Below are 72,089 nucleotides of genomic sequence, written 5' to 3' on the forward strand. Positions count from 1 at the left end.
TACTGTTTCCAGCTGACCTTCTTATTGACGATGAAGCACATACATTGCATCGGAATTAAATACAAAAGGCACAATGCCGACTCAAGTACAAGAAGACTGGCTCTTCTGAGTGTCTATGTTTTGAACCATTCCTGTGACTCTAGTTATCGATTCCGATGCTTCACTTCAGGTTTACTGTTTCCAGCTGACCTTCTTATTGACGATGAAGCACATAAATTGCATCGGAATTAAATACAAAAGGCACAATGCCGACTTAAGTACAATAAGACTGACTCTTCTTACTGTATATGATTTGAACCATTCCTGTGACACTAGTTATTGATTCCGATGCTTCACTTCAGGTTTACTGTATCCCTCTGGCCTTCTTATTGACGATGAAACACAGAAATTGCATCGGAATTAAATACAAAAGGCACAATGCCGACTTAAGTACAAGAAAACTGACTATTCTTACTGTCTATGTTTGGAACCATTCCTGTGACCCTAGTTATAGATTCCGATGCTTCACTTCAGGTTTACTGTATCCCTCTGAACCTATTGTTGACGTTGAAACACCGAAATAGCATCTTAATTAAATACAAAAGGCACAATGCCGACTTCAGTACAAGGACACTGACTCTTCTTACTGTCTATGTTTGAACCATTCCTGTGACACTAGTAATAGATCCCGATGCTTCACTTCAGGTTTACTGTATCCCTCTGACCTTCGTATTGACGATCAAACACAGAAAATTCATCGCAATTAAATACAAAAGGCAAATTGCCGACTCAAGTACAAGAAGACTGCCTCTTTTTACTGTCTATGCTTTGAACCATTCCTGTGACCCTAGTTATAGTTTCCGATGCTTCACTTCAGGTTTAATGTATCCCTGTGACCTTCTTATTGACGATCAAACACAGAAATTTCATCGGAATTAAATACAAAAGGCACAATGCCGACTTAAGTACAAGATGACTGACTCTTCATACTGTCTATGATTTGAACCATTCCTGTGACACTAGTTATAGATTCCGATGCTTCACTTCAGGTTTACTGTATCCCTCTGACCTTCGTATTGACGATCAAACACAGAAAATTGATCGGAATTATTTACAAAAGTCACAATGCCGACTCAAGAACAAGAAGACTGGCTCTTCTTACTGCCTGTGTGTTGAACCATTTCTGTGACACTAGTTATAGATTCCGATGCTTCACTTCAGGTTTACTGTATCCCTCTGACCATCTTATTGACGAAGAAACACAGATATAGCATCGGAATTAAATACAAAAGTCACTATGCCGAGTTAAGTACAAGAAGACTGACCCTTCTTACTGTCTATGTTTTGAACCATTCCTGTGACACTAGTTATAGATTCCGATGCTTCACGTCAGGTGTACTGTATCCCTCAGACCTTCTTATTGAGGATGAAACACAGAAATTGCATCGGAATTAAATACAAAAGGCACAATGCCGACTCAAGTACAAGAAGACTGGCTCTTCTTACTGTCAATGTTTTCTACCATTCTTGTGACACTAGTTATAGATTGCGATGCTTCACTTCAAGTTTACTGTATCCATCTGACCTTCTTATTGACGATGAAACACAGAAATTGCATCGGAATTAAATACAAAAGGCACAATGCCGAATTAAGTACAAGAAGACTGTCTCGTTTTACTGTCATGCTTTGAACCATTCCTGTGACACTAGTTATAGACTCCCATGCTTCACTCCCGGTTTACTGTATCCCGTGGACCTTCTTATTGACGATGAAACACAGAAATTGCATCAGAATTAAATAAAAATGCACAATGATGTCTTAAGTACAAGATGACTGACTCTTCTTACTGACTATGATTTGAACCATTCCTGTGACACTAGTTATTGATTCCGGTGCTTCACTTCAGGTTTACTGTATCCCTCTGACCTTCTTATTGACGATGAAACACAGAAATTGCATCGGAATTAAATACAAAAGGCACAGTGCCGAATTAAGTACACGAAGACTGACTCTTATTACTGTCTATTATTTGAAGCATTCCTGTGACACTAGTTATAAATACCGATGCTTCACTTCAGGTTTACTGTATCCCTTTCACCTTCTTATTGACGATGAAACACAAAAATTGCATCTTAATTAAATACAAAAGGCACAATGCCGACTTAAGTACAAGAAGAGTGATTCTTCTTACTATCTATGTTTTGACCCATTCCTGTGACACTAGTTATAGATTCCGATGCTTCACTTCAGGTTTTCTGTATCCCTCTGACCTTATTGTTGACGTTGAAACACAGAAATGGCATCTCAATTAAATACAAAAGGCACAATGCTAACTTCAGTACAAGAACACTGACTCTTCTTACTTTCTATGGTTTGAACCATTCCTGTGACACTAGTTATAGATTCCGATGCTTCACTTCAGGTTTACTGTATCCCTCTGACCTTCTTATTTACGATCTAGCACAGAAAATTCATCGGAATTAAATACAAAAGGCACAATGCCGACTCAAGTACAAGAGGACTGGCTCTTCTTAGTGTCTATGTTTTGAACCATTCCTGTGACACTAGTTATAGATTCCGATGCATCACTTCAGGTTTACCGTATCCAGCTGACCTTCTTATTGACTATGAAGCACAGAAATTGCATCGGTCTTAATTACAAAAGGCACATTGTCGACGTAAGTCCCAGAAGACTGCCTCTTCTTCCTATGTTTAACCATTCCTATGACACTAGTTATTGATTCCAATGCTTCACTTCAGGAATACTGTATTCAGCTGACCTTCTTATTGGCGATGAAACACAGAAATTGCATCGGAATTAAATACAAAAGGCACAATGCCGACTTAAGTACAAGAAAACTGACTATTCTTACTGTCTAGGTTTGAATCATTCCAGTGACACTAGTTATAGATTCCGATGCTTCACTTCAGGTTTACAGTATCCCTCTGACCTTCTTATTGATGATGAAACACAGAAATTGCATCGGAATTAAATACAAAAGGCACAATGGCGACTTAAGTACAACAAAACTGACTCTTCTTACTGTCTATGTTTTGAACCATTCCTGTGACAACTAGTTATAGATTCCGATGCTTCACTTCAGGAATACTGTATCCCTCTGACCTTTTTATTGACGATGAAACACAGAAATTGCATCGGAATTAAATACAAATGGCACAATGCCGACTTAAGTACAAGTAAAAACTGACTCTTCTTACTGTCTATGTTTTGAACCATTCCTGTGACACTAGTTATAGATTCCGATGCTTCACTTCAGGTTTACTGTATCCCTCTGACCTTCTTATTGACGATGAAACACAGAAATTGCATCGGAATTAAATACAAAAGGCACAATGCCGACTTAAGTACAAGAAAACTGACTATTCTTACTGTCTACGTTTTGAACAATTCCTGTGACACTAGTTATAGATTCCGACGCTTCACTTCAGGTTCACTGTATCCTGCTGACCTCCTTATTGACGATGAAATACAGAAATTGCATCTAAATTAAATACATATGGCACAATGCCGACTTAAGTACAAGAAAACTGACTATTCTTACTGTCTATGTTTTGAACCATTCCTGTGACACTAGTTACAGATTCCGATGCTTCACTGCAGGTTTATTGTATCCCTCTGACCTTCTTATTGACGATGAAACACAGAAATTGCATCGGAATTATATACAAAAGGCACAATGCCGACTTAAGTACAAGAAGACTGACTCTTCTTACTGTCTATGTTTTGAACAATTCCCGTGACACTAGTAATAGATTCCGATGCTTCACTTCAGGTTAACTGTATCCCTCTGACCCTCTTATTGACGATCAAATACAGAAAATTCATCGCAATTAAAAACAAAAGGCACAATTCCGACTCAAGTACAAGAAGTCAGGCTCTTCTTACTGTCTATGTTTTGAACCATTCCTGTGACACTAGTTATAGATTCCGATGCTTCACTTCAGGTTTACCGTATCCAGCTGACCTTCTTATTGACTATTTAGCACAGAAATTGCATCGGAATTAAATACAAAAGGCACATTGTCGACTTAAGTACAAGAAGACTGACTCTTCTTACAATGTTTTGAACCATTCCTGTGACACTAGTTATTGATTCCAATGCCTCACTTCAGGTTTACTGTATCCAGCTGACCATCTTATTGGCGATGAAACACAGAAATTGCATCTCAATTAAATACAAATGGCACAATGCCGACTTAAGTACAAGAAGACTGACTCTACTTACAGTTTATGTTTTGAACCATTCCTGTGACAACTAGTTATAGATTCCGATGCTTCACTTCAGGTTTACTGTATCCTGCTGACCTTCTTATTGACGATGAAATAGAGAAATTGCATCTAAATTAAATACATAAGGCACAATGCCGAATTAAGCACAAGAAAACTGACTCTTCTTACTGTCTAAGTTTTGAACAGTTCCCGTGACGCTAGTAATAGATTCCGATGCTTCACTTCAGGTTAACTGTATCCCTCTGACCTTCTTATTGACGATCAAATACAGAAAATTCATCGCAATTAAAAACAAAAGGCACAATGCCAACTGAAGTACAAGAAGACAGGCTCCTCTTACTGTCTATGTTTTGAACCATTCCTGTGACACTAGTAATAGTTTCCGATGCTTCACTTCAGGTTAACTGTATCCCTCAGACCTTCTTATTGACGATCAAACACAGAAAATTCATCGCAATTAAATACAAAAGGCACAAAGCCGACTCAAGTACAAGAAGACTGGCTCTTCTTACTGTCTATGTTTTGAACCATTCCTGTGACACTAGTTATAGATTCCGATGCTTCACTTCAGGTTTACCGTATCCAGCTGACATTCTTATTGACTATGAAGCACAGAAATTGCATCGGAATTAAATACAAAAGGCACATTGTCGACTTAAGTACAAGAAGACTGACTCTTCTTACTATGTTTTGAACCATTCCTGTGACACTAGTTATAGATTCCGATGCTTCACTTCAGGTTGACTGTATCCCTCTGAGCTTCCTATTGATGATGAAAAACAGAAATTCCGTCTTAATTAAATACAAAAGGCATAATATCGACTTAAGTACAAGAAGACTGACTCTTCTTACTGTTTATGTTTTGAACCGTTCCTGTGACACTAGTTATAGATTCCGATGCTTCACTTCAGGTTTACTGTATCCCTCTGACCTTCTTATTGACGATCATACACAGAAAATTGATCGGAATTAAATGCAAAATGCACAATGCCAACTCAAGTACAAGAAGACTGGCTCTTCTTACTGTCTATGTTTTGAACCATTTCTGTGACACTAGTTATAGATTCCGATGCTTCACTTCAGGTTTACTGTATCCCTCTGACCATCTTGTTGACGAAGAAACACAGATATTGCATCGGAATTAAATACAAAAGGCACTATGCCGACTTAAGTACAAGAAGACTGACCCTTCCTACTGTCTATGTTTTGAACCATTCCTGTGACACTAGTTATAGATTCCGATGCTTCACTTCAGGTTTACCGTATCAAGCTGAACTTCTTATTGACTACGAAGCACAGAAATTGCATCGGAATTAAATACAAAAGGCACAATGCCCACAAAAGTACAAGAAGACTGACTCTACTTACTGTTTATGGTTTGAATCATTCCTGTGACACTAGTTATAGATTCCGACGCTTCACTTCAGGTTTACTGTACCCAGCTGACCTTCTTATTGACTATGAAGCACAGAAATTACAATCGGAATTAAATACAAAAGGCACAATGCCGACTCAAGTACAAGAAAACTGGCTCTTCTTACTGTCTATGTTTTGAACCATTCCTGTGACACTAGGTATAGATTCCATTGCTTCACTTCAGGTTTACTGTATCCCTCTGACCTTCTTATTGACGATGAAACACAGAAATAGCATCGGAATTATATACAAATGGCACAATGCCGACTTAAGTACAAGAAGACTGACTCTTCTTACTATCTATGTTTTGAACCTTCCCTGTGACACTAGTTATTGATTCCGATGCTTCACTTCAGGTTGACTGTATCCCTCTGCCCTTCTTATTGACGATGAAACACAGAAATTGCATCTTAATTAAATACAAAAGGCACAATGCCAACTTAAGTACAAGAAGACTGACTCTTCTTACTGTCTATGTTTTGAACCATTCCTGTGACACTAGTTATAGATTCCGATGCTTCACTTCAGGTTTACTGTATCCCTCTGACCTTCGTATTGACGATCAAACACAGAAAATTGATCGGAATTAAATACAAAAGGCACAAAGCTGACTCAAGTACAAGAAGACTGGCTCTTCTTACTGTCTATGTTTTGAACCATTCCTGTGACACTAGTTATAGATTCCGATGCTTCACTTCAGGTTTACCGTATCCAGCTGACCCTCTTATTGACTATGAAGCACAGAAATTACATCGGAATTAAATACAAAAGGCACAATGCCGACTCAAGTACAAGAAGACTGGCTCTTCTTACTGTCTATGATTTGAACCATTCCTGTGACACTAGTTATAGATTCCGATACTTAACTTCAGGTTCACTGTGTACAGCTGACCTTCTTAATGACGATGTAGCACAGAAATTGCATCGGAATAAATACAAAAGGCAAAATGCCGACTTAAGTAAAAGAAGACCGACTCTTCTAACTGTCTATGTTTTGAACCATTCCTGTGAAACTAGTTAAAGATTCCGATGCTAAACTTCAGGTTTACTGTATCCTTCTGACCTTCTTATTGACGATCAAACACAGAAATTTCATCGGAATTAAATACAAAATTCAAAATGCCGACTCAAGTACAAAAAGACTGGCTCTTCTTACTGCCTATGTTTTGAACCATTCCTGTGACACTAGTTATAGATTCCGATGCTTCACTTCAGGTTTACTGTACCCATCTGACCATCTTATTGACGATGAAACACAGAAATTGCATCGGCATTTTATACAAGAGGCACAATGCCGACTTAAGTACAAGAAGACTGACTCTTCTTACTGTCTATGTTTGATCCTTTCCTGTTACACTAGTTATTGATTCCGATGCTTCACTTCAGGTTGACTGTATCCCTCTGAGCTTCCTATTGACGATGAAAAACAGAAATTGCGTCTTAATTAAATACAAAAGGCATAATATCGACTTAAGTACAAGAAGACTGACTCTTCTTACTGTTTATGTTTTGAACCGTTCCTGTGACACTAGTTATAGATTCCGATGCTTCACTTCAGGTTTACTGTATCCCTCTGACCTTCTTATTGACGATCAAACACAGAAAATTGATCGGAATTAAATACAAAATGCACAATGCCAACTCAAGTACAAGAAGACTGGCTCTTCTTACTGTCTATGTTTTGAACCATTTCTGTGACACTAGTTATAGATTCCGATGCTTCACTTCAGGTTTACTGTATCCCTCTGACCATCTTGATGACGAAGAAACACAGATATTGCATCGGAATTAAATACAAAAGGCACTATGCCGACTTAAGTACAAGAAGACTGACCCTTCCTACTGTCTATGTTTCGAACGATTCCTGTGACACTAGTTACAGATTCCGATGCTTCACTTCGGGTTTATTGTATCCCTCTGACCTCCCCATTGACGATGAAACACAGAAATTGCATCTTAATTAAATACAAAAGGCACAATGCAGACGTAAGTACAAGAAGACTGACTCTTCTTACTGTCTATATTTTGAACCATTCCTGTGACACTAGTAATAGATTCCGATGCTTCACTTCAGGTTTACTTTATACCTCTGACCTTCTTATTGACGATCAAACACAGAAAATTCATCGCAATTAAATACAAAAGGCACAATGCCGACTCAAGTACAAGAAGAATGGCTCTTCTTACTGTCTATGGTTTGAACCATTCCTGTGACACTAGTTATGGATTCCGATGCTTCACTTCAGGTTTACCGTATCCAGCTGACCTTCCTATTGATTATGAAGCACAGAAATTGCATTGGAATTAAATACAAAAGCACATTGTCGACTTAAGTACAAGAAGACTGACTCTTCTTACTGTCTATGTTACGAACCATTCCTGTGACACTAGTTATAGATTCCGATGCTTCCCTTCAGGTTTACTGTATCCCTCTGAGCTTCTTATTGACGATGAAACACAGAATTTGCAACGGATTTATATACAAAAGGCACAATGCCGACTTAAGTACAAGAAGACTGACTCTTCGTACTGTCTATGATTTGAACCATTCCTGTGACACTAGTTATAGATTCCGATGCTTCACTTCAGGTTTACTGTATCCCTTTCACCTTCTTATTGACGATGAAACACAGATATTGCATCTTAATGAAATACAAAAGGCACAATGCCGACTTAAGTACAAGAAGACTGACTCTTCTTACTGTCTATGATTTGAACCATTCCTGTGACACTAGTTATAGATTCCGATGCTTCACTTCAGGTTTACTGTATCCCTCAGACCTTCTTATTGACGAGGAAACACAGAAATTGCAACGGAATTATATACAAAAGGCACAATGCCAACTCAAGTACAAGAAGACTGGCTCTTCTTACTGACTATGTTTTGAACCATACCTGTGACACTAGTTGTAGATTCCGATGCATAACTTCAGGTTTACTGTATCCCTCAGACCTCCTTATGGACGATGAAACACAGAAATTGCATCGGAATTAAATAAAAAAAATCCTCAATGCCGACTCAAGTACAAGAAGACTGGCTCCTCTTACTGTCTATGTTTTGAACCATTCCTGTGACCCTAGTTATAGATTCCGATGCTTCACTTCAGGTTTACTGTATCCCTCTGATCGTCTTATTGACGATGAAACACAGAAATTGCAACGGAATTATATACAAAAGGCACAATGCCGACTTAAGTACAAGAAAACTGATTCTTCTTACTCTCTATATTTTGAACCATTCCTGTGACACAAGCTATAGATTCCGATGCTTCACTTCAGGTATACTGTATCCAGCTGACCTTCTTATTGACGATGAAGCACATAAATTGCATCGGAATTAAATACAAAAGGCACAATGCAGACGTAAGTACAAGAAGACTGACTCTTCTTACTGCCTATGTTTTGAACCATTCCTGTGACGCTAGTAATAGATTCCGATGCTTCACTTCAGGTTTACTGTATCCCTCTGACCTTCTTATTAACGATCAAACACAGAAAATACATCGCAAATAAAAACAAAAGGCACAACGCCGACTCAAGTACAAGCAGACTGGCTCTTCTTACTGTCTATGTTTTGAACCATTCCTGTGACACTAGTAATAGATTCCGATGCTTCACTTCAGGTTTACCGTATCCAGCTGACCTTCTTATTGATTATGAAGAACAGAAATTGCATTGGAATTAAATACAAAAGGCACATTGTCGACTTAAGTACAAGAAGACTGACACTTCTTACTATGTTTTGAACCATTCCTGTGACACTAGTTATAGATTTCAATGCTTCACTTCAGGATTACTGTATCCAGCTGACCTTCTTATTGGTGACGAAGCACACAAATTGCATCGGAATTAAATACAAAAGGCACAATGCCGACTTAAGTACAAGAAAACTGACTCTTCTTACTGTCTATGTTTTGAACCATTCCTGTGACTCTAGTTATAGATTCCGATGCTTCACTTTAGGTTTACTGTATCCCTCTGACCTCCTCATTGACGATGAAACACAAAAAATTGCATCTTAATTAAATACAAAAGGCACAATGCAGACGTAAGTACAAGAAGACTGACTCTTCTTACTGTCTATGTTTTGAACAATTCCCGTGACGCTAGTTATAGATTCCGATGCTTCACTTCAGGTTTACTGTATCCCTCTGACCTTCGTATTGACGATCAAACACAGAAAATTGATCGGAATTAAATACAAAAGGCACAATGCCGACTCAAGTACAAGAAGACTGGCTCTTCTTACTGTCTATGATTTGAACCATTCCTGTGACACTAGTTACAGATTCCGATGCTTAACTTCAGGTTCACTGTATCCAGCTGACTTTCTTATTGACGATGTAGCACAGATATTGCATCGGAATTAACACTCTAAGCGCCAAGCCCGTAAAATTTACGGGCCTGGGATCGCGCGAAAATCACCAAGCCCGTAAAATTTACGGGCCGCTACATTTAATTTCATTCAAAACACTGCAACGTTATTTCTACGGGTTTGGCCAGCGCTATACGTTTTTCAGATGTTTATTAACAAAATGCGTCCATAGATGTCACGGCAGCGCTGTAATTCATGTTAAAACTTATCTTTGCGTTCTCAGTCTGTATATCATTCAGTTGTTTGTCATCATGTTTCGGCGCGGTTTATCAGACGCAGAAATTGCGGATTTGATCAATCATAGCGACACTCTGGATAATGTAGAGAGTGATTCAGACGATTCTGAATGCAATGGTGTGTTTGAAGGTACGTATTTCCGAATTTTCCACGTAATTGTGCAGTACGCACATATCTGTTGAACATGTGTAAACGATGTATGTAGTTACACATAATGTGATATTCTTTTTAGAAGACGAGATTGATGACAGTTTGTCTTCAGATGAAGACGAGAATGATGTTGAAGGTGTTGCTTCAAATCCAGCAGCTGTGCCGTATCCGAAAGACAGTGAGTGGACTGCAGTTGACACCTACCGACCTCTGCCTGTCAACACGACACCCAGGCAGATACTAGTGGATATTGATGAGTCGAGTTCTGTACTGGATTGCAGTAAAGTGTTCCTTACTGACAGTGACGTAAATGAACTCAAGAGACAGACAAATTTGTATGCATCACAGACAATACAGAAGAAAAGAAGAGGAAATAATCTGAAGCCCCATTCAGTTTTGAGTTCGTGGAAGCCAGTGACTATAAGTGAGATGAGGCGTTTCTTGGGTATTATTTTCCACATGTGTGTTTCGAAAAAGCCCAAAATTGCGGACCATTGGAGCACTAATCCTGTTCTTAGTTGTAACTTTTGTCCCCATGTCATGAGCCGTTTGCGTTTCACTCAGATACTGTCATGCTTGCATCTTGTTGACAATTCAAATCAGAAAAAACCAGGCGAAGATGGATTTCATCCACTTTACAAAGTTTTGCCATATTATAATAATTTGAAGGAGCGATGTATCCAGGCATATCGTCCCTCAGAAAAAGTGACAATTGATGAAGGAATTTGCCCATTTCGAGGTCGTGTGAGTTTCCGTGTTTACATGCAAAATAAGCCTCATAAGTATGGACTGAAAGTATATGCTGTTGCTGAAGCCAGTAGTGGCTATGTTGTAAATTTTGAAGTTTATGCTGGTAAGCATATTGTTGACAATTCTTCGTCTGCGGTTATTTTGCGATTGTTGTCTGACAGCAGCTTGCTGAACAAAGGCCACACTGTGTATTTAGATCGATTTTATTCCAGTCCAGAGCTATTTCAGCAACTGGCAGAGAAAGGCACTGGAGCTGTTGGTACTGTGAACAAATCCAGGAAAGGATTGCCTAAAGATTTAGTATCTGCTAAGCTGAAAAAGGGCGAAATGTCTTTTCGGCGTAAAGATAATGTATTGGCAATGAAGTGGAAAGATAAGAGAGATGTGTATACATTGTCTACAAGGCATCAAGCAACATTTGGTACGCATACTAAGAGAAATGGGTCTGTAGTATTGAAACCACTTCAGGTACTTGATTACAACCTCAATAAAATTGGAGTGGATATTGGAGACCAACGCCTGCAGTACAATCCGTTCCAGCACAGAACTGTGAAATGGTGGCGAAAATTATATTTCCATTTGCTGCTTATGGGAGTATCAAATGCATTTTGGCTGTACAATGCAGTGCACAGGAAGAAAATTACAATAACAGACTTTATAACAGTGCTTGCAGTTCAGCTTGTTGAAGACGACACACTTGAATTCATTCCAAGAAATGAAGGAACTGTAGGTCGGCTAACAAAGAGACATTTTTTGCAGCACATACCTGCAACTACTAAGAAGTATGCTGCTCGTGTGTGTCACGTGTGCAGTTCCAGGAGCAAGAAACAGAGTGGCAAGGCTTCTCGCAAAGAGACACGATACGAATGTGAACAGTGTGGCGTTGCACTCTGCCTGGAACCTTGCTTTAAAATTTTCCACACTAAAAAACAATATGATTCTGTGTGAAATTTATATGTAATACTGTATACTATCAGAAACATGTAATGTAGTGCCACAATTTTGGTTAAAAATAAATCACAATTGTATTCCCTTATTCGTATGACTTTTTCTAAATTCTTAAAACATCTAAGTGATTTCTATAACTGTACCTTAAAGCTGTGCATTGTAAAGTAGTTTCTTTCACTCAGAATTAAAGTAGAAATGTGCAGCTTCAAGATGGTACCAAATTTGCCACAATCCAAACAGTAGATTTGATGCAGTAATTTTTTTAATATTGGTAAAATTGCCCGGTTTCTAGGGACGGGTGCATAAAATAGGCCTGGTACAGAGAGTGTTAAATACAAAAGGCACAATGCCGACTTAAGTACAAGAAGACCGACTCTTCTAACTGTCTATGTATTGAACCTTTCCTGTGACACTAGTTATAGATTCCGATGCATCTCTTCAGTTATACTGTATCCCTCTTACCTTCTTATTGACGAAGAAACACAGAAAATGCATCGGAATTAAATACAAAAGGCACAATGCAGACTTAAGTACAAGAAGACTGACTCTCCTTACTGTCTATGTTTCGAACCATTCCTGTGACACAAGTTATAGATTCCGATGCTTCACTTTGGTGTTACTGTATCCCTCTGACCTTCTTATTGACGATGAAACACAGAAATTGCATCGGAATTAAATACAAAAGGCACAATGCCGACTTAAGTACAAGAAGACTGACTCTTCTTACTGTCAATGTTTTGAACCATTCCTGTGACACTAGTTATAGAATCCGATTCTTCACTTCAGGTTTACTGTATCCCTCTGACCGTCTTATTGACGATGAAACACAGAAATTGAATCGGAATAATATACAAAAGGCACAATGCCGACTTAAGTACAAGAAGACTGACTCATCTTACTGTCAATGTTTTGAACAATTCCTGTGACACTAGTTACAGATTCCGATGCTTCACTTCAGGTTTACTGTATCCCTCTGACCTTCTTATTGACAATGAAACACAGAAATAGCATCTTAATTAAATACAAAAGGCACAATGACGACTTAAATACAAGAAGACTGACTCTTCTTACTGTCTATGTTTTGAACCATTACTGTGACACTAGTTTTAGATTCCGATGCTTCACTTCAGGTTTACTGTATCCCTCTGACATCCTTATTGACGATGAAACACAGAAATTGCATCTTAATTGAATACAAAAGGCACAATGCCGACTTAAGTACAAGAAGACTGACTCTTCTTACTGTCTATGGATTGAACCATTCCTGTGACACTAGTTATAGTTTCCGATGCTTCACTTCAGGTTTAATGTATCCCTCTGACCTTCTCATTGACGATCAAACACAGAAATTACATCGGAATTAAATACAAAAGGCACAATGCCGACTCAAGTACAAGTAGACTGGCTCTTCTTACTGTCTATGCTTTGAACCATTCCCGTGACACTAGTTATAGATTCCGATGCTTCACTTCAGGTCTACTGTATCCCTCTGAGCTTCGTAATGACGATGAAACACAGAAATTGCATCGGAATTAAATACAAAAGGCACAATGCCGACTTAATTACAAGAAGACTGACTCTTCTAACTGTCTATGTTTTGAATCATTCCTGTGACACTAGTTATAGATTCCGATGCTTCACTTCAGGTTTACTGTATCCCTCTGACCTTCTTATTGACGATGAAACACAGAAATTGCATCTTAATTAAATACAAAAAGCACAATGCCGACTCAAGTACAAGAAAACTGACTGTTCTACTGTTTATGCTTTGAACCATTCCTGTGACACTAGTTATACATTCCGATGCTTCACTTCAGGTTTACTGTATCCCTCTAACCTTCGTATTGACGATCAAACACGTAAAATTGATCGGAATTAAATACAAAATGCACAATGCCGACTCAAGTACAAGAAGACTGGCTCTTCTTACTGTCTATGTTTTGAACCATTTCTGTGACACTAATTATAGATTCCGATGCTTCAGTTCAGGTTTACTGTATCCCTCTGACCATCTTATTGACGAAGAAACACAGATATTGCATCGGAATTAATTACAAAAGGCACTATGCCGACTTAAGTACAAGAAGACTGACCCTTCTTACTGTCTATGCTTTGAACCCTTCCTGTGACACTAGTTATAGATTCCGATGCTTCACTTCAGGTTTACTGTATCCCTCTGAGCTTCCTGTTGACGATGAAACACAGAAATTGCAACAGAATTATATACAAAAGGCACAATGCCGACTTAAGTACAAGAAGTCTGACTCTCCTTACTGTCTATGTTTTGAACCATTCCTGTGACACTAGTTATAGATTCCGATGTTTCACTTCAGATTTACTGTATCCCTTTCACCTTCTTTTTGACGATGAAACACAGAAATTGCATCTTAATTAAATACAAAAGGCACAATGCCGACTTAAGTACAAGAAGACTGACTCTTCTTACTGTCTATGTTTTGTACCATTCCTGTGACACTAGTTATAGATTCCGATGCTTCACTTCAGGTTTACTGTATCCCTCTGACCTTATTATTGACGATGAATCACAGAAATTGTATCGAAATTAAATACAAAATGCACAATGCCGACTTAAGTACAAGAAAACAAACTCTTCTTACTGTCTATGTTTTGAACCATTCCTGTGACACTAGTTATAGATTCCGATGCTTCACTTCAGGTTTACTGTATCCCCCTGACCTTCTTATTGACGATGAAACACAGAAATTGCATCGGAATTAAATACAAAAGGCACAATGCTGAGTGAAGTACAAGAAGACTGACTCTCTCTATTGTCTACGTTTTGAACCATTCCTGTGACAGTAGTTATAGATTCCGATGCTTCACTTCAGATTTACTGTATCCGCCTGACCGTCGTAGTGACGATGAACACAGAAATTGCATCGGAATTAAATACAAAAGGCACAATGCCTACTTAAGTAAAAAAAGTCTGTCTCTTGTTACTCTCTATGTTTTAAACCATTCCTGTGACACTAGTTATAGATTCCGATGCTTCACTTCAGGTTTACTGTATGCGTTTCACCTTCTTATTGACGATGAAACACAGAAATTGCATCGGAATTAAATACAAATGGCACAATGCCGACTTAAGTAAAAAAAGACTGTCTCTTCTTACTCCCTATGATTTGAACCATTCCTGTGACACTAGTTATGGATTCCGATGCCTCTCTTCAGGTTTACTGTATCCCTCTTACCTTCTTATTGACGATCAAACACAGAAATTTCATCGGAATTAAATACAAAAGGCACAATGCCGACTCAAGTACAAGAAGACTGACTCTTGTTACTGTCTATGTTTTGAACCATTCCTGTGACACTAGTTATAGATTCCGATGCTTCACTTCAGGTTTACTGTATCCCTCTGACCTTCTTATTGACGATCAAACACAGAAAATTGATCGGAATTAAATACAAAAGGCACAATGCAGACTAAAGTACAAGAAGTCAGGCACTTCTTAATATCTATGTTTTGAACCATTCCTGTGACACTAGTTATAGATTCCGATGCTTCACATCAGGTTTACTGTATCTAGCTGACCTTCTTATGGATGGTGAAGCACAGAAATTGCATCGGTATTAAATACAAAAGGCACAACGCCGACTTAAGTAAAAAAAGGCAGTCTCTTCTTACTCTCTATGCTTTGAAACATTCCTGTCACACTAGTTATAGATTTCGAAGCTTCACTTCAGGTTTACTGTATCCCTCTGACCTTCTTATTGACGATGAAACACAGAAATTGCATCGGAATTAAATACGAAAGGCACAATGCCGACTTAAGTACAAGAAGACTCACTCTTTTTACTGGCTATGTTTGAACCATTCCTGTGACACTAGTTATAGATTCCGATGCTTCACATCAGGTTTACTGTATCCCTCTGACCTTCTTATTGACAATGAAACACAGAAATTGCCTCCTAATTAAATACAAAAAATCACAATGAAGACTTAAGTACAAGAAGACTGACTCTGCTTACTGTCTGTGTTTTGAACCATTCCTGTGTCACTATTTATAGATTCCGATGCTTCACTTCAGGTTTACATTATCCCTCTGACCTCCTTATTGACGATCAAACACAGAAAATTGATCGGAATTAAATACAAAAGGCACAATGCCGACTCAAGTACAAGAAGACTGGCTCTTCTTACTGTCTATGTTTTGAACCATTCCTGTGACACTAGTTATAGATTCCGATGCTTCACTTCACGTTTACTGTATCCCTCAGACCTTCTTATTGACGATGAAACACAGAAATTTCATCGGAATTAAATACAAAAGGCACAACGCCGACTCAAGTACAAGAAGACTCGCTCTTCTTACTGTCTATGTTTTGAACCATTCCTGTGACACTAGTTATAGATTCCGATGCTTCACTTCAGGTTTACTGTATCCCACTGATCTTCTTATTGACGATGAAACACAGAAATTGCATCGGAATTAAATACAAAAGGCACAATGCCTACTTAAGTAAAAAAAGTCTGTCTCTTGTTATTCTCTATGATTTGAACCATTCCTGTGACACTAGTTATGGATTCCGATGCTTCACTTCAGGTTTACTGTATCCGTTTCACCTTCTTATTGACGATGAAACACAGAAATTGCATCGGAGTTAAATACAAAAGGCGCAATGACGACTCAAGTACAAGACGACTGGCGCTTCTTACTGTCTATGTTTTGAACCTTTCCTGTGAGACCGGTTTTGGATTCCGATGCTTCACTTCAGGTTTACTGTATCCCTTGGACTTTCTTATTGACGACGAAACACAGAAATTGCATCGGAATTAAATAGAGAAGGCACAATGCTGACTTAAGTACAAGGAAACTGACTCTTATCCCTGTCTATGTTTTTAACCATTCCTGTGACACTAGTTATAGATTCTGATGCTTCACTTCAGGTTTACTGTATCCAGCTGACCTTCTTATTGACGATGAAGCACAGAAATTGCATCGGAATTAAATACAAAAGGCACAATGCCGACTCAAGTACTAGAAGACTGACTCTTCTTACTGTCTATGTATTGAACCGTTCCTTTGACACTAGTTGTAGATTCTGATGCTTCACTTCAGGTTAACTGTATCCCTCTGACTTTCTCATTGACGATCAAGCACAGAAATTGCATCGGAATTAAATACAAAAGGCACAATGCCGACTCAAGTACAAGTAGACTGGCTCTTCTTATTGTCTATGTTTTGAACCATTCCCGTGACACTAGTAATAGATTCCGATGCTTCACTTCAGGTCTACTGTATCCCTCTGAGCTTCTTATTGACGATGAAACACAGAAATTGCATCGGAATTAAATACAAAAGGCACAATGACGACTCAAGTACAAGAAGTCTGGCGCTTCTTACTGTCTATGTTTTGAACCTTTACTGTGAGACCGGTTTTGGATTCCGATGCCTCATTTCAGGTTTACTGTATCCCTTGGGCTTTCTTATTGACGACGAAACACAGAAATTGCATCGGAAATAAATAGAAAAGGCACAATGCCGACTTAAGTACAAGAAAACTGACTCTTCTTCCTGTCTATGATTTGAACCATTCCTGTGACACTAGTTATAGATTCCGATGCTTCACTTCAGGTTTACTGTATCCAGCTGACCTTCTTATTGACGATGAAACACAGACATTGCATCGGAATTATATACAAAAGGCAAAATGCCGACTTAAGTACAAGAAGACTGACTCTTCCTACTGTCTATGTTTTGAACCATTCCTATGACACTAGTTATAGATTCCGATGCTTCACTTCAGGTTTACTGTATCCCTCTGACCGTCTTATTGACGATGAAACACCGAGATTGCATGGGTATTAAATTCAAAAGGCACAATGCCGACTCAGGTACAAGAAGTCTGGCTCTTCTTACTGTCTATGTTTTGAACCGTTTCTGTGAGACCAGTTTTAGAGTCCGATGGTTCACTTCAGGTTTACTGTCTCCCTTGGACCTTCTTATTGATGACGAAACACAGAAATTGCATCGGAATTAAATACAAAAGGCACAATTCCGACTTAAGTAAAAGAAAACAGACTCTTCTTCATATCTATGATATTGAACCATTCCTGTGACACTAGATATAGATTCTGATGCTTCACTTCAGGTTTTCTGTATCCAGCTGACCTTCTTATTGACGATGAAACACAGAAATTGCATCGGAATTAAATACAAAAGGGACAATGCCGACTTAAGTACAAGAATGCTGACTCTTCTTACTGTCTATGCTTTGAACCATTCCTGTGACACAAGCTATAGATTCAGATGCTTCACTTCAGGTTTACTGTATCCAGCTGACCTTCTTATTGACGATGAAACACAGATATTGCATCGGAATTAAATACAAAAGGCACAATGGCGACTTAAGTACAAGAAGACTGACTCTTCTTACTGTCTATGCTTTGAACCATTACTGTGACACTAATTTTACATTCCGGCGCTTCACTCCAGGATTACTGTATCCCTCTGACCTCCTTATTCACGATGAAACACAGAAATTGCATCTTAATTGAATACCAAAGGCACAATGCCGACTTAAGGACAAGAAGACTGACTCTTCTTACTGTCTATGTTTTGAACCATTCTTGTGACACTAGTTTTAGATTCCGATGCTTCACCTCAGGTTTACTGTATCCCTCTGTCCTTCTTATTGAAGATGAAACACAGAAATTACATCGGAATTAAATACAAAAGGCACAATGCCGACTTAAGTACAAGAATACAGACTCTTCTTACTGTCTATGTCTTTAACCATCGCTGAGACACTAGTTATAGATTCCGATGCTCCACTCCAGGTTTACTGTATCCCTTGGACCTTCTTATTGACGATGAAACACAGAAATTGCATCTGGATTAAATACAAAAGGCACAATGCCGACTTATGTACAAGAACACTGACTCTTCTTACTGACTATGTTTTGAACCATTCCTGTGACACTAGTTACAGATTCCGATGCTTCACTTCAGGTTTACTGTATTTCTCTGACCCTCTTATTGACGATGAAACACAGAAATTGCATCGGAATTAAATACAAAAGCACATTCCGACTTAAGTACAAGATGACTGACTCTTCTTACTGTCTATGTTTTGAACCATTCTTGTGATACTAGTTATAGATTCCGATGCTTCACCTCAGGTTTACTGTATCCCTCTGACATTCTCAATGACGATGAAACACAGAAATTGCATCGGAATTAAACACAAAACGCGCAATGCCGACTTAAGTACAAGAAGACTGACTCTTCTTACTGTCTATGTTTTTAACCATTCCTGTGACACTAGTTATAGATTCCGATGCTTCACTTCCATTTTACTGTATCCCCCTGACCTTCTTATTGACGATGAAACACAGAAATTGCATCGGAATTAAATACAAAAGGTACAATGCCGACTTAAGTACAAGAGACTGACTCTTCTTACTGACTATGATTTGAACCATTCCTGTGACACTAGTTATTGATTCCGATGCTTCACTTCAGGTTTACTGTATCCCTCGGACCTTCTTATTGACGATGAAACACAGAAATTGTATCGGAATTAAATAAAAAAGGCACAATGCCGACATAAATACAAGAAGACTGACTCTTCTTACTGTCTATGTTTTGAACCATTCCTGTGACACTAGTTATAGATTTCGATACTTCACTGCAGGTTTACTGTGTCCCTTGGACCTTCTTATTGACGATGACACACAAAAATTGCATGGGAATTAAATACAAAAGGCACAATGCCGACTTAAGTACAAAAACACTGACTCTTCTTACTGACTATGTTTTGAACCATTCCTGTGACACTAGTTATAGATTCCGATGCTTCACTTCAGGTTTACTGTATCCCTTGGACCTTCTTATTGACGATGAAACACAGAAATTGCATCGGAATTATATAGAAAAGGCACAATGCCGACTTAAGTACAAGAAGACTGACTCTTCCTACTGTCTATGTTTTGAACCATTCCTGTGACTCTAGTTATAGATACCGATGCTTCACTCCAGGTTTACTGTATCCCTTGGACCTTCTTATTTACGATGAAACACAGAAATCGCATCGTAATTATATAGAAAAGGCACAATGCCGACAAGTACAAGAAGACTGACTCTTCTTACTCTCTATGATTTGAGCCATTCCTGTGACACTAGTTATAGATTCCGATGCTTCACTTCAGGTTTACTGTATCCCTTGGACCTTCTTATTGACGATGTAACACAGAAATTGCAACTTAATTAAAAACAAAAGGCAAAATGCCGACTTAAGTACAAGCAGACTGACTCTTCTTACTGTCAATGTTTGAACCTTTCCTGTGACAGTAGTTATAGATTCCGATGCTTAACTTCAGGTTTACTGTATCCCTCTGACCTTCTTATTGACGATGAAACACAGAAATTACATCGGAATTAAATACAAAAGGCACAATGCCGACTTAAGTACAAGAGTACAGACTCTTCTTACTGTCTATGTTTTTAACCATCGCTGAGACACTAGTTACAGATTCCGATGCTCCACTCCAGGTTTACTGTATCCCTTGGACCTTCTTATTGACGATGAAACACAGAAATTGCATCTGGATTAAATACAAAAGGCACAATGCCGACTTATGTACAAGAAGACTGACTCTTCTTACTGACTATGTTTTGAACCATTCCTGTGACACAAGTTACAGATTCCGTGCTTCACTTCAGGTTTACTGTGTCCCTTGGACCTTCTTATTGACGATGAAACACAGAAATTGCATCGGAATTAAATACAAAAGGCACAATGCCGACTTAAGTACAAGAATGCTGACTCTTCTTACTGTCTATGCTTTGAACCATTCCTGTGACACAAGCTATAGATTCAGATGCTTCACTTCAGGTTTACTGTATCCAGCTGACCTTCTTATTGACGATGAAACACAGATATTGCATCGGAATTAAATACAAAAGGCACAATGGCGACGTAAGTACAAGAAGACTGACTCTTCTTACTGTCTATGCTTTGAACCATTACTGTGACACTAATTTTACATTCCGGCGCTTCACTCCAGGATTACTGTATCCCTCTGACCTCCTTATTCACGATGAAACACAGAAATTGCATCTTAATTGAATACCAAAGGCACAATGCCGACTTAAGGACAAGAAGACTGACTCTTCTTACTGTCTATGTTTTGAACCATTCTTGTGACACTAGTTATAGATTCCGATGCTTCACCTCAGGTTTACTGGATCCCTCTGTCCTTCTTATTGAAGATGAAACACAGAAATTGCATCGGAATTATATAGAAAAGGCACAATGCCGACAAGTACAAGAAGACTGACTCTTCTTACTCTCTATGATTTGAACCATTCCTGTGACACTAGTTATGGATTCCGATGCTTCACTTCAGGTTTTCTGTATCCCTCTGACCTTCTTATTGACGATGAAACACAGAAATTGCATCGGAATTAAATACAAAAGCACATTCCGACTTAAGTACAAGATGACTGACTCTTCTTACTGTCTATGTTTTGAACCATTCTTGTGATACTAGTTATAGATTCCGATGCTTCACCTCAGGTTTACTGTATCCCTCTGACATTCTCAATGACGATGAAACACAGAAATTGCATCGGAATTAAATACAAAAGGTACAATGCCGACTTAAGTACAAGAATACTGAATCTTCTTACTGTCTATGTTTTAACCATCGCTGAGACACTAGTTATAGATTCCGATGCTTCACTCCAGGTTTACTGTATCCTTTGGACCTTCTTATTTACGATGAAACACAGAAATTGCATCGGAATTAAATACAAAAGGTACAATGCCGACTTAAGTACAAGAGACTGACTCTTCTTACTGACTATGATTTGAACCATTCCTGTGACACTAGTTATTGATTCCGATGCTTCACTTCAGGTTTACTGTATCCCTCGGACCTTCTTATTGACGATGAAAGACAGAAATTGTATCGGAATTAAATAAAAAAGGCACAATGCCGACATAAATACAAGAAGACTGACTCTTCTTACTGTCTATGTTTTGAACCATTCCTGTGACACTAGTTATAGATTTCGATACTTCACTGCAGGTTTACTGTGTCCCTTGGACCTTCTTATTGACGATGACACACAAAAATTGCATGGGAATTAAATACAAAAGGCACAATGCCGACTTAAGTACAAAAAGACTGACTCTTCTTACTGACTATGTTTTGAACCATTCCTGTGACACTAGTTATAGATTCCGATGCTTCACTTCAGGTTTACTGTATCCCTTGGACCTTCTTATTGACGATGAAACACAGAAATTGCATCGGATTATATAGAAAAGGCACAATGCCGACTTAAGTACAAGAAGACTGACTCTTCCTACTGTCTATGTTTTGAACCATTCCTGTGACTCTAGTTATAGATACCGATGCTTCACTCCAGGTTTACTGTATCCCTTTGACCTTCTTATTTACGATGAAACACAGAAATCGCATCGTAATTATATAGAAAAGGCACAATGCCGACAAGTACAAGAAGACTGACTCTTCTTACTCTCTATGATTTGAGCCATTCCTGTGACACTAGTTATAGATTCCGATGCTTCACTTCAGGTTTACTGTATCCCTTGGACCTTCTTATTGACGATGAAACACAGAAATTGCAACTTAATTAAAAACAAAAGGCAAAATGCCGACTTAAGTACAAGCAGACTGACTCTTCTTACTGTCAATGTTTGAACCTTTCCTGTGACAGTAGTTATAGATTCCGATGCTTAACTTCAGGTTTACTGTATCCCTCTGACCTTCTTATTGACGATGAAACACAGAAATTACATCGGAATTAAATACAAAAGGCACAATGCCGACTTAAGTACAAGAATACAGACTCTTCTTACTGTCTATGTTTTTAACCATCGCTGAGACACTAGTTACAGATTCCGATGCTCCACTCCAGGTTTACTGTATCCCTTGGACCTTCTTATTGACGATGAAACACAGAAATTGCATCTGGATTAAATACTAAAGGCACAATGCCGACTTATGTACAAGAAGACTGACTCTTCTTACTGACTATGTTTTGAACCATTCCTGTGACACTAGTTACAGCTTCCGTGCTTCACTTCAGGTTTACTGTATCCCTTGGACCTTCTTATTGACGATGAAACACAGAAATTGCATCTGAATTAAATACAAAAGGCACAATGCCGACTTAAGTACAATAATACTGACTCTTCTTACTGTCTATGCTTTGAACCTTTCCTGTGACACAAGTTATAGATTCAGATGCTTCACTTCAGGTTTTCTGTATCCAGCTGACCTTCTTATTCACGATGAAACACAGAAATTGCATCGGAATTAAATACAAAAGGCACAATGGCGACTTAAGTACAAGAAGACTGACTCTTCTTACTGTCTATGCTTTGAACCATTACTGTGACACTAATTTTACATTCCGGTGCTTCACTCCAGGATTACTGTATCCCTCTGACCTCCTTATTCACGATGAAATACAGATATTGCATCTTAATTGAATACCAAAGGCACAATGCCGACTTAAGGACAAGAAGACTGACTCTTCTTACTGCCTATGTTTTGAACCATTATTGTGACACTAGTTATAGATTCCGATGCTTCACCTCAGGTTTACTGTATCCCTCTGACCTTCTTATTGAAGATGAAATACAGAAATTGCATCGGAATTATATAGAAAAGGCACAATGCCGACTTAAGTACAAGAATACAGACTCTTCTTACTGTCTATGTTTTTAACCATCGCTGAGACACTAGTTATAGATTCCGATGCTCCACTCCAGGTTTACTGTATCCCTTGGACCTTCTTATTGACGATGAAACACAGAAATTGCATCTGGATTAAATACAAAAGGCACAATGCCGACTTATGTACAAGAAGACTGACTCTTCTTACTGACTATGTTTTGAACCATTCCTGTGACACTAGTTATAGATTCCGATGCTTCACTTCACGTTTACTGTATCCCTCTGACATTCTCATTGACGATGAAACACAGAAATTGCATCGGAATCAAATACAATACGCGCAATGCCGACTTAAGTACAAGAAGACTGACTCTTCTTACTGTCTATGTTTTTAACCATTCCTGTGACACTAGTTATAGATTCCGATGCTTCACTTCCATTTTACTGTATCCCCCTGACCTTCTTATTGACGATGAAACACAGAAATTGCATCGGAATTAAATACAAAAGGCACAATGCTGACTGAAGTACTAGAAGACTGACTCTTCTTACTGTCTATGTTTTGAACCATTCCTGTGACACTAGTTATAGATTCCGATGCTTCACTTCAGATTTACTGTATCCCCCTGACCGTCGTATTGACGATGAACACAGAAATTGCATCGGAATTAAATACAAAAGGCACAATGCCGACTTAAGTACAAAAATACTGACCCTTTTTACTGTCTATGTTTTAACCATCGCTGAGACACTAGTTATAGATTCCGATGCTTCACTCCAGGTTTACTGTATCCTTTGGACCTTCTTATTTACGATGAAACACAGAAATTGCATCGGAATTAAATACAAAAGGTACAATGCCGACTTAAATACAAGAGACTGACTCTTCTTACTGACTATGATATGAACCATTCCTGTGACACTAGTTATTGATTCCGATGCCTCACTTCAGGTTTACTTTATCCCTTGGACCTTCTTATTGACGATGAAACACAGAAATTGTATCGGAATTAAATAAAAATGGCACAATGCCGACTTAAGTACAAGAAGACTGACTCTTCTTACTGACTATGTTTTGAACCATTCCTATGACTCTAGTTATAGATACCGATGCTTCACTCCAGGTTTACTGTATCCCTCTGACCTTCTTATTGACGATGAAACACAGAAATTGCATCGGAATTAAATACAAAAGGCACAATGCCGACTTAAGTACAAGAATACAGACTCTTCTTACTATCTATGTTTTTAACCATCGCTGAGACACTAGTTATAGATTCCGATGCTCCACTCCAGGTTTACTGTATCCCTTGGACCTTCTTATTGACGATGAAAGACAGAAATTGCATCGGAATTATATAGAAAAGGCACAATGCCGACGTAAGTACAAGAAGACTGACTCTTCCTACTGTCTATGTTTTGAACCATTCCTATGACTCTAGTTATAGATACCGATGCTTCACTCCAGGTTTACTGTATCCCTTGGACCTTCTCATTTACGATGAAACACAGAAATTGCATTGGAATTAAATACAAAAGGTACAATGCCGACTTAAGTACAAGAAGACTGACTCTTCTTACTGACTATGATTTGAACCATTCCTGTGACACTAGTTATAGATTCCGATGCTTCACTTCAGGTTTACTGTATCCCTTGGACCCTCTTATTGACGATAAAACACAGAAATTGTATCGGAATTAAATAAAAATGGCACAATGCCGACTTAAGTACAAGAAGACTGACTCTTCTTACTGACTATGTTTTGAACCATTCCTGTGACACTAGTTATAGATTCCGATGCTTCACTTCAGGTTTACTGTATCCCTTGGACCTTCTTCTTGACGATGAAAGACAGAAATTGCATCGGAATTATATAGAAAAGGCACAATGCCGACGTAAGTACAAGAAGACTGACTCTTCCTACTGTCTATGTTTTGAACCATTCCTGTGACACTAGTTATAGATTCCGATGCGTCACTTCAGGTTTACTGTATCCCTTGGACCCTCTTATTGACGATGAAACACAGAAATTGCATGGGAATTAAATACAAAAGGCACATTCCGACTTAAGTACAAGATGACTGACTGTTCTTACTGTCTGTGATTAGAACCATTCCTTTGACACTAGTTATGGATTCCGATGCTTCATTCCAGGTTTACTGTGTCCCTGGGACCTTCATATTGACGATGAAACACGGAAATTGCATCGGAATTAAATAGAAAAGGCACATTGTCGACTTAAGAACAAGAAGACTGACTCTTCCTACTGTCTATGATTTGACCCATTCCTGTGACACTAGTTACAGATTCCGTGCTTCACTTCAGGTTTACTGTATCCCTTGGACCTTCTTATTGACGATGAAACACAGAAATTGCATCTGAATTAAATACAAAAGGCACAATGCCGACTTAAGTACAAGAATACTGACTCTTCTTACTGTCTATGCTTTGAACCTTTCCTGTGACACAAGTTATAGATTCAGATGCTTCACTTCAGGTTTACTGTATCCAGCTGACCTTCTTATTCACGATGAAACACAGAAATTGCATCGGAATTAAATACAAAAGGCACAATGGCGACTTAAGTACAAGAAGACTGACTCTTCTTACTGTCTATGCTTTGAACCATTACTGTGACACTAATTTTACATTCCGGTGCTTCACTCCAGGATTACTGTATCCCTCTGACCTCCTTATTCACGATGAAACACAGATATTGCATCTTAATTGAATACCAAAGGCACAATGCCGACTTAAGGACAAGAAGACTGACTCTTCTTACTGCCTATGTTTTGAACCATTCTTGTGACACTAGTTATAGATTCCGATGCTTCACCTCAGGTTTACTGTATCCCTCTGACCTTCTTATTGAAGATGAAATACAGAAATTGCATCGGAATTATATAGAAAAGGCACAATGCCGACTTAAGTACAAGAATACAGACTCTTCTTACTATCTATGTTTTTAACCATCGCTGAGACACTAGTTATAGATTCCGATGCTCCACTCCAGGTTTACTGTATCCCTTGGACCTTCTTATTGACGATGAAACACAGAAATTGCATCTGGATTAAATACAAAAGGCACAATGCCGACTTATGTACAAGAAGACTGACTCTTCTTACTGACTATGTTTTGAACCATTCCTGTGACACTAGTTATAGATTCCGATGCTTCACTTCCATTTTACTGTATCCCCCTGACCTTCTTGTTGACGATGAAACACAGAAATTGTATCGGAATTAAATAAAAATGGCACAATGCCGACTTAAGTACAAGAAGACTGACTCTTCTTACTGACTATGTTTTGAACCATTCCTGTGACACTAGTTATAGATTCCGATGCTTCACTTCAGATTTACTGTATCCCCCTGACCGTCGTATTGACGATGAACACAGAAATTGCATCGGAATTAAATACAAAAGGCACAATGCCGACTTAAGTACAAGAATACTGACCTTTCTTACTGTCTATGTTTTAACCATCGCTGAGACACTAGTTATAGATTCCGATGCTTCACTCCAAGTTTACTGTATCCTTTGGACCTTCTTATTTACGATGAAACACAGAAATTGCATCGGAATTAAATACAAAAGGTACAATGCCGACTTAAATACAAGAGACTAACTCTTCTTACTGACTATGATATGAACCATTCCTGTGACACTAGTTATTGATTCCGATGCTTCACTTCAGGTTTACTTTATCCCTCGGACCTTCTTATTGACGATGAAACACAGAAATTGTATCGGAATTAAATAAAAATGGCACAATGCCGACTTAAGTACAAGAAGACTGACTCTTCTTACTGACTATGTTTTGAACCATTCCTGTGACACTAGTTTTAGATTCCGATGCTTCACTTCAGGTTTACTGTATCCCTCTGACTTTCTCAATGACGATGAAACACAGAAATTGCATCGGAATTAAATACAAAAAGCGCAATGCCGACTTAAGTACAAGAATATAGACTCTTCTTACTGTCTATGTTTTTAACCATCGCTTAGACACTAGTTATAGATTCTGATGCTCCACTCCAGGTTTACTGTATCCCTTGGACCGTCTTATTGACGTTGACACACAGAAATTGCATCTGGATTAAAAACAAAAGGCACAATGGCGACTTAAGTACAAGAAGACTGACTCTTCTTACTGTCTATGCTTTGAACCTTTACTGTGACACAAATTTTACATTCCGGTGCTTCACTCCAGGATTACTGTATCCCTCTGACCTCCTTATTCACGATGAAACACAGAAATTGCATCTTAATTGAATACCAAAGGCACAATGCCGACTTAAGAACAAGAAGACTGACTCTTCTTACTGCCTATGTTTTGAACCATTCCTGTGACACTAGTTTTAGATTCCGATGCTTCACTTCAGGTTTACTGTATTTCTCTGACCCTCTTATTGACGATGAAACACAGAAATTGCATCGGAATTACATACAAAAGCACATTCCCACTTAAGTACAAGATGACTGACTGTTCTTACTGTCTATGTTTTGAACCATTCCTGTGACACTAGTTATGGATTCCGATGCTTCACTCCAGGTTTACTGTATCCCTTGGACCTTCTTATTGACGATGAAACACGGAAATTGCATCGGAATTAATTAGAAAAGGCACAATGCCGACTTAAGAACAAGAAGACTGACTCTTCCTACTGTCTATGATTTGAACCATTCCTGTGTCACTAGTTTTAGATTCCGATGCTTCACTTCAGGTTTACTGTATCCCTCTGACATTCTCATTGACGATGAAACACAGAAATTGCATCGGAATTAAATACAAAACGCGCAATGCCGACTTAAGGACAAGAAGACTGACTATTCTTACTGTCTATGTTTTTAACCATTCCTGTGACACTAGTTATAGATTCCGATGCCTCACTTCCGTTTTACTGTATCCCCCTGACCTTCTTATTGACGATGAAACACACATTGCATCGGAATTAAATACAAAAGGCACAATGCCGACTCAAGTACTAGAAGACTGACTCTTCTTACTGTCTATGTTTTGAACCATTCCTGTGACACTAGTTATAGATTCCGATGCTTCACTTCAGATTTACTGTATCCCCCTGACCGTCGTATTGACGATGAACACAGAAATTGCATCGGAATTAAATACAAAAGGCACAATGCCGACTTATGTACAAGAATACTGATTCTTCTTACTGGCTACGTTTTAACCATCGCTAAGACACTAGTTATAGATTCCGATGCTTCACTCCAGGTTTACTGTATCCTTTGGACCTTCTTATTTACGATGAAACACAGAAATTGCATCGGAATTAAATACAAAGGTACAATGCCGACTTAAGTACAAGAGACTGACTCTTCTTACTGACTATGATTTGAACCATTCCTGTGACACTAGTTATTGATTCCGATGCATCACTTCAGGTTTACTGTATCCCTCGGACCTTCTTATTGACGATGAAACACAGAAATTGTATCGGAATTAAATAAAAAAGGCACAATGCCGACTTAAATACAAGAAGACTGACTCTTCTTACTGTCTGTGTTTTGAACCATTCCTGTGACACTAGTTATAGATTTCGATGCTTCACTGCAGGTTTACTGTGTCCCTTGGACCTTCTTATTGACGATGACACACAAAAATTGCATGGGTATTAAATACAAAAGGCACAATGCCGACTTAAGTACAAGAAGACTGACTCTTCTTACTGACTATGTTTTGAACCATTCCTGTGACGCTAGTTATAGATTCCGATGCTTCACTTCAGGTTCACTGTATCCCTCTGACCTTCTTATTGACGATGAAACACAGAAATCGCATCGGAATTAAATACAAAAGGCACAATGCAGACTTAAGTACAAGAATACTGACTCTTCTTACCATCTATGTTTTAATCATTCCTGAGACACTAGTTATAGATTCCGATGCTTCACTCCAGGTTTACTGTATCCCTTGGAGCTTCTTATTGACGATGAAACACAGAAATTGCATCGGAATTAAATACAAAAGGCACAATGCCGGCTTAAGTACAAGAATGCTGACTCTTCTTACTGTCTATGTTTCGAACCATTCCTGTGACACTAGTTATAGATACCGATGCTTCACTCCAGGTTTACTGTATCCCTTGGACCTTGTTATTGACGATGAAACACAGAAATTGCATCGGAATTATATAGAAAAGGCACAATGCCGACTTAAGTACAAGATAACTGACTCATCTTACCGACTATGATTTGAACCATTCCTGTGACACTAGTTATAGATTCCGATGCTTCACTTCAGGTTTACTGTATCCCTTGTACCTTCTTATTGACGATGAAACACAGAAATTGATTTGGAATTAAATACAAAAGGCACAATGCCGACTTAAGTGCAAGAATACTGACTCTTTTTACTGTCTATGCTTTGAACCATTCCTATGACACTAGTTATAGATTCTGATGCTTCGCTCCAGATTTACTGTATCCCTTGGACCTTCTTATTGACGATGAAACACAGAAATTGCATCTGGATTAAATACAAAAGGCACAATGCCGACTTATGTACAAGAAGACTGACTCTTCTTACTGACTATGTTTTGAACCATTCCTCTGTCACTAGTTATAGATTCCGATGCTTCACTTCAGGTTTACAGTATCCCTCTGACCCTCTTATTGACGATGAAACACAGAAATTGCATCGGAATTAAATACGAAAAGCGCAATGCCGACTTAAGTACAAGAACACTGACTCTTCTTACTGTCTATGTTTTTAACCATTCCTGAGACACTAGTTATAGATTCCGATGCTTCACTTCAGTTTTACTGTATCCCCCTGACCTTCTTATTGACGATGAAACACAGAAAATGCATCGGAATTAAATGCAAAAGGCACAATGCCGACTCAAGTACTAGAAGACTGAGTCATCTTACTGTCTACGTTTTGAACCATTCCTGTGACACTAGTTATAGATTCCAATGCTTGACTTCAGATTTACTGTATCCCCCTGACCGTCGTATTGACGATGAACACAGAAATTGCATCGGAATTAAATACAAAAGGCACAAAGCGGCCTCAAGTACAAGAAGACTGGCTCTTCTTCCTGTCTATGGTTTGAACCATTCCTGTGACACTAGTTATAGATTCAGATGCTTCTCTTCAGGTTTACTGTATCCCTCTGACCTTCTTATTGACGATGAAACACAGAAATTGATTTGGAATTAAATACAAAAGGCACAATGCCGACTTAAGTACAAGAATACCGACTCTTCTTACTGTCTATGTTTTAACCATCGCTGAGACACTAGTTATAGATTCCGATGCTTCACTCCAGGTTTACTGTATCCCTTGGAGGTTCTTATTGACGATGAAACACAGAAATTGCATCGGAATTAAATACAAAAGGCACAATGCCGGCTTAAGTACAAGAATACTGACTCTTCTTACTGTCTATGTTTCGAACCATCCCTGTGACACTAGTTATAGATTCCGATGCTTCACTCCAGGTTTACTGTATCCCTTGTACCTTCTTATTTACGATGAAACACAGAAATTGCATCGGAATTAAATACAAAAGGTACAATGCCGACTTAAGTACAAGAAGACTGACTCTTCTTACTGACTATGATTTGAACCATTCCGGTGGCACTAGGTTTTGATTCCGATGCTTCACTGCAGGTTTACTGTATCCCTTGGACCTTCTTATTGACGATGACACACAGAAATTGCATCGGAATTAAATAGAAAAGGCACAATGCCGACTTAAGTACAAGAACACCGACTCTTCTTACTGACTATGCTTTGAACAATTCCTGTGACACTAGTTATAGATTCCGATGATTCACTTCAGGTTTACTGTATCCCTTGCAGCTTCTTATTGACGATGAAACACAGAAATTGCATCGGGATTAAATACAAAAGGCACAATGTAGGCTTAAGTACAAGAATACTGACTCTTCTTACTGTCTATGTTTCGAAACATCCCTGTGACACTAGTTATAGATTCCGATGCTTCACTCCAGGTTTACTGTATCCCTTGGACCTTCTTATTGACGAAGAAACACGGAAATTGCATCGGAATGAAATAGAAAAGGCACATTGCCGACTTAAAAACAAGAAGACTGACTCTTCCTACTGTCTATGATTTGAACCATTCCTGTGACACTAGTTTTAGATTCCGATGCTTCACTTCAGGTTAACCGTATCCAGCTGACCTTCTTATTGAGTATGAAGCACAGAAATTGCATCGGAAATAAATACAAAAGGCACAATGCCGACTCAAGTACAAGAAGACTGGCTCTTCTTACGGACTTTGATTTGAACCATTCCTGTGACACTAGTTATAGATTCCGATGCTTAACTTCAGGTTCACTGTATACAGCTGACCTTCTTAATGACGATGTACCACAGAAATTGCATCGGAATAAACGCAAAAGGCACAATGCCGACTTAAGTACAAGAAGACCGACTCTTCTAACTGTCTATGTTTTGAATCATTCCTGTGACACTAGTTATAGATTCCGATGCATCAGTTCAGTTTTACTGTATCCCTCTAACCTTCTTATTGACGATGAAAAACAGAAACTGCATCGGAATTAAATACTAAAGGCACAATGCCGACTTAAGTACAAGAGGACTGACTCTTCTTTCTGTCTATGTTTTGAACCATTCCTGTGAAACTAGTTATAGCTTCCGATGCTTCACTTCAGGTTTACTGTATCCCTCTGACCTTCTTATTGACGATCAAACACAGAAATTTCATTGCAATTAAATAAAAAATTCAAAATGCCGACTCAAGTACAAGAAGACTGGCACTTTTTACTGCCTATGTTTTGAACCACTCCTGTGACACTACTTATAGATTCCGACGCTTCACTTCAGGTTTACTGCACCCAGCTGACCATCTTATTGACGATGAAACACAGAAATTGCATCGGCATTTTATACAAAAGGCACAATGCCGACTTAAGTACAAGAAGACTGACTCTTCTTACTGTCTATGTTTGAACCTTTCCTGTGACACTAGTTATTGATTGCGATGCTTCACTTCAGGTTTACTGTATCCCTCTGACCTTCTTATTAACGATCAAACACAGAAAATTCATCGCAATCAAAAACAAAAGGCACAACGCCGACTCAAGTACAAGAAGACTGGCTCTTCTTACTGTCTATGTTTTGAACCATTCCTGTGACACTAGTTATAGATTCCGATGCTTCACTTCAGGTTTACCGTATCCAGCTGAACTTCTTATTGACTATGAGGCACAGATATTGCATCGGAATTAAATACAAAAGGCACAATGCCGACTAAAGTACAAGAAGACTGACTCTACTTACTGTTTATGTTTTGAATCATTCCTGTGACACTAGTTATAGATTCCGATGCTTCACTTCAGGTTTACTGTACCCAGCTGACCTCCTTATTGACGATGAAACACAGAAATTGCATCGGAATTAAATATATAAGGCACAATGCCGACTTAAGTACAAGAAAACGACCTCTTCTTACTGTCTATCTTTTGAAGCATTCCTGTGACACTATTTATAGATTCCGATGCTTCACTTCAGGTTTATTGTATCCCTCTGACCTCCTCATTGACGATGAAACACAGAAATTGCATCTTAATTAAATACAAAAGGCACAATGCAGACGTAAGTACAAGAAGACTGACTCTTCTTACTGTCTATGTTTTGAACCATTCCTGTGACACTAGTAATAAATTCCGATGCTTCACTTCAGGTTTACTGTATCCCTCTGACCTTCTTATTGACGATCAAACACAGAAAATTCATCGCAATTAAATACAAAAGGCACAATGCCGACTCAAGTACAAGAAGACTGGCTCTTTTTACTGTCTATGTTTTGAACCATTCCTGTGACACTAGTTATAGATTCCGATGCTTCACCTCAGGTTTACTGTATCCCTCTGACCTTCTTATTGACGATGAAACAGAGAAATTGCATCGGAATTAAATACAAAAGGCATAATGCCGACTTAAGTACAAGAAGACTGACTCTTCTTACTGTCTATGTTTTGAACAATTCCCGTGACGCTAGTAATATATTCCGATGCTTCATTTCAGGTTAACTGTATCCCTCTGACCTTCTTATTGACGATCAAATACAGAAAATTCATCGCAATTAAAAACAAAAGGCACAATGCCGACTCAAGTACAAGAAGAAAGGCTCTTCTTACTGTCTATGTTTTGAAACATTCCTGTGACAATAGTTATAGATTCCGATGCTTCACTTCAGGTTAACCGTATCCAGCTGACCTTCTTATTGAGTATGAAGCACAGAAATTGCATCGGAATTAAATACAACAGGCACATTGTCGACTTAAGTACAAGAAGACTGACTCTTCTTACTATGTTTTGAACCATTCCTGTGACACTAGGTATAGATTCCAATGCTTCACTTCAGGTTTACTGTATCCCTCTGACCTTCTTATTGACGATCAAACACAGAAATTTCATCGCAATTAAATACAAAATTCAAAATGCCGACTCAAGTACAAGAAGACTGGCACTTCTTACTGCCTATGTTTTGAACCACTCCTGTGACACTACTTATAGATTCCGATGCTTCACTTCAGGTTTACTGCACCCAGCTGACCATCTTATTGACGATGAAACACAGAAATTGCATCGGCATTTTATACAAAAGGCACAATGCCGACTTAAGTGCAAGAAGACTGACTCTTCTTACTGTCTCTGTTTGAACCTTTCCTGTGACACTAGTTATTGGTTCCGACGCTTCACTTCAGGTTTACCGTATCCAGCTGAACTTCTTATTGACTATGAAGCACAGAAATTGCATCGGAATTAAATACAAAAGGCACAATGCCGAGTGAAGAACAAGAAGACTGACTCTTTCTATTGTCTACGTTTTGAACCATTCCTGTGACACTAGTTATAGATTCCGATGCATAACTTCGGGTTTACTGTATCCCTCAGACCTTCTTATGGACGATGAAACACAGAAATTGCATCGGAATTAAATACAAAAGGCACAATGCCGACTTAAGTAAAAAAAGTCTGTCTCTTCTTACTCTCTATGTTTTGAACCATTCCTGTGACTTTAGTTATAGATTCCGATGCTTCACTTCAGGTTTACTGTATCCCTCTGACCTTCTTATTGACGATGAAACACAGAAATTGCATCGGAATTAAATACAATTGGCACAATGCCGACTTAAGTACAAGAGGACTGACTCTTCTTACTGTCTATGTTTTGAACAATTCCCGTGACGCTAGTAATAGATTCCGATGCTTCACTTCAGGTTTACTGTATACCTCTGACCTCCTCATTGACGATGAAACACAGAAATTGCAGCGTAATTATATACAAAAGGCACAATGCCGACTTAAGTACAAGAAGACTGACTCTTCTTACTGTTTAGGTTTTGAACCATTCCTGTGACACTAGTTATAGATTCCGATGCTTCCCTTCAGGTTTACTGTATCCCTCTGACCTTATTATTGACGATTATACACAAAAATTGCATCTTAATTAAATACAAATGGCACAATGACGACTTAAGTACAAGAAAACTGACTCTTCTTAATCTCTATGTTTTGAACCATTCCTGTGACACTAGTTATAGATTCCGATGCTTCGCTTTAGGTTTACTGTATCCCTCTGACCTTCTTATTGACGATGAAACACAGAAATTGCAACGGAATTATATACAAAAGGCACAATGCCGACTTAAGTACAAGAAAACTGACTCTTCTTACTCTCTATGCTTTGAACCATTCCTGTGACACAAGCTATAGATTCCGATGCTTCACTTCAGGTTTACTGTATCCACCTGACCTTCTTATTGACGATGAAGCACATAAATTGCATCGGAATTAAATACAAAAGGCACAATGCCGACTTAAGTACAAGAAAACGGACTCTTCTTACTGTCTATGTTTTGAACCATTCCTGTGACACTAGTTATAGATTCCGATGCTTCACTTCAGGTTTACTGTATCCGTCTGACCTTCTTATTGACGATGAAACACAGAAACTGCATCGGCATTTTATACAAAAGGCACAATGCCGACACAAGTACAAAAAAACTAATTTTTCTTACTGTTTACGTTTTGAACCATTCCTGTGACACTAGTTATAGATTCATATGGTTCACTTCAGGTTTACAGTATCCCTCTGACTTTCTTATTGACGATGAAACACAGAAATTGCATCGGAATTAAATACAAAAGGTACAATGCCGACTCAAGTACAAGAAGACTGGCTCTTCTTAATGTCTATGTATTGAACCATTCCTGTGACACTAGTTATAGATTCCTATGCTTCACTTCAGGTTTTCTGTATCCCTCTGACCTTCTTATTGACGATGAAACACAGAAATTTGGATCGGAATTAAATACAAAAGGCACAATGCCGACTCAAGTACAAGAAGGCTGGCTCTTCTTACTGTCTATGTTTTGAACCATTCCTGGGACACTAGTTATAGAATCCGAAACTTCACTTCAGGTTTACTGTATCCCTCTGACCTTCTTATTGACGATGAAACACAGAAATTGCATCGGAATAATATAGAAAATGCACAATGCCGACTTAAATACCAGAAGACTGACTCTTCTTACTGTCTATGTTTTGAACCATTCCTGTGACACTAGTTATAGATTCTGACTCTTCACTTCAGGTTTACTGTATCCCTCTGACCTTCTTATTGACAATGAAACACAGAAATAGCATCTTAATTAAATACAAAAGGCACATGACGACTTAAATACAAGAAGACTGACTCTTCTTACTGTCTATGTTTTGAACCATTCCTGTGCCACAAGTTATAGATTCCGATGTTCACTTCGCTTTTACTGTATCCCTCTGACATCCTTATTGACGATGAAACTCAGAAATTGCATCTTAATTGAATACAAAATGCACAATGAAGACTTAAGTACAAGTACACTGACTCTTCTTACTGTCTATGCTTTGAACCATTCCTGTGACACTAGTTATAGATTCCGATGCTACACTTCAGGTTTACTGTATCCCTCTGTTCTTCTTATTGACGATGAAACACAGAAATTGCATCCGAATTAAATACAAAAGGCACAATGCCGACTTAAGTAAAAAAAGACTGTCTCTTCTTACTCTCTACGTTTTGAACCATTCCTGTGACACTAGTTATAGATTTCGATGCTTCACTTCAGGTTTACTGTATCCCTCTGACCTTCTTATTGACGATGAAACACAGAAATTGCTTCGGAAATAAAATACGAAAGGCACAATGCCGACTTAAATACAAGAAGACTGACTCTTCTTACTGTCTATGTTTTGATCCATTCCTGTAACACTAATTATAGATTCCGATGCTTCACTTCAAGTCTACTGTATCCCTCTGAGCTTCGTATTGACGATGAAACACAGAAATTGCATCGGCATTTTATACAAAAGGCACAATGCCGACTTAAGTGCAAGAAGACTGACTCTTCTTACTGTCTCTGTTTGAACCTTTCCTGTGACACTAGTTATTGGTTCCGACGCTTCACTTCAGGTTTACCGTATCCAGCTGAACTTCTTATTGACTATGAAGCACAGAAATTGCATCGGAATTAAATACAAAAGGCACAATGCCGAGTGAAGAACAAGAAGACTGACTCTTTCTATTGTCTACGTTTTGAACCATTCCTGTGACACTAGTTATAGATTCCGATGCATAACTTCGGGTTTACTGTATCCCTCAGACCTTCTTATGGACGATGAAACACAGAAATTGCATCGGAATTAAATACAAAAGGCACAATGCCGACTTAAGTAAAAAAAGTCTGTCTCTTCTTACTCTCTATGTTTTGAACCATTCCTGTGACATTAGTTATAGATTCCGATGCTTCACTTCAGGTTTACTGTATCCCTCTGACCTTCTTATTGACGATGAATCACAGAAATTGTATCGAAATTAAATACAAAAGGCACAATGCCGACTTAAGTACAAGAAAACTAACTCTTCTTACAATCTATGTTTTGAACCATTCCTGTAACACTAGTAATATTTTCCGATGCTTCACTTCAGGTTTACTGTATCCATCTGACCTTCTTATTGACGATGAAACACAGAAATTGCATCGGAATTAAATACAAAAGGCACAATGCCGAGTGAAGTACAAGAAGACTGACTCTTTCTATTGTCTACGTTTTGAACCATTCCTGTGACACTAGTTATAGATTCCGATGCTTAACTTCAGGTTTACTGTATCCCTCAAACCTTCTTATTGACGATGAAACACAGAAATTTCATCGGAATTAAATAGAAAAGGCACAACGCCGACTCAAGTACAAGAAGACTGGCTCTTCTTACTATCTATGTTTTGAACCATTCCTGTGACACTAGTTATGGATTCCGATGCCTCTCTTCATGTTTACTGTATCCCTCATACCTTCTTTTTGACGATCAAACACAGAAATTTCATCGGAATTAAATTCAAAAGGCACAATGCCGACCCAAGAACAAGAAGACTGCCTCTTCTTACTGCCTATGCTTTGAACCATTCCTGTGACACTAGTTATAGATTCCGATGTTTCACTTGAGGTTTACTGTATCCTGCTGACCTTCTTATTGACGATGAAACACAGAAATTGCATCTTAATTAAATACAAAATCCACAATGAAGACTTAAGTACAAGAAGACTGACTCTTGTTACTGTCTATGTTTTGAACCATTCCTGTGACACTAGTTATAGATTCCGATGCTTCACGTCAGGTATACTGTATACCTCTGACCTTCGTATTGACGATCAAACACAGAAAATTGATAGGAATTAAATACAAAAGGCACAATGCCGACTAAAGTACAAGAAGACTGGCTGTTCTTACTGTCTATGTTTTGAACCATTCCTGTGACACTAGTTATAGATTCCGATGCTTCACTTCACGTTTACTGTATCCAGCTGACCTTCTTATTGACGATGAAGCACAGAAATTGCATCGGAATTAAATACAATAGGCACAATGCAGACTTAAGTACAAGAAGACTGACTCTTCTTACTGTCTATGTTTTGAACCATTCCTGTAACACTAGTTATAGATTCCGATGCTTCACTTCAGGTTTACTGTATCCCTTTCACTTTCTTTTTGACGATGAAACAAAGGAATTGCATCTTAATTAAATACAAAAGGCACAATGCCGCCTTAAGTACAAGAAGACTGACTCTTCTTACTGTCTATGTTTTGAACCATTCCTGTAACACTAGTTATAGATTCCGATGCTTCACTTCAGGTTTACTGTATCCCTCTGACCATATTATTGACGATGAAACACAAAAATTGAATCTTAATTAAATACAAAAGGCACAATGCCGACTTAAGTACAAGAAAACTGACCCTTCTTACTGTCTATGCTTTGAACCATTCCTGTGACACTAGTTATAGATTCCGATGCTTAACTTCAGGTTTACTGTATCCCTCTGAGCTTCCTATTGACGATGAAACACAGAAATTGCATCGGAATTAAATACAAAAGGCACAATGCCGAGTGAAGTACAAGAAGACTGGCTCTTCTTACTGTCTATGTTTTGAACCATTCCTGTGACACTAGTTATAGATTCCGATGCTTCACTTCAGGTTTACTGTATCCCTCTGATCTTCATATTGACGATGAAACACAGAAATTGCATCGGAATTAAATACAAAAGGCACAATGATTACTTAAGTAAAAAAAGTCTGTCTCTTATTACTCACTATGTTTTGAACCATTCCTGTGACACTAGTTATAGATTCTGATGCTTCACTTCAGGTTTACTGTATCCCCTGACCTTCTTATTGACGATGAAACACAGAAATTGCATCGGAATTAAATACAAAAGGCACAATGCCGAGTGAAGTACAAGAAGACTGACTCTTTCTATTGTCTACGTTTTGAACCATTCCTGTGACACTAGTTATAGATTCCGATGCTTAACTTCAGGTTTACTGTATCCCTCAGACCTTCTGATTGACGATGAAACACAGAAATTTCATCGGAATTAAATACAAAAGGCACAACGCCGACTCAAGTACAAGAAGACTGGCTCTTCTTACTGTCTATGTTTTGAACCATTCCTGTGACACTAGTTATAGATTCCGATGCTTCACTTCAGGTTTACTGTATCCCTCTGATCTTCATATTGACGATGAAACACAGAAATTGCATCGGAATTAAATACAAAAGGCACAATGCCTACTTAATTAAAAAAAGTCTGTCTCTTCTTACTCACTATGTTTTGAACCATTCCTGTGACACTAGTTATAGATTCCGATGCTTCACTTCAGGTTTACTGTATCCGTTTCACCTTCTTATTGACGATGAAACACAGAAATTGCATCGAAATTAAATACAAAAGGCACAATGCCGACTTAAGTAAAAAAAGACTGTCTCTTCTAACTCCCTATGTTTTGAACCGTTCCTGTGACACTAGTTAAGGATTCCGATGCCTCTCTTCAGGTTTACTGTATCCCTATTACCTTCTTATTGACGATCAACCACAGAAATTTCATCGGATAAAAAACAAAAGGCACAATGCCGACTCAAGTACAAGAAGACTGCCTCTTCTTACTGCCTATGTTTTGAACCATTCCTGTGACACAAGTTATAGATTCCGATGCTTCACTTCAGTTTTACTGTATCCCTCTGACCTTCTTATTGGCGATGAAACACAGAAATTGCATCGGAATTAAATACAAAAGGCACAATGCCGACTTAAGTACAAAAAGACTGTCTCTTCTTACTGTCTATGTATTGAACCAATCCTGTGACAATAGTTATAGATTGCGATGCTTCACTTCAGGTTTAATGTATCCCTCTGACCCTCTCATTGACGATCAAACACTGAAATTGCATCGGAATTAAATACGAAAGGCACAATGCCGACTTAAGTACAACAAGACTGACTCTTCTTACTGTCTATGTTTTGAACCATTCCTGTGACACTAGTTATAGATTCCGATGCTTCACTTCAAGTTTACTGTATCCCTCTGACCTTCTTATTGACGATGAAACACAGAAATTGCAGCGGAATTAAATACAAAAGGCACAATGCCGACTCAAGTACAAGAAGACTGGCTCTTCTTACTGTCTATGTTTTGAACCATTCCTGTGTCACTAATTATTGATTCCGATGCTTCACTTCAGGTTTACTGCATCCCTCTGACCTTCTTATTGACGATGAAACACAGAAATTGCATCGCAATTATATAGAAAAGGCACAATGCCGACGTAAGTACAAGAAGACTGGCTCTTCTTACTGTCTATGTTTTGAACCATTCCTGTGACACTAGTTATAGATTCCGATGCTTCACTTCAGGTTTACTGTATCCAGCTGACCTTCTTATAGATGATGAAGCACAGAAATTGCATCGGAATTAAATACCAAAGGCACAATGCAGACTTAAGTACAAGAAGACTGACTCTTCTTGCTGTCTATGTTTTGAACCATTCCTGTGACACAAGTTATAGATTCCGATGCTTCACTTCAGTTTTACTGTATCCCTCTGACCTTCTTATTGACGATGAAACACAGAAATTGCATCGGAATTAAATACAAAAGGCACAATTCCGACTTAAGTACATGAAGACTGACCCTTCCTTCTGTCTATGTTGTGAACCATTACTGTGAGACTAGTTTTAGATTCCGATGCTTCACTTCAGGTTTACTGTATCCCTCTGACCTCCTTATTTTACGATGAAACACAGAAATTGCATCTTAATTAAATACAAAAGGCACAATGCCGACTCAAGTACAAGAAGACTGGCTCTTCTTACTGTCTATGTATTGAACCAATCCTGTGACAATAGTTATAGATTCCGATGCTTCACTTCAGTTTTACTGTATCCCTCTGACCGTGTTATGGATGATGAAACTCAGAAATTGCATCGGAATTAAATACAAAAGGCGCAATGACGACTCAAGTACAAGAAGTTTGGCGCTTCTTACTGTCAATGTTTTGAACCATTCCTGTGACACTAGTTATAGATTCCGATTCTTCACTTCAGGTTTACTGTATCCCTCTGACCTTTTAATTGACGATGAAACACAGAAATTGCATCGAAATTAAATACAAAAGGCACAATGCCGACTCAAGTACAAGAAGACTGGCTCTTCTTACTGTCTATGTTTTGAACCATTTCTGTGACACTAGTTATAGATTCCGATGCTTCACTTCAGCTTTACTGTATCGCTCTTACCTTCTTATATACGATGAAACACAGAAATTGCATCGGAATTATATAGAAAATTCACAATGCCGTCTTAAGTCCAAGAAGACTGACTCTTCTTACTGTCTATGTTTTGAACCATTCCTGTGACACTAGTTATAGATTCCGATGCTTCACTTCAGGTTTACTCTATCCCTCTGACCTTCTTATTGACGATGAAACACAGAAATTGCATCTTACTTAAATACAAAAGGCACAATGAAGACTTAAGTGCAAGAATACTGACTCTTCTTACTGTCTATGTTTTGAACCATTCCTGTGACACTAGTTGTAGATTCCGATGCTTCACTTCAGGTTTACTGTATCCCTCTGACCATATTATTGACGAAAAAACACAAAAAATTGATCGCAATTAAATACGAAAGGCACAATGCCGACTCAAGTACAAGAAGACTGGCTCTTCTTACTGTCTATGTTTTGAACCATTCCTGTGACACTAGTTATAGATTCCGATGCTTCACTTTAGGTTTACTGTATCCCTCTGACCTCCTTATTGACGATGAAACACAGAATTTGCATCTTAATTGAATACAAAAGGCACAATGCCGACTTAACTACAAGAAGACTGACTCTTCTTACTGTCTATGTATTGAACCATTCCTTTGACACTAGTTATAGATTCCGATGCTTCACTTCAGGTTTACTGTATCCTTTTGACTTTCTCATTGACGATCAAGCACAGAAATTGCATCGGAATTAAATACAAAAGGCACAATGCCGACTCAAGTACTAGAAGACTGACTCTTCTTACTGTCTATGTTTTGAACCAGTCCTGTGACACTAGTTATAGATTCCGATGCTTCACTTTAGTTTACTGTATCCCCCTGGCCGTCGTATTGACGATCAAACACAGAAATTTGATCGGAAATAAGTACAAAAGGCACAACGCCGTCTCAAGTACAAGAAGACTGGCTCTTTTACTGTCTATGTTTTGAACCATTCCTGTGACACTAGTAATAGATTCCGATGCTTCACTTCAGGTTTACTGTATCCTTTTGACTTTCTCATTGACGATCAAGCACAGAAATTGCATCGGAATTAAATACAAAAGGCACAATGCCGACTCAAGTACTAGAAGACTGACTCTTCTTACTGTCTATGTTTTGAACCATTCCTGTGACACTAGTTATAGATTCCGATTCTTCACTTCAGGTTTACTGTATCCCTCTGACTTTATTATTGACGAACAAACACACCAAATTGATCGCAATTAAATACAAAAGGCACAATGCCGACTCAAGTACAAGAAGACTGGCTCTTCTTACTGTCTATGTTTTGAACCATTCCTGTGACACTAGTTATAGATTCCGATGCTTCACTTCAGGTTTACTGTATCCCTCTGACCTCCTTATTGACGATGAAACACAGAATTTGCATCTTAATTGAATACAAAAAGCACAATGCCGACTTAAGTACAAGAAGACTGACTCTTCTTACTGTCTATGTATTGAACCATTCCTTTGACACTAGTTATAGATTCCGATGCTTCACTTCAGGTTTACTGTATCCCTCTGACTTTCTCATTGACGATCAAGCACAGAAATTACATCGGAATTAAATACAAAAGGCACAATGCCGACTCAAGTAGAAGTAGACTGGCTCTTCTTATTGTCTATGTTTTGAACCATTCCCGTGACACTAGTTATAGATTCCGATGCTTCACTTCAGGTCTACTGTATCCCTCTGAGCTTCTTATTGACTATGAAACACAGAAATTGCATCGGAATTAGATACAAAAGCACAATGCCGACTAAGGTACAAGAAGTCTGGCTCTTCATACTGTCTATGATTTGAACCTTTTCTGTGGGACCGGTTTTAGATTCCGATGCGTCACTTCAGGTTTACTGTCTCCCTTGGACCTAGTTATTGACGCCGAAACACAGAAATTGCATCGGAATTAAATACAAAAGGCACAATTCCGAATTAAGTACAAGAAAACTGACTCTTCTTAATATCTATGTTTTGAACCATTCCGGTGAAACTAGTTATAGATTCTGATGCTTCACTTCAGGATTACTGTATCCAGCTTACCTTCTTATTGACGATGAAACACAGAAATTGCATCGGAATTAAATACAAAAGGCACAATGCCGTCTTAAGTACAAGAAGACTGACTCTTCTTACTGTCCATGTTTTTAACCATTCCTGTGACACTAGTTATAGTTTCCGATGCTTCACTTCAGTTTTACTGTATCCCCCTGACCTTCTTATTGACGATGAAACACAGAAATTGCATCGGAATTAAATACAAAATGCACAATGCCGACTCAAGTACTAGAAAACTGACCCTTCCTACTGTCTATGTTTTGAACCATTACTGTGACACTAGTTTTAGATTCCGATGCTTCACTTCTGGTCTACTGAATCCCTCTGAGCTTGTTATTAACGATGAAACACAGAAATTGCATCGGAATTGTATAGAAAAGGCACAATGCCGTCTTAAGTCCAAGAAGACTGACTCTTCTTACTGTCTATGTTTTGAACCATTCCTGTGACACTAGTTATAGATTCCGATGCTTCACTTCAGGTTTACTCTATCCCTCTGACCTTCTTATTGACGATGAAACACAGAAATTGCCTCTTAATTAAATACTAAAGGCACAATGAAGACATAAGTGCAAGAATACTGACTCTTCTTACTGTCTATGTTTTGAACCATTCCTGTGACACTAGTTATAGATTCCGATGCTTCACTTCAGGTTTACTGTATCCCTCTGACCTTATTATTGCCGAACAAACACACAAAATTGATCGCAATTAAATACAAAAGGCACAATGCCGACTCAAGTACAAGAAGACTGGCTCTTCTTACTGTCTATGTTTGAACCATTCCTGTGACACTAGTTATAGATTCCGATGCTTCACTTCAGGTTTACTGATCCTTCTGACCTCCTTATTGACGATGAAACACAGAAATTGCATCTTAATTGAATACAAAAGGCACAATGCCGACTTAAGTACAAGAAGACTGACTCTTCTTACTGTCTATGTATTGAACCATTCCTTTGACACTAGTTACAGATTCCGATGCCTCACTTCAGGTTTACTGTATCCCTCTTACTTTCTCATTGACGATCAAGCACAGAAATTACATCGGAATTAAATACAAAAGGCACAATGCCGACTCAAGTACAAGTAGACTGGCTCTTCTTATTGTCTATGTTTTGAACCATTCCCGTGACACTAGTTATAGAATCCGATGCTTCACTTCAGGTCTACTGTATCCCTCTGAGCTTCTTATTGACGATGAAACACAGAAATTGCATCGGAATTAAATACAAAAGGCGTAATGCCGACTTAAGTACAAGTAGAATGACTCTTCTTACAGACTATGTTTTGAACTATTCCATTGACACTAGTTATAGATTCCGATGCTTCACTTCAGTTTTACTGTATCCAGCTGATCTTCTTATTGACTATGAAACACAGAAATTGCATCGGAATTAGATACAAAAGCACAATGCCGACTAAGGTACAAGAAGTCTGGCTCTTCATACTGTCTATGATTTGAACCTTTTCTGTGAGACCGGTTTTAGATTTCGATGCTTCACTTCAGGTTTACTGTCTCCCTTGGACCTAGTTATTGACGACGAAACACAGGAATTGCATCGGAATTAAATACAAAAGGCACAATTACAACATAAGTACAAGAAAACTGACTCTTCTTAATATCTATGTTTTGAACCTTTCCTGTGAAACTAGTTATAGATTCTGATGCTTCACTTCAGGTTTACTGTATCCAGCTTACCTTCTTATTGACGATGAAACACAGAAATTGCATCGGAATTAAATACAAAAGGCACAATGCCGAATTAAGTACAAGAAGACTGACTCTTCTTACTGTCCATGTTTTTAACCATTCCTGTGACACTAGTTATAGATTCCGATGCATCACTTCAGTTTTACTGTATCCCCCTGACCTTCTTATTGACGATGAAACACAGAAATTGCATCGGAATTAAATACAAAAGGCACAATGCCGACTCAAGTAATAGAAAACTGACTCTTCTTACTGTCTTTGTTTTGAACCATTCCTGTGACACTAGTTATAGATTCCGATGCTTCACTTCAGATTTACTGTATCCTTTGGACCTTCTTATTTACGATGAAACACAGAAATTGCATCGGAATTAAATACAAAAGGAACAATGCCGACTTAAGTACAAGAAGACTGACTCTTCTTACTGACTATGATTATCTCTCTGACAGTCTTATTGACGATGAAACACAGAGATTGCAACGGAATTAAGTACAAAGGCACCATGCCGACTCACGTACAAGAAGACTGGCTCTTCTTACTGTCTATGTTTCGAACCATTTCTGTGAGACCGGTTTTAGATTTCGATGCTTCACTTCATGTTTACTGTCTCCCTTGGACCTTCTTACTTAAGCCGAAACACAGAGATTGGATAGGAATTAAATACAAAAGGCACAATTCCGACTTAAGTACAAGAAAACAGACTCTTCTCAATATCCATGTTTTGAACCATTCCTGTGACACTAGTTATAGATTCTGATGCTTCACTTCAGTTTTACTGTATCCAGCTGACCTTCTTATTGACGATGAGACACAGAAATTGCATCTTAATTAAATAAAAAAGGCACAATGCCGACTTATGTACAAGAAGACTGACTCTTCTTACTGACAATGTTTAGAACCATTCCTGTGACACTAGTTATAGATTCCGATGCTTCACTTCAGGTTTCCTGTATTTCTCTGACCCTCTTATTGACGATGAAACACAGAAATTGCTTCGGAATTAAATACAAAAGGCACATTCCGACTTATGTACAAGATGACTAACTGTTCTTACTGTCTATGTTTTGAACCATTCCTGTGACACTAGTTATGGATTCCGATGCTTCACTCCAGGTTTACTGTGTCCCTTGGACCTTCTTATTGACGATGAAACACGGAAATTGCATCGGAATTAATTAGAAAAGGCACAATGCCGACTTAAGAACAAAAAGACTGACTCTTCCTACTGTCTATGATTTGAACTATTCCTGTGACACTAGTTTTAGATTCCGATGCTTCACTTCAGGTTTACTGTATCCCACTGACATTCTCATTGACGATGAAACACAGAAATTGCATCTTAATTAAATAAAAAAGGCACAATGCCGACTTATGTACAAGAAGACTGACTCCTCTTACTGTCTATGTTTTTAACCATTCCTGTGACACTAGTTATAGATTCTGATGCTTCACTTCAGTTTTACTGTATCCCCCTGACCACCTTATTGATGATGAAACACAGACATTGCATCGGAATTAATTACAAAAGGCACAATGCCGACTCAAGTACTAGAAGACTGACTCTTCTTACTGTCTATGTTTTGAACCATTCCTGTGACACTAGTTATAGATTCCGATGCTTCAACTTCAGATTTACTGTATCCCCCTGACCGTCGTATTAACGATGAACACAGAAATTGCAACGGAATTAAATACAAAAGGCACAATGCCGACTTAAGTACAAGAATACTGACTCTTCTTACTGTCTATGTTTTAACCATCTCTGAGACACTAGTTATAGATTCCGATGCTTTACTGCAGGTTTACTGTGTCCCTTGGACGTTCTTATTGACGATGACACACAGAATTTGCATCGCTATTAAATACAAAAGGCACAATGCCGACTTAAGTACAAGAAGACTGACTCTTCTTACTGACTATGTTTTGAATCATTCCTGTGACACTAGTTATGGATTCCGATGCTTCACTCCAGGTTTACTGTGTCCCTTGGACCTTCTTATTGACGATGAAACACGGAAATTGCATCGGAATTAATTAGAAAAGGCACAATGCCGACTTAAGAACAAAAAGACTGACTCTTCCTACTGTCTATGATTTGAACTATTCCTGTGACACTAGTTTTAGATTCCGATGCTTCACTTCAGGTTTACTGTATCCCACTGACATTCTCATTGACGATGAAACACAGAAATTGCATCTTAATTAAATAAAAAAGGCACAATGCCGACTTATGTACAAGAAGACTGACTCCTCTTACTGTCTATGTTTTTAACCATTCCTGTGACACTAGTTATAGATTCTGATGCTTCACTTCAGTTTTACTGTATCCCCCTGACCACCTTATTGATGATGAAACACAGACATTGCATCGGAATTAAATACAAAAGGCACAATGCCGACTCAAGTACTAGAAGACTGACTCTTCTTACTGTCTATGTTTTGAACCATTCCTGTGACACTAGTTATAGATTCCGATGCTTCAACTTCAGATTTACTGTATCCCCCTGACCGTCGTATTAACGATGAACGCAGAAATTGCAACGGAATTAAATACAAAAGGCACAATGCCGACTTAAGTACAAGAATACTGACTCTTCTTACTGTCTATGTTTTAACCATCTCTGAGACACTAGTTATAGATTCCGATGCTTTACTGCAGGTTTACTGTGTCCCTTGGACCTTCTTATTGACGATGAAACACAGAAATTGCATCGGAATTATATAGAAAAGGCACAATGCCGACTTAAGTACAAGAAGACTGACTCTTCCTACTGTCTATGATTTGAACCATTCCTGTGACACTATTTATAGATACCGATGCTTCACTCCAGGTTTACTGTATCCCTTGCACCTTCTTATTAACGAAGAAACACAGAAATTGCATCGGAATTAAATACAAAAGGTACAGTGCCGACTTAAGTACAAGAAGACTGACTCTTCTTACTGACTATGTTTTGAACCTTTCCAGTGACACTAGTTACAGATTCTGATGCTTCACTCCAGGTTTACTGTATCCCTTGGACCTTCTTATTGACGATTAAACACAAATTGCATCTGGATTAAATACAAAAGGAACAATGCCGACTCATGTACAAGAAGACTGACTCTTCTTACTGACTATGTTTTGAACCATTCCTCTGACACTAGTTATGAATTCCGATGCTTCACTTCAGGTTTACTGTATCCCTCTGACCCTCTTATTGACGATGAAACACAGAAATTGCATCGGAATCAAATACAAAAGGCACATTGCGACTTAAGTACAAGATGACTGACTGTTCTTACTGTCTATGATTAGAACCATTCCTGTGACACTAGTTATGGATTCCGATGCTTCACTCCAGGTTTACTGTGTCCCTTGGACCTTCATATTGACGATGAAACACGGAAATTGCATCGGAATTAAATTGAAAAGGCACATTGCCGACTTAAGAACAAGAAGACTGACTCTTCCTACTGTCTAAGATTTGAACCATTCCTGTTACACTAGTTTTAGATTCCGATGCTTCACTTCAGGTTTACTGTATCCCTCTGACATTCTCATTGACGATGAAACACAGAAATTGCATCGGAATTAAATACAAAAAGCGAAATGCCCACTTAAGTACAAGAAGACTGACTCTTCTTACTGTCTATGATTTTAACCATTCCTGTGACACTAGTTATAGATTCCGATGCTTCACTTCAGGTTTACTGTATCCCTTGGACCTTCTTATTGACGATGAAACACAGAAATTGTATCGGAATTAAATAAAAAAGGCACAATGCCGACTTAAATACAAGAAGACTGACTCTTCTTACTGACTATGTTTTGAACCATTCCTGTGGCACTAGTTATAGATTCCGATGCTTCACTTCAGGTTTACTGTATCCCTTGGACCTTCTTATTGACGATGAAACACAGAAATTGCATCGGAATTATATAGAAAAGGCACAATGGTGACTTAAGTACAAGAAGACTGACTCTTCCTACTGTCTATGCTTTGAACCATTCCTGTGACACTAGTTATAGATACCGATGCTTCACTCCAGGTTTACTGTATCCCTTGGACCTTCTTATTTACGCTGAAACACAGAAATTGCTTCGGAATTAAATACAAAAGGTACAATTCCGACTTAAGTACAAGAAGACTGACTCTTCTTACTGACTATGATTTGAACCATTCCTGTGACACTAGTTATAGTTTCCGATGCTTCACTTCAGGTTTACTGTATCACTTGGACCTTCTTATTGACGATGAAACACAGAAATTGTATCGGAATTAAATACAAAAGGCATAATGCCGAAATAACTGCAAGAAGACTGCCTCTTCTTACTGTCTATGTTTTGAACAATTCCTGTGACACAAGTTATAGATTCCGATGCTCCACTCCAGGTTTACTGTACCCCTTGGACCTTCATATTGACGATGAAACACAGAACTTGCATCTGGATTAAATACAAAAGGCACAATGCCGACTTAAGTACTAGAAGAATGACTCTTCTTACTGTCTATGTTTTTAACCATTCCTGTGACACTAGTTATAGATTCCGATGCTTGACTTCAGTTTTACTGTATCCCCCTGACCCTCTTATTGACCATGAAACACAGAAATCGCATTTGAATTAAATACAAAAGGCGCAATGCCGACTCAAGTACTAGAAGACTGACTCTTCTTACTGTCTATGCTTTGAACCATTCCTGTGACACTAGTTATAGATTCCGATGCTTTACTGCAGGTTTACTGTATCCCTTGGACCTTCTTATTTACGAAGAAACACAGAAATTGCATCGGAATTAAATATAAAAGGTACAATGCCGTCTTAAGTACAAGAAGACTGACTCTTCTTACTGACTATGATTTGAACCTTTCCAGTGACACTAGTTACAGATTCTGATGCTTCACTCCAGGTTTACTGTATCCCTTGGACCTTCTTATTGACGATGAAACACAAATTGCATCTGGATTAAATACAAAAGGAACAATGCCGACTCATGTACAAGAAGACTGACTCTTCTTACTGACTATGTTTTGAACCATTCCTGTGACACTAGTTATGGATTCCGATGCTTCACTCCAGGTTTACTGTGTCCCTTGGACCTTCATATGGACGATGAAACACGGAAATTGCATCGGAATTAAATAGATAAGGCACATTGCCGACTTAAGAACAAGAAGACTGACTCTTCCTACTGTCTATGATTTGAACCATTCATGTGACACTAGTTTTAGATTCCGATGCTTCACTTCAGGTTTACTGTATCCCTCTGACATTCTCATTGACGATGAAACACAGAAATTGCATCGGAATTAGATACAAAAGGCACAATGCCGACTCAAGTACTAGAAGACTGACTCTTCTTACCGTCTATGATTTGACCATCGCTGAGACACTAGTTATAGATTCCGATGCTTCACTCCAGGTTTACTGTATCCCTTGGAGCTTCTTATTGACGATGAAACACAGAAATAGCATCGGAATTAAATACAAAAGGCACAATGCCGGCTTAAGTACAAGAATACCGACTCTTCTTACTGTCTATGATTCGAACGATCCCTGTGACACTAGTTATAGATTCCGATGCTTCACTCCAGGTTTACTGTATCCCTTTGACCTTCTTATTTACGATGAAACACAGAAATTGTATCGGAATTAAATACAAGAGGTACAATGCCGACTTAAGTACAAGAAGACTGACTCTTCTTACTGACTATGATTTGAACCATTCCTGTGACACTAGTTATAGATTCCGATGCTTCAGTTCAGGTTTACTGTATCCCTTGGACCTTCTTATTGACGATGACACACAGAAATTGCATCGGAATTAAATACAAATGGCACAATGCCGACTTAAGTACAAGGAGACTGACTCTTCTTACTGACTATGTTTTGAACCATTCCTGTGACACTAGTTATAGATTCCGATACTTCACTTCAGGTTTACTGTATCCCTTGGACCTTCTTATTGACGATGAAACACAGAAATTGCATCGGAATTATATAGAAAAGGCACAATGCCGACTTAAATACAAGAAGACTGACTCTTCCTACTGTCTATGTTGTGAACCATTCCTGTGACACTAGTTATAGATACCGATGCTTCACTCTAGGTTTGCTGTATCCCTTGGACCTTCTTATTTACGAAGAAACACAGAAATTGCATTGGAATTAAATACAAAAGGTACAATGCCGACTTAAGTACAAAAAGACTTACTCTTCTTACTGACTATGATTTGAACCATTCCTGTGACACTAGTTATAGATTCCGATGCGTCACTTCAGGTTAGTGTATCCCTTGTACCTTCTTATTGACGATGAAACACAGAAATTGTATCTGAATTAAATACAAAAGGCACAATGCCGGTTTAAGTACAAGAATACTGACTCTTCTTACTGACTATGATTTGAACCATTCCTGTGACACTAGTTATAGATTCCGATGCTTCAGTTCAGGTTTACTGTATCCCTTGGACCTTCTTATTGACGATGACACACAGAAATTGCATCGGAATTAAATACAAATGGCACAATGCCGACTTAAGTACAAGGAGACTGACTCTTCTTACTGACTATGTTTTGAACCATTCCTGTGACACTAGTTATAGATTCCGATACTTCACTTCAGGTTTACTGTATCCCTTGGACCTTCTTATTTACGATGAAACACAGAAATTGCATCGGAATTAAATACAAAAGGTACAATGCCGACTTAAGTACAAGAAGGCTGACTTTTCTTACTGACTATGATTTGAACCATTCCTGTGACATTAGTTATAGATTCCGATGCTTCACTTCAGGTTTACTGTATCCCTTTTACATTCTTATGGACGATGAAACACAGAAATTGTATTGGAATTAAATACAAAAGGCACAATGCCGACTAAAATACAAGATGACTGACTCTTCTTACTGTCCATGTTTTGAACCATTCCTGTCACACTAGTTATTGATTCCGATGCTTCACTGCAGGTTTACTGTGTCCCTTGGACCTTCTTATTGACGATGAAACACAGAAATTGCATCGGAATTAAATACAAAAGGCACAAAGCCGACTTAAGTACAAGACGACTGACTCTTCTTACTGACTATGTTTTGAACCATTCCTGTGGCACTAGTTATAGATTCCGATACTTCACTTCAGGTTTACTGTATCCCTTGGACCTTCTTATTGACGATGAAACACAGAAATTGCATCGGAATTATATAGAAAAGACACAATGCCGACTTAAGTACAAGAAGACTGACTCTTCCTACTGTCGATGTTTTGAACCATTCCTGTGACACTAGTTATAGATACCGATGCTTCACTCCAGGTTTACTGTATCCCTTGGACCTTCTTATTTACGCTGAGACACAGAAATTGCATCGGAATTAAATACAAAAGGTACAATGCCGACTTAAGTACAAGAAGACTGACTCTTCTTACTGACTATGATTTCAACCATTCCTGTGACACTAGTTATAGATTCCGATGCTTCACTTCAGGTTTACTGTATCCCGTGGACCTTCTTATTGACGATGAAACACAGAAATTGTATCGGAATTAACTACAAAAGGCACGATGCCGACTTAAGTGCAAGAAGACTGACTCTTCTTACTGTCTATGTTTTGAACCATTCCCGTGACAGTAGTTATATATTCCGATGCTTCACTCCAGGTTTACTGTATCCCTTGGACGTTCTTATTGACGATGAAACACAGAAATCGCATCGGAATTAAATACAAAAGGCACAAATCAGACTGAAGTACAAGAATACTGACTCTTCTTTCCGTCTATGTTTTAACCATTCCTGAGACACTAGTTATAGATTCCGATGCTTCACTCCAGGTTTACTGTATCCCTTGGAGCTTCTTATTGACGATGAAACACAGAAATTGCATCGGAATTAAATACAAAAGGCACAATGCCGGCTTAAGTACAAGAATACTGACTCTTCTTACTGTCTATGTTTCGAACCATCCCTGTGACGCTAGTTATAGATTCCGATGCTTCACTCCAGGTTTACTGTATCCCTTGGACTTTCTTATTGACGATGAAACACAGAAATTGCATCGGAATTGTATAGAAAAGGCACAATGCCGACTTAAGTACAAGAAGGCTGACTCTTTCTACTGTGTATGTTTTGAACCATTCCTGTCACACTAGTTATAGATACCGATGCTTCACTCCAGGTTTACTGTATCCCTTGGACCTTTTTATTTACGATGAAACACAGAAATTGCATCGGAATTAAATACAAAATGTACAATGCCGACTCAAGTACAAGAAGACTAACTCTTCTTACTGACTATGATTTGAACCTTTCCTGTGACACTAGGTATTGATTCCGATGCTTCACTGCAGGTTTACTGTGTCCCTTGGACCTTCTTATTGACGATGACACACAGAATTTGCATCGGAATTAAATAGAAAAGGCAATGCCGACTTAAGTACAAGAAGACTGACTCTTCTTACTGACTATGTTTTGAACAATTCCTGTGACACTAGTTATAGATTCTGATGATTCACTTCAGGTTTACTGTATCCATTGGAGCTTCTGATTGACGATGAAACACAGAAATGCATCGGGATTAAATACAAAAGGCACAATGCCGGCTTAAGTACAAGAATACTGACTCTTCTTACTGTCTATGTTTCGAACCATCCCTGTGACACTAGTTATAGATTCCGATGCTTCACTCCAGGTTTACTGTATCTCTTGAACCTACTTATTTACGATGAAACACAGAAATTGCATCGGAATTAAATACAAAAGGTACAATGCCGACTTAAGTGCAAGAAGAATGACTCTTCTTACTGTCTATGTTTTGAACCATTCCTGTGACACTAGTTATAGATTCCGATGCTTCACTCCAGGTTTACTGTATCCCTTGGACCTTCTTATTGTCGATGAAACACAGAAATTGCATCAGGATTAAATACAAAAGGCACAATGCCGACTTATGTACAAGAAGACTGACTCTTCTTACTGACTATGATTTGATACATTCCTGTGACACTAGTTATAGATTCCGATGCTTCACTTCAGGTTTACTGTATCCGTTGTAATTTCTTATTGACGATGAAACACAGAAATTGTATCGGAATTAAATACAAAAGGCACAATGCCGACATAAGTGCAAGAAGACTGACTCTTCTTACTGTCTATGTTTTGAACCATTCCTGTGACACTAGTTATAGATTCCGGTGCTTCACTCCAGGTTTACTGTATCCCTTGGACCTTCTTATTGTCGATGAAACACAGAAATTGCATCTGGATTAAATACAAAGGGCACAATGCCGACTTATGTGCACGAAGACTGACTCTTCTTACTGACTATGTTTTGAACCATTCCTCTGACACTAGTTATAGATTCCGATGCTTCACTTCAGGTTTACTGTATCCCTCTGACCCTCTTATTGACGAAGAAACACTGAAATTGCATCAGAATTAACTACAAAAAGCGCAATGCCGAGTTAAGTACAAGATGACTGACTCTTCTTACTGTCTATGTTTTTAACCATTCCTGTGACACTAGTTATAGATACCGATGCTTCACTCCGGGTTAACTGTATCCCTTGGACCTTCTTATTTACGATCAAACACAGAAATTGCATCGGAATTAAATACAGAAGGTACAATGCCGACTTAAGTACAAGAAGACTGACTCTTCTTACTGACTATGATTTGAACCATTCCTGTGACACTAGTTATAGATTCCGATGCTGCACTTCAGGTTTACTGTATCCCTTGTACCTTCTTATTGACGATGAAACACAGAAATTGTATCGGAATTAAATACAAAAGGCACAATGCCGACTTAAGTGCAAGAAGACTGACTCTTCTTACTGTCGATGATTTGAACCATTCCTGTGACACTAGGTATTGATTCCGATGCTTCACTGCAGGTTTACTGTGTCCCTTGGAGCTTCTTATTGACGATGAAACACAGAAATTGCATCGGGATTAAATACAAAAAGCACAATGCCAGCTTAAGTACAAGAATACTGACTCTTCTTACTGTCTATGTTTCGAACCATCCCTGTGACACTAGTTATAGATTTCGATGCTTCACTCCAGGTTCACTGTATCTCTTGGTCCTTCTTATTTACGATGAAACACAGAAATTGCATCGGAATTAAATACAAAAGGTACAATGCCGACTCAAGTACAAGAAGACTGACTCTTCTTACTGACTATGATTTGAACCATTCCTGTGACACTAGGTATTGATTCCGATTCTTCACTGCAGGTTTACTGTGTCCCTTGGAGCTTCTTACTGTCGATGATACACAGAAATTTCATCGGAATTAAATACAAAAGGCACATTAAGACTTAGGTACAAGATGACTGACTGTTCTTACTGTCTATGTTTTGAACCATTCCTGTGACACTAGTTATAGATTCCGATGCTTCACTTCAGGTATACTGTATCCCTCCAACCCTCTTATTAACGATGAAACACAGAAATTGCATCGGAATTAAATACAAAATTCACATTCCGACTTAAGTAGAACATGACTGACTGTTCTTACTGTCTATGTTTTGAATCGTTCCTATGACACTAGTTATGGATTCCGATGCTTCACTCAAGGTTTACTGTGTCACTTGGACCTTCTTATTGACGATGAAACACAGAAATTGCATCGGAATTAAATACAAAAGCACAATCCCGACTCAAGTACTAGAAGACTGACTCTTCTTACTGTCTATGTTTTGAACCATTCCTGAGACACTAGTTATAGATTCCGGTGCTTCACTTCAGATTTACTGTATCCCCCTGACCGTCGTATTGACGATGAACAAAGAAATTGCATCGGAATTAAATACAAAGGGCACAATGCCGACTCAAGTACAAGAATACTGGCTCTTCTTCCTGTCTATGCTTTGAACCATTCCTGTGACACTAGTTATAGATTCAGATGCTTCACTTCAGGTTTACTGTATTCCTCTGACCTTCTTATTGACGATGAAAAACAGAAATTGCATCGGAATTATATGGAAAAGGCACAATGCCGACTTAAGTACAAGAAGGCTGACTCTTTCTACTGTCTATGTTTTGAACCATTCCTGTGACACTAGTTATAGATACCGATACTTCACTCCAGGTTTACTGTATCCCTTGGACCTTTTTATTTACGTTGAAACACAGAAATTGCATCGGAATTAAATACAAAAGGTACAATGCCGACTTAAGTACAAGAAAACTGCCTTTTCTTACTGACTATGATTTGATACATTCCTGTGACACTAGTTATAGATTCCGATGCTTCACTTCAGGTTTACTGTATCCGTTGTACCTTCTTATTGACGATGAAACACAGAAATTGTATCGGAATTAAATACAAAAGGCACAACGCCGACTTAAGTGCAAGAAGACTGACTCTTCTTACTGTCTATGTTTTGAACCATTCCTGTGACACTAGTTATAGATTCCGATGCTTGACTTCAGATTTACTGTATCCCCCTGACCTTTTTATTGACGATGAAACACAGAAATTGCATCGGAATTAAATACAAAAGCACAATGTCGACTCAAGTACTAGAAGACTGACTCTTCTTACTGTCTATGTTCTGAACCATTCCTGTGACCCTAGTTATAGATTCCGATGCTTGCCTTCAGATTTACTGTATCCCCCTGACCTTCTTATTGACGATGAAATACTGAAATTGCATTGGAATTAAATACAAAAGGCACAATGCCGACTTAAGTACTAGAAGACTGACTCTTCTTACTGTCTATGTCTTGAACCATTCCTGTGACACTAGTTATATTTTCCGATGCTTCACTTCAGATTTACTGTATCCCTTGGAGCTTCTTATTGACGATGAAACACAGAAATTTCATCGGAATTAAATACAAAAGACACAATGCCGCCTTAAGTACAAGAATACTGACTCTTCTTACTGTCTAAGTTTCGAACTATCCCAGTGACATTAGTTATAGATTCCGATGCTTCACTCCAGGTTTACTGTATCCCTTGGACCTTCTTATTGACGATAAAACACAGAAATTGCAACGGAATTATATAGAAAAGGCACAATGCCGACTTAAGTACAAGAATACTGACTCTTCTTACTGTCTATGTTTTAACCATCGCTGAGAAACTAGTTATAGATTCCGATGCTTCACTCCAGGTTTACTGTATCCCTTGGAGCTTCTTATTGACGATGAAACACAGAAATTGCATCGGGAATAAATACAAAAGGCACAATGCCGGCTTAAGTACAAGAATACTGACTCTTCTTACTGTCTATGTTTCGAACCATCCCTGTGACACTAGTTATAGATTCCGATGCTTCACTCCAGGTTTACTGTATCCCTTGGACCTTCTTATTTACGATAAAACACAGAAATTGCATCGGAATTAAATACAAAAGGTACAATGCCGACTTAAGTACAAGATGACTGACTCTTCTTACTGACTATGTTTTGAACAATTCCTGTGACACTAGTTATAGATTCCGATGCTTCACTCCAGGTTTACTGTATACCTTGGACCTTCTTATTGACGATGAAACACAGAAATTGCATCTGGATTAAATACAAAAGGCGCAATGCCGACTTATGTACAAGAAGACTGAGCCTTCTTACTGACTATGTTTTGAACCATTCCTCTGACACTAGTTATAGATTCCGATGTTTCACTTCAGGTTTACTGTATCCCTCTGACATTCTCAATGACGATGAAACACAGAAATTACATCGGAATTAAATACAAAATGCGCAATGCCGACTTAAGTACAAGATGACTGACTCTACTTACTGTCTATGTTTTTAACAATTCCTGTGACACTAGTTATAGACTACGATGCTTCACTTCAGTTTCACTGTATCCCCCTGACCTTCTTATTGACGATGAAAGACAGAAATTGCATTGGAATCAAATACAAAAGGCACAATGCCGACTCAAGTACTAGAAGACTGACTCTTCTTACTGTCTATGTTTTTAACCATTCCTGTGACACTAGTTATAGATTCCGATGCTTCACTTCAGATTTACTGTATCCCTTGGAGCTTCTTATTGACGATGAAACACAGAAATTGCATCGGAATTAAATACAAAAGGTACAATGCCGACTTAAGTACAAGAAGACTGACTCTTCTTACTGACTATGTTTTGAACAATTCCTGTGACACTAGTTATAGATTCCGATGCTTCACTCCAGGTTTATTGTATCCCTTGGACCTTCTTATTGACGATGAAACACAGAAATTACATCTGGATTAAATACAAAAGGCACAATGCCGACTTATGTACAAGAAGACTGAGTCTTCTTACTGAATATGTTTTGAACCATTCCTCTGACACTAGTTATAGATTCCGATGCTTCACTTCAGGTTTACTGTATCCCTCTGACATTCTCATTGACGATGAAACACAGAAATTACATCGGAATTAAATACAAAATGCGCAATGCCGACTTAAGTACAAGATGACTGACTCTACTTACTGTCTATGTTTTTAACAATTCCTGTGACACTAGTTATAGATTACGATGCTTCACTTCAGTTTTACTGTATCCCCCTGACCTTCTTATTGACGATGAAAGAGTGAAATTGCATTGGAATTAAACACAAAAGGCACAATGCCGACTCAAGTACTAGAAGACTGACTCTTCTTACCGTCTATGTTTTAACCATCGCTGAGACACTAGTTATAGATTCCGATGCTTCACTCCAGGTTTACTGTATCCCTTGGAGCTACTTGTTGACGATGAAACACAGAAATTGCATCGGAATTAAATACAAAAGGCACAATGCCGGCTTAAGTACACGAATACTGACTCTTCTTACTGTCTATGTTTCGAACCATCCCCGTGACACTAGTTATAGATTCCGATGCTTCACTCCAGGTTTACTGTATCCCTTGGACCTTCTTATTTACGATGAAACACAGAAATTGCATCGGAATTAAATACAAAATGTACAATGCCGACTTAAGAACAAGAAGACTGACTCTTCCTACTGTCTATGATTTGGACCATTCCTGTGACACTAGTTTTAGATTCCGATACTTCACTTCAGGTTTACTGTATCCCTCTGACAATCTCTTTGACGATGAAACACAGAAATTGCATCGGAATTAGATACAAAAATCGCAATGCCGACTTAAGTACAAGAAGACTGACTCTACTTACTGACTATGCTTTTAACCATTCCTGTGACACTAGTTATGGATTCCGATGCTTCACCTCAGTTTTACTGTATCCCCCTGACCTTCTTATTGACGATGAAACACAGAAATTGCATTGGAATTAAATACAAAAGGCACAATACCGACTCAAGTACTAGAAGACTGACTCTTCTTACTGTCTATGTTTTGAACCTTTAATGTGACACTAGTTAAAGATTCCGATGCTTCACTTCAGATTTACTGTATCCCCCTGACAGTCGTATTGACGATGAACACAGATATTGCATCAGAATTAAATACAAAAGGCACAATGCCGACTCAAGTACAAGAAGACTGGCTCTTCTTCCTGTCTATGCTTTGAACCATTCCTGTGACACTAGTTATAGATTCAGATGCTTCACCTCAGGTTTACTGTATCCCTCTGACCTTCTTATAGACGATGAAACACAGAAATAGCATCGGAATTAAATACAAAAGGCACAATGCCGGCTTAAGTACAAGAATACTGACTCTTCTTACTGTCTATGATTCGACCCATCCCTGTGACATAAGTTATAGATTCCGATGCTTCACTGCCGGTTTACTGTATCCCTTGGACCTTCTTATTTACGATGAAACACAGAAATTGCATCGGAATTAAATACAAAAGGCACAATGCCGACTTAAGTACAAGAAGACTGACTCTTCTTACTGACTATGATTTGAACCATTCCTGTGTACTAGTTATAGATTCCGATGCTTCACTTCAGGTTTACTGTAACCCTTGGACCTTCTTATTGACGATGAAACACAGAAATTGTATCGGAATTAAATACAAAAGCACAATGCCGACTTAAATACAAGGAGACTGTCTCTTTTTACTGACTATGTTTTGAACCATTCCTGTGACACTAGTTATAGATTCCGATGCTTTACTTCAGGTTTACTGTATCCCTTGGACATTCGTATTGACGATGAAACACAGAAATTGCATCGGAATTATATACAAAAGGCACAATGCCGACTTAAATACAAGAAGATTGACTCTTCTTACTGTCTATGTTTTGAACCATTCCTGTGACACTAGTTATAGATTCCGATGCTTCACTCCAGGTTTACTGTGCCCTTGGACCTTCTTATTGACGATGACACACAGAAATTGCATCGGAATTAAATACAAAAGGCACAATGCTGACTTAAGTACAAGAAGACTGTCTCTTCTTAATGGCTACGTTTTGAACCATTCCTGTGACACTAGTTATAGATTCCGATGCTTCACTTCAGGTTTACTGTATCCCTTGGACATTCTTATTGACGATGAAACACAGAAGTTGCATCGGAATTCTATAGAAAAGGCACAAGTCGACTTAAGTACAAGAAGACTGACTCTTCCTACTGTCAATGATTTGAACCTTTCCTGTGACACTAGTTATAGATTCCGATGCTTCACTTGAGGTTTACTGTATCCCTGTGACCTTCTAATTGACGATAAAACATAGAAATTGCATCGGAATTAAATACAAAAGGCACAATGCCGACTTAAGTACAAGAAGACTGACTCTTCCTACTGTAAATGTTTTGAACCATTCCTGTGACACTAGTTAAAGATTCCGATGCTTCACCCCAGGAATACTGTATCCCTTGGAGCTTCTTATTGACGATGAAACACAGAAATTGCAACGGAATTAAATAGAAAAGGCCCAATGCCGACTTAAGTACAAGAAGAATGACTCTTCCTACTGTCTATGTTTTGAACCATTCCTGTGACACTAGTTATAGATTCCGATGCTTCACTTCAGGTTTAATGTATCCCTTTGACCATCTTGTTGACGATGAAAAACAGAAATTGCATTGGAATTAAATACAAAAGGCACAATGCCGACTTAAGTACAAGAAGACTGACTCTTCTTACTGACTATGTTTTGAACCATTCCTGTGACACTAGTTATAGATTCCGATGCTTCACTCCAGTTTTCCTGTTTCCCTTGGACCTCCATATTGACGATGAAACACAGAAATTGCATCGGAATTTAATACAAAGGGCACAATGCCGATTTAAGTACAAGAAGTCTGACTCTTCCTACTGTCTGTGTTTTGAACCATTCCTGTGACACTAGTTATAGATTCCAAAGCTACACTTCAGGTTTACTGTATCCCTCTGACCTTCTTACTGACTATGAACACAGAAATTGCATCGGAATTAAATACAAAAGGCACAATGCCGACTTACGTACAAGAAGACTGACTCTTCGTACTGTCTATATTTTGAGCCAGTCCTGTGACACTAGTTATAGATTCCGATTTTTCACTCCGGGTTTACTGTATCCCTTGGACCTTCGTATTGACGATGAAACACAGAAATTGCATCGGAATTAAATAGAAATGGCACAATGCCGATTTAAGTATAAGAAGACTGATTCTTCTTACTGACTATGTTTTGATTCATTCCTCTGACACTAGTTATAGATTCCGATGAGTTCCTCCAGGTTTACTGTATCCCTTTGACCTTCTCATTGACCATGAAACACAGAAATTGCTTCGGAATAAAATACAAAAGGCACAATGCCGATTTAAGTACAAAAAGTCTGACTCTTCCTACTGTCTGTGTTTTGAACCATTCCTGTGACACTAGTTATAGATTCCGATGCTTCACTTCAGGTTTACTGTATCCCTCTGACCCTCTAATTGACGATGAAACACAGAAATTGCATCGGAATTAAATACAAAAAGCGCAATGCCGACTTAAGTACAAGAAGACTGACTCTTCTTACTGTCTATGTTTTGAACCATTCCTGTGACACTAGTTATAGATTCCGATGCTTGACTTCCGATTTACTGTATCCCCCTGACCGTCGTTTTGACGATGAACACAGAAATTGCATCGGAATTAAATACAAAAGGCACAAAGCCGACTCAAGTACAAGAAGACTGGCTCTTCTTCCTGTCTATGCTCTGAACCATTCCTGTGACACTAGTTATAGATTCAGATGCTTTACTTCAGGTTTACTGTATCCCTTGGAGCTTCTTATTGACGATGAAACACAGAAATTGAATCGGGATTAAATACAAAAGGCACAATGCCGGCTTAAGTACAAGATTACTGACTCTTCTTACTGACTATGTTTTGAACCAATCCTCTGACACTAGTTATAGATTCCGATGCTTCACTTCAGGTTTACTGTATCCCTCTGACCTTCTTATTGACGATGAAACACAGAAATCGCACCGGAATTAAATACAAAAGGCACAATGCCGACTTAAGTACAAGAACACTGAATCTTCTTACTGTCTATGTTTTACCCTCGCTGAGACACTAGTTATAGATTCCGATGCTTCACTCCAGGTTTACTGTATCCCTTGGAGCTTCTTATTGACGATGAAACACAGAAATTGCATCGGAATTAAATACAAAAGGCACAATGCCGGCTTAAGTACAAGAATACTGACTCTTCTTACTGTCTATGTTTCTAACCATCCCTGAGACACTAGTTATAGATTCCGATGCTTGACTCCAGGTTTACTGTATCCCTTGTACCTTCTTATTTACGATGAAACACAGAAATTGCATCGGAATTAAATACAAAATGTACAATGCCGACTCAAGTACAAGAAGACTGACTCTTCTTACTGACTATGATTTGAACCATTCCTGTGACACTAGGTATTGATTCCGATGCTTCACTGCAGGTTTGCTGTGTCCCTTGGACCTTCTTATTGACGATGACACACAGAAATTGCATCGGAATTAAATAGAAAAGGCACAATGCTGACTTAAGAACAAGAAGACTGACTCTTCCTACTGTCAAAGATTTGAACCATTCCTGTGACACTAGTTTTAGATTCCGATGCTTCACTTCAGGTTTACTGTATCCCTCTGGCATTCTCATTGACGATGAAACACAGAAATTACATCGGAGTTAAATACAAAAAGCGCAATGCCGACTTAAGTACAAGATGACTGACTCTACTTACTGTCAATGTTTTTAACAATTCCTGTGACACTAGTTATAGATTCCGATGCTTCACTTCAGGTTTACTGTATCCCTTGTACCTTCTTATTGACGATGAAACACAGAAATTGTATCGGAATTAAGTACACGAGGCACAATGTCGACTCAAGTACTAGAAGACTGACTCTTCTTACTGTCTATGTTTTGAACCATTCCTGTGACACTAGTTATAGATTCCGATGCTTCACTTTAGATTTACTGTATGCCTTGGAGCTTCTTATTGACGATGAAGCACAGAAATTGCATCGGAATTAAATACAAAAGGCACAATACCGCCTTAAGCACAAGAATACTGACTCTTCTTACTGTCTATGTTTCGAACCATCCCTGTGACACTAGTTATAGATTCCGATGCCTCTCTCCAGGTTTACTGTATCCCTTGGACCTTCTTATTGACGATGAAACACATAAATTGCATCGGAATTATATAGAAAAGGCACAATGCCGACTTAAGTACAAGAAGACTGACTCTTCCTACTGTCTATGTTTTGAACCATTCCTGTGACACTAGTTATAGATTCCGACGATTCACTCCAGGTTTACTGTGTCCCTTGGACCTTCTTATTGACGATGAAACACGGAAATAGCATCGGAATTAAATAGAAAAGGCACAATGCCGACTTAAGTACAAGAATACTGACTCTTCCTACTGTCTATGTTTTGAACCATTCCTGTGACACTAGTTATAGATTCCGATGCTTCACTCCAGGTTCACTGTATCCCTTGGAGCGTCTTATTGACGATGAAACACAGAAATTGCATCGGAATTAAATACAAAAGGCACAATGCCGGCTTAAGTACAAGAATACTTACTCTTCTTACTGTCTATGTTTCTAACCATCCCTGTGACACTAGTTATAGATTCCGATGCTTGACTCCAGGTTTACTGTATCCCTTGTACCTTCTTATTTACGATGAAACACAGAAATTGCACCGGAAATAAATACAAAAGGTACAATGCCGACTCAAGTACAAAAAGACTGACTCTTCTTACTGACTATGATTTGAACCATTCCTGTGACACTAGGTATTGATTCCGATGCTTCACTGCAGGTTTACTGTGTCCCTTGGACCTTCTTATTGACGATGACACCCAGAAATTGCATCGGAATTAAATAGAAAAGGCACAATGCTGACTTAAGTACAAGAAGACTGAGTCTTCTTACTGACTGTGCTTTGAACAATTCCTGTGACAGTAGTTATAGATTCCGATGATTCACTTCAGGTTTACTGTATCCCTTGGAGCTTCTTATTGACGATGAAACACAGAAATTGAATCGGGAATAAATACAAAAGGCACAATGCCGGCTTAAGTACAAGAATACTGACTCTTCTTACTGTCTATGTTTCGAACCATCCCTGTGACACTAGTTATAGATTCCGAAGCTTCACTCCATGTTTACTGTATCCCTTGGGCCTTCTTATTTACGATGAAACACAGAAATTGAATCGGAATTAAATACAAAAGATTTAATGCCGACTTAAGTACAAGAAGACTGACTCTTCTTACTGACTATGTTTTGAACCATTCCTCTGACACTAGTTATAGATTCCGATGCTTCACTTCAGGTTTACTGTATCCCTCTGACCCTCTTATTGACGATGAAACACAGAAATTGCATCGGAATTAAATACAAAAGGCACATTCCGACTTAAGTACAAGATGACTGACTGTTCTTACTGTCTATGTTTTGAACCATTCCTGTCACACTAGTTATGGATTCCGATGCTTCACTCCAGGTTTACTGTGTCCCTTGGACCATCTTATTGACGATGAAACATGGAAATTGCATCGGAATTAAATAGAAAAAGCACAATGCCGACTTAAGAACAAGAAGACTGACTCTTGCTACTGTCTATGATTTGAACCATTCCTGTGACACTAGTTTTAGATTCCGATGCTTCACTTCAGGTTGACTGTATCCCTCTGACATTCTCATTGACGATGAAACACAGAAATTACATCGGAGTTAAATACAAAAAGCGCAATGCCGACTTAAGTACAGGATGACTGACTCTACTTACTGTCTATGTTTCTAACAATTCCTGTGACACTAGTTATAGATTACGATGCTTCACTTCAAATTTACTGTATCCCTCTGATCTTCTTATTGACGATGAAACACAGAAATTGCATAGGAATTAAATACAAAAGGCACAATGCCGACTCAAGTACTAGAAGACTGACTCTTCTTACTGTCTATGTTTCGAACCATCCCTGTGACACTAGTTATAGATTCCGATGCCTCTCTCCAGGTTTACTGTATCCCTTGGACCTTCTTATTGACAATGAAACACATAAATTGCATCGGAATTATATAGAAAAGGCACAATGCCGACTTAAGTACAAGAAGACTGACTCTTCCTACTGTCTATATTTTGAACCATTCCTGTGACACTAGTTATAGATTCCGATGATTCACTCCAGGTTTACTGTGTCCCTTGGACCTTCTTATTGACGATGAAACACGGAAATAGCATCGGAATTAAATAGAAAAGGCACAATGCCGACTTAAGTACAAGAATACTGACTCTTCCTACTGTCTATGATTTGAACCATTCCTGTGACACTAGTTATAGATTCCGATGCTTCACTTCAGTTTTACTGTATCCCCCTGACTTTCTTATTGACGATGAAACACAGAAATTGCATCGGAATTAAATACAAAAGGCACAATGCCGACTCAAGTACTGGAAGACTGACTCTTCTTACTGTCTATGTTTTGAACTAGTCCTGTGACACTTGTTATAGATTCCGATGCTTCACTTCAGATTTACTGTACCCCTCTGACCGTCGTATTGACGATGAACACAGGAATTGCATCGGAATTAAATACTAAAGGCACAATGCCGACTCAAGTACAAGAATACTGACTCTTCTTACCGTCTATGTTTTAACCATCGCTTAGACACTAGTTATAGATTCCGATGCTTCACTCCAGGTCTACTGTATCCCTTGGAGCTACTTGTTGACGATGAAACACAGAAATTGCATCGGAATTAAATACAAAAGGCACAATGCCGGCTTAAGTACACCAATACTGACTTTTCTTACTGTCTATGTTTCGAACCATCCCTGTGACACTAGTTATAGATTCCGATGCTTCACTCCAGGTTTACTGTATCCCTTGGACCTTCTTATTTACGATGAAACACAGAAATTGCATCGGAATTAAATACAAAATGTACAATGCCGACTTAAGTACAAGAAGACTGACTCTTCTTACTGACTATGATTTGAACCATTCCTGTGACACTAGTTATAGATTCCGATGCTTCACTTCAGTTTATCTGTATCCCTCTGACCCTCTTATTGACGATGAAACACAGATATTGCATCGGAATTAAATACAAAAGGCACATTCCGACTAAAGTACAAGATGACTGACTGTTCTACTGTCTATGTTTTGAACCATTCCTGTGACACTAGTTATGGATTCCGATGTTTCACTCCTGGTTTACTGTGTCCCTTGGATCTTCTTATTGACGATGAAACACGGAAATTGCATCGGAATTAAATAGAAAAGGCACAATGCCGACTTAAGAACAAGAAGACTGACTCTTCCTACTGTCTATGATTTGAACCATTCCTGTGACACTAGTTTTAGATTCCGATACTTCACTTCAGGTTTACTGTATCCCTCTGACAATCTCTTTGACGATGAAACACAGAAATTGCATCGGAATTAAATACAAAAGGCACAATGCCGACTTAAGTACAAGAAGACTGACTCTTCTTACTGACTATGATTTGAACCATTCCTGTGACACTAGTTATAGATTCCGATGCTTTACTTCAGGTTTACTGTATCCCTTGGACATTCGTATTGACGATGAAACACAGAAATTGCATCGGAATTAAATACAAAAGGCACAATGCCGACTTAAGTACGAGAAGACTGACTCTTCTTACTGACTATGTTTTGAACCATTCCTGTGACACTAGTTATAGATTCCGATGCTTCACTCCAGGTTTACTGTATCCATTGGACCTCCTTATTGACGATGAAACACAGAAATTGCATCGGAATTAAATACAAAACTCACAATGCCGACTTAAGTACAAGAACACTGACTCTTCTTACTGACTATGATTTGAACCATTCCTGTGACACTAGTTATAGATTCCGATGCTTCACTCCAGGTTTACTGTGCCCTTGGACCTTCTTATTGACGATGTCACACAGAAATTGCATCGGAATTAAATACAAAAGGCACAATGCTGACTTAAGTACAAGAAGACTGTCTCTTCTTAATGGCTACGTTTTGAACCATTCCTGTGACACTAGTTATAGATTCCGATGCTTCACTTCAGGTTTACTGTATCCCTTGGACATTCTTATTGACGATGAAACACAGAAGTTGCATCGGAATTCTATAGAAAAGGCACAAGTCGACTTAAGTACAAGAAGACTGACTCTTCCTACTGTCTATGTTTTGAACCATTCCTGTGACACTAGTTATAGATTCCGATGCTTCACTTCAGGTTTAATGTATCCCTTTGACCATCTTGTTGACGATGAAAAACAGAAATTGCATCGGAATTAAATACAAAAGGCACAATGCCGACTTAAGTACAAGAAGACTGAATCTTCTTACTGACTATGTTTTGAACCATTCCTGTGACTCTAGTTGTAGATTCCGATGCTTCACTCCAGTTTTCCTGTTTCCCTTGGACCTCCATATTGACGATGAAACACAGAAATTGCATCGCAATTAAATACAAAAGGCACAATGCCGACTTAAGTACAAGAGGACTGACTCTTCTTACTGTCTATGCCCTGAACCATTCCTGTGACACTAGTTATAGATTCCGATTCTTCAATCCTGGTGTACTGTATCCCTTGGACCTTCTTATTGACGATGAAACACAGAAATTGCATCGGAATTATTTACAAAAGGCGCAATGCCGGCTTAAGTACAAGAAGACTGACTCTTCTTACTGACTATGTTTTGTACCAATCCTGTGACACTACTTATAGATTCCGATGCTTCACTTCAGGTTTAGTGTATACCTTGGACCTTGTTATTGACGATGAAACACAGAAATTGCATCGGAATTTAATACAAAAGGCACAATGCCGACTTAAGTACAAGAAGACTGACTCTTCTTAATCCCCATGTTTGAACCATTCCTGTGACACTAGTTATAGATTCCGATGCTTCACTTCAGGTTTACTGTTTCCCTTGGACCTTCTTATTGACGATGAAACACAGAAATTGCATCGGAATTTAATACAAAAGGCACAATGCCGACTTAAGTACAAGAAGACTGACTCTTCTTAATCTCAATATTTGAGACATTCCTGTGACACTAGTTATAGATTCCGATGCTTCACTTCAGGTTCACTGTATCCCTCAGACCTTCTTTTTGACGATGAAACACAGAAATTGCTTCGGAATAATATACAAAAGGCACAATGCCGATTTAAGTACAAGAAGTCTGACTCTTCCTACTGTCTGTGTTTTGAACCATTCCTGTGACACTAGTTATAGATTCCAAAGCTACACTTCTGGTTTACTGTATCCCTCTGACCTTCTTACTGACTATGAACACAGAAATTGCGTCGGAATTAAATACAAAAGGCACAATGCCGACTTACATACAAGAAGACTGACTCTTCCTACTGTCTATATTTTGAGCCAGTCCTGTGACACTAGTTATAGATTCCGATTTTTCACTCCGGGTTTACTGTATCCCTTGGACCTTCGTATTGACGATGAAACACAGAAATTGCTTCGGAATAAAATACAAAAGGCACAATGCCGATTTAAGTACAAGAAGTCTGACTCTTCCTACTGTCTGTGTTTTGAACCATCCCTGTGACACTAGTTATAGATTCCAAAGCTTCACTTCAGGTTTACTGTATCCCTCTGACCTTCTTACTGACTATGAACACAGAAATTGCATCGGAATTAAATACAAAAGGCACAATGCCGACTTACGTACAAGAAGACTGACTCTTCCTACTGTCTATATTTTGAGCCAGTCCTGTGACACTAGTTATAGATTCCGATATTTCACTCCGGGTTTACTGTATCCCTTGGAGCTTCTTATTGACGATGAAACACAGAAATTGAATCGGGATTAAATACAAAAGGCACAATGCCGGCTTAAGTACAAGAATACTGACTCTTCTTACTGTCTATGTTTTACCCTCGCTGAGACACTAGTTATAGATTCCGATGCTTCACTCCAGGTTTACTGTATCCCTTGGAGCTTCTTATTGACGATGAAACACAGAAATTGCATCGGAATTAAATACAAAAGGCACAATGCCGACTTAAGTACAAGAAGACTGACTCTTCTTACTGACTATGTTTTGAACCATTCCTGTGACACTAGTTATAGATTCCGATGCTTCACTCCAGGTATACTGTATCCCTTGGACGTCCTTATTGACGATGAAACACAGAAATTGCATCGGAATTAAATACAAAAGGCACAATGCCGACTTAAGTACAAGAACACTGACTCTTCTTACTGACTATGATTTGAACCATTCCTGTGACACTAGTTATAGATTCCGATGCTTCACTTCAGGTTTACTGTTTCCCTTGGACCTTCTTATTGACGATGAAACACAGAAATTGCATCGGAATTTAATACAAAAGGCACAATGCCGACTTAAGTACAAGAAGACTGACTCTTCTTAATCTCAATGTTTGAGACATTCCTGTGACACTAGTTATAGATTCCGATGCTTCACTTCAGGTTCACTGTATCCCTCAGACCTTCTTTTTGACGATGAAACACAGAAATTGCTTCGGAATAACATACAAAAGGCACAATGCCGATTTAAGTACAAGAAGTCTGACTCTTCCTACTGTCTGTGTTTTGAACCATTCCTGTGACACTAGTTATAGATTCCAAAGCTACACTTCTGGTTTACTGTATCCCTCTGACCTTCTTACTGACTATGAACACAGAAATTGCGTCGGAATTAAATACAAAAGGCACAATGCCGACTTACATACAAGAAGACTGACTCTTCCTACTGTCTATATTTTGAGCCAGTCCTGTGACACTAGTTATAGATTCCGATTTTTCACTCCGGGTTTACTGTATCCCTTGGACCTTCGTATTGACGATGAAACACAGAAATTGCTTCGGAATAAAATACAAAAGGCACAATGCCGATTTAAGTACAAGAAGTCTGACTCTTCCTACTGTCTGTGTTTTGAACCATCCCTGTGACACTAGTTATAGATTCCAAAGCTTCACTTCACGTTTACTGTATCCCTCTGACCTTCTTACTGACTATGAACACAGAAATTGCATCGGAATTAAATACAAAAGGCACAATGCCGACTTACGTACAAGAAGACTGACTCTTCCTACTGTCTATATTTTGAGCCAGTCCTGTGACACTAGTTATAGATTCCGATATTTCACTCCGGGTTTACTGTATCCCTTGGAGCTTCTTATTGACGATGAAACACAGAAATTGAATCGGGATTAAATACAAAAGGCACAATGCCGGCTTAAGTACAAGAATACTGACTCTTCTTACTGTCTATGTTTTACCCTCGCTGAGACACTAGTTATAGATTCCGATGCTTCACTCCAGGTTTACTGTATCCCTTGGAGCTTCTTATTGACGATGAAACACAGAAATTGCATCGGAATTAAATACAAAAGGCACAATGCCGACTTAAGTACAAGAAGACTGACTCTTCTTACTGACTATGTTTTGAACCATTCCTGTGACACTAGTTATAGATTCCGATGCTTCACTCCAGGTATACTGTATCCCTTGGACGTCCTTATTGACGATGAAACACAGAAATTGCATCGGAGTTAAATACAAAAGGCACAATGCCGACTTAAGTACAAGAACACTGACTCTTCTTACTGACTATGATTTGAACCATTCCTGTGACACTAGTTGTAGGTTCCGATGCTTCACTTCAGGTTTACTGTATCCCTTGGACCTTCTTATTGACGATGAAACACAGATATTGTTTCGGTATTAAATACAAAAGGCCCAATGCCGACTTAAATACAAGTAGACTGACTCTTCTTACTGTCTATGTTTTGAACCATTCCTGTGACACTAGTTATAGATTCCGATGTTTCACTCCAGGTTTACTGTGCCCTTGGACCTTCTTATTGACGATGACACACAGAAATTGCATCGGAATTAAATACAAAAGCACAATGCCGACTTAAGTACAAGGAGACTGTCTCTTTTTACTGACTATGTTTTGAACCATTCCTGTGACACTAGTTATAGATTCCGATGCTTCACTTCAGGTTTACTGCATCCCTT

At 38.5% G+C, this 72,089-nt stretch overlaps 1 protein-coding gene across 1 annotated transcript; it reads left to right on the top strand.

The window, feature by feature from the left end:
- Positions 1-10,274: 10,274 nt before the first annotated feature.
- On the top strand, positions 10,275-12,108 carry LOC124552645 (piggyBac transposable element-derived protein 4-like). Its single transcript, XM_047126972.1, has 2 exons — positions 10,275-10,389; positions 10,493-12,108. Exons 1-2 carry the CDS (start codon positions 10,275-10,277, stop codon positions 12,106-12,108), a joined length of 1,731 nt encoding a protein of 576 aa, XP_046982928.1.
- The last annotated feature ends 59,981 nt before the right edge of the window (positions 12,109-72,089 follow it).

The sequence above is a fragment of the Schistocerca americana genome, chromosome 10 (genome assembly GCF_021461395.2).
Source record: "Schistocerca americana isolate TAMUIC-IGC-003095 chromosome 10, iqSchAmer2.1, whole genome shotgun sequence".
In the NCBI taxonomy this organism is placed as follows: domain Eukaryota; kingdom Metazoa; phylum Arthropoda; class Insecta; order Orthoptera; family Acrididae; genus Schistocerca; species Schistocerca americana.

What these genes read in the sequence shown, in the direction of transcription:
- LOC124552645 (XM_047126972.1), top strand. Translation starts at nt 10,275, where the DNA reads ATGTTTCGGCGCGGTTTATCAGACGCAGAAATTGCGGATTTGATCAAT. An exon ending in ATGCAATGGTGTGTTTGAAG is followed by an intron (nt 10,390 to 10,492) that starts GTACGTATTTCC and finishes TATTCTTTTTAG; the next exon opens with AAGACGAGATTGATGACAGT.